The 72,089-nt window shown below is 39.7% G+C and overlaps 1 protein-coding gene and 1 long non-coding RNA gene across 2 annotated transcripts; one reads left to right on the top strand and one right to left on the bottom strand.

The window, feature by feature from the left end:
• Positions 1 to 24,991: 24,991 nt before the first annotated feature.
• On the top strand, positions 24,992 to 62,830 carry ankrd50 (ankyrin repeat domain 50). The gene is made up of 4 exons (XM_044363100.1): positions 24,992 to 25,334; positions 26,753 to 27,883; positions 40,994 to 41,226; positions 57,209 to 62,830. The coding sequence occupies exons 2-4, from the start codon at positions 27,378 to 27,380 to the stop codon at positions 60,748 to 60,750; spliced, it is 4,281 nt and encodes a 1,426-aa protein (XP_044219035.1). The 5' UTR covers positions 24,992 to 25,334; positions 26,753 to 27,377; the 3' UTR covers positions 60,751 to 62,830.
• Positions 53,631 to 65,913, bottom strand: LOC122990011. The gene is made up of 4 exons (XR_006405232.1): positions 65,809 to 65,913; positions 63,325 to 63,479; positions 54,880 to 54,919; positions 53,631 to 54,743 (listed from the first exon to the last, which is right to left on the bottom strand). It is a non-coding gene; the product is annotated as an uncharacterized LOC122990011 (long non-coding RNA).
• Positions 65,914 to 72,089: the final 6,176 nt, after the last annotated feature.

Genomic DNA, 72,089 nt, shown 5'->3' with positions numbered 1-72,089 from the left:
GGATATCTGCACCATTTACAGTCTTTTTAGCATCAGATTCCCTCTTTGTGTTTCCTCAGACAGTGTTTCCCTGTTGAGCTGCGGTGGAAGTATAGTAACAAAAAGAGGGACTCTCTAAAAAAGACTGTAACGTTGAAAGATATCTACTTGATTTGACTCATTTGGACGACTGAAGCTTCATATTAGCTTCAGATAAACTTTTAAATCCATTTTTGCACAGAAGGAGGACTGTGGATTTTGTCCCCCATCTCTTACATTGTAAGTGCATAATGAAGGGATCTTCTAATGGTCAGTATGAACAGGAGGAATGATGCCAGCAAGAAAAGCCTATTTCAACAGTCATTTTGGCACCTGACTGTTGTTTTAAGACAGACTTGAAAAACTGTGAATCCGTCCTTTTAAGTAAACTTGACGCTTGCTTTCAAGTTTCAAGTCAAGTCAGTTTTCAAATCTTCATCTTAAGTGATTCAAGTACAACTGGAGTCCAAGTCTCAAGTCCACTGCTCTGCATGTTGCTTCTGAGTCTCAAATTTTAAGTTTAAAGCTTCAACTGCTATTGTTTTATTTGAGAATAAAATAACATATTAAGTATCAGACTATAATTTTGGCCACGATTACAGACAAACAACATGAGCTAACTGTCCAGCTAGCAAACTACAATTCTTTGACCATAGTGTGGAGTGATTGAAGTCTTTAAATTGTAGGAATTTTGAACACGTAGAAGTAATCACCTACACCCTTTTTTAAAGGTCCATTCCATAGCATTTTTTTTTATCATTAAACCACTGTAATGCAGCAGAGGTACAACATTTACTGCTGCTTAAACAGAAACAGAAAGCTTATTTCATGATACAGCTTAAAGATTCTTTAAAAGCAGGTGTTAAATTTATGGGCAGCAGGGGGTTGCAGGGAAACTATTTTAACGAGAGACAGCGTGTAGAGGACATTTAGTTAATAATTTAATTTTTTCTTTGCAACCCTTTCAAAGACTCCCATAGGTCATTGGTGGATTGTGGCATCTTCCAATTTGAAGCATTTAGTTCAGCTCCTTGAGGACTAATATGACATTATTCTTAGTTTCCAAGTTGACCTCAGATTGATTTCCTCATTAATGTCTGTTAAAGGTAAAATGTTTTTGTTCCCCATTTTAACCATCATTTTAATTTTTTTAAACTTGCATTTAAGCATTTAGCTGATCCCTTTATGTGACATACAATGAGTACAGCAGCAGGAACAGTCTAAATGCCTTACTGACATTATTACCAACATTAGAATAAGTAATGCAGTTAACAGTTAAAAGTTATCTCAGCTGAAATGCATCTACATATTGCAGTGAAACAGACGGATCTCATGTAGAGGAGAAGTGCTGAGAATAAATAAGAGCTGAGAAGAGAGACTGGAAGTAATTCTGAACAGCACAAGCATTTGTGATTGATTTTCATTTCGCATTCCACCTCACACACTCTTACAGTGTTTGTGACTTTAAAACATGGCAGAGGTTTCACTTAAAGACTTTCAGGCTAATGAAACAGATCTTCACACAGTGAGACGGTGGTTTCCACTATCCCTGGCAGTCACAGAACCAACTGGCCTCTACAGTATAAAGAGGTCCTTGTTTAATTCATCTATTTCATAATTGCAAAGAGTCTTTATGATGCATTTTATGGCATCTATACACTTCACTTGGCATTTATGAGAAATCTTACTGCATATGACTTCAGCTGCCCCTCTTATAACCTCCTGCAAGTCATCTCCTTCTGCAAGGCACTGGTCATTAAGTCACCAAATTAGTCCGAGTGGAAGAGAGAGAAAAAAAAGTTAAGAGCCTCTGCTCAGAGTGTGATGACCTCTGAACTCTTTGGCCATGCACACTTGACTGAGTGTGTGTGTGACTGCGTGTGACAGCAAGGGGTTAACTAAAGAATGCATGCAGACTGCTGGTACCTCGGATAATTGAGCCATTTGTTGCAAGGTCACTGCAGAGCAACCCCCCCACCCCCAAGACCTCGTGTTATCAACAGCCTTGACCAGGGCAACAACAGACACAGACTTTTGTATCATCTGCAAATAGAAAAGTTTTCAATTTCATTTTGGTAATTTCTTCATCTCCATATCCAATCAAAAAACATATGATTACTGTATATTTGCACTGGAGGGGTTTTTGTTAGAAAGACCTACCAGACAGAAAACCACACTCATTACCATTTAAATCACTTTTCTGTTGTATCAAATGATGATACAGAGTAGCAAACCATTGCTTCAAAGCTTTACTTACTTATTTGTGTTTTGCTGTATCTATCAAATAAACCCAAATGTTGATTTTTCTAAATTCACTTGGAGCTTCAATTCACCCTTTACATGTCAAAGTTGTGTTATCTGGAAAAAAAAAAAAAAGTCCTTTGTCTATTTTCCTTAAAAAGTCACAATTTTAAAACAACTGTTCCAATGAAATTCAATCAATTTCAAAAGAGTTGACTGTCACTTTCTTACTGTAATATTAGTGCATCTGTCTTTGTCTCTTGTTTTAAGATCCTGACACTCAGTTTTAGAAAATTCTTCAAACAGGGGAAACTGCACTGGTGCTAGAAAAAACTCTTGAAGGCTGAATCTACAATCATTTGATTGTAGATTCATCCTGTGCATTTCATCCTGTGCAGTTGCAAGTTGGTTAAAATGAATGATGTGAAAATATTGTTTGACTCATGATAATCCATGATAATGCTTTGTACATGAGTCAACTTCTCCTAGTCCAAAGAGGAAGTGCAATTAACAAGAAAGCCTGGGTGAAACCTTGCTCTAATTGACTTTATGGCCTCTGCAAACTGCAGCTTCAGCTGAGAGTGTGTGTCCTTTAAACAAGTATCATAAAAGCCCACAGCAGAGTTCCTCCTTAAACACTGCAGGAGGCAATGCTGATTGGAGGCCAACAGACACTAGAAACAGACAACAAAAAGAAATGTTTAATTTCACACAGTGTCATTTATGTAACATTTTTCTCTATAGAACCACAATGTTTATTTTGGATTAAAGAAATGAATTATAATGTGTTAATCAGTGATCTTTAGAGGTTCTTGTATGTGTTGTAAATCAACCCTCTGATTTACCACAGCATACCTGATGCCACCAAAATGTCTGTTTCTAAGCCTAAAAGAAAGGTTGACCTTAAGGACAAACAGTTTCAAGAGTTTTGTGGAGTAACTGCTTCCTGTCTCATCCGCAAAGGCTAAACATGCAGGACAGTATGCTAGGTATAAGGACGAGGAGAGAGAAAGACAAGTTGTTTAGCTGATGAGTGTGTAGAGCTGAAATTTTAGGTTGAGTTTGACACCCAGGCTTTTAAAAAACCTCTATCAATAAACTAGAAATGCATTTCCTGTAGAAAATGCGTGTGAAATTTATGGGCAGCAGGGGGTTACAGGGAAACTATTTTAATGAGAGACAGCGTGTAGAGGACATTTAGTTAATAATTTAATTTTTTCTCAGTAAGCCCTTTGCAACCCTTTCACAGACTCCCATAGTTCATTGGTGGGTTGTGGCATATTCCAATTTAAAGTGTTTAATTCAGCTCCTTGAGGACTAATATGACATTATTCTTAGTTTTCCAGTTGACCTCAGATTGATTTCCTCATTTATGTCTGTTAAAGGTAAAATGTGTTTGTTCCCCATTTTAACCATCATTTTAATTTTTTGCTTGTGAATGCTGACAGCTGAAATAAATTGCAAAACATTGCTGCAAATACAACACACTTGTTCAGCATCCCCAGCTGTACAACATTGCAGAATTTGGTTACCATAGTAATTACATTTAAGAGATATGGCAGTTCATAAGTAGTATGGTGGTGTTTTACTCATGACCACAGGGTGGGGCTATTGGTGCCATGATTCAGTATGTCGTATAGATTCTCATTCAGAACTTGTGTACCAAGTTTCATTTTATTAAAGACAACAGAATTGCTGAAATATCATTTATAATGTTACTTTACTGTGGGTAGAATTACATCAAATGTTACACACTTGTACAGTATGCCTTTATGTACAACATTCCCAAATTTGGTTGCAATCCAATTTAGCTTTGAAGAGTTCTGACCCGTTCTAGGCATCATCCAAACCTTCAAAGGTTTGGCAACCAATTACAGACAACAGTAAGTGATACCCAGAAATGAACTCATAAGTTTTGTCCAGGGTCATCTAAATATGGTATTTACCAAGTTTAGTGAAGATTAGATGAAATATGTGCCAACAGAAGCAAAAAATCCTAAATTGTGGAAAATATTTCCAGGCGCAAATGGGCATGGTTTATATCAGTTGAATCAGCTTGTCTACTGAACACACTGTGCAAATATTGTTTTGATTCACCTCATGGTTCATGAGTTATATAAAACACGTAATAACTGACCACATGGTGGCACTATTGGTTCCATGTTTTAATATGTTAAGCATTTCCACATGTGACACCTGTCTATGTTGTATGGATAGCACTTTTTAGTACTTTTAGTTTTTGAGATACCACCTTGCAAACATACTTCCCATAGACTTTCTGTCATGGACTCTGTGTTTTTTGGACTTTTTGTGTCTCATGTGGGACATGAGACCTGTTGGGTACGCGGGACATGAGAAGGGCGCGCGCTGAGACCTGTTGGGCCCATGGGACATGAGAATGGCGTGCACTGAGACCTCTTGGGCCCACAGGACATAAGAAGCAGACGCATGTTGAGTTCGCCATGGAGCAGCCATTTGAGCACCTGATAATTGACTGTGTGGGTCCTTTACCTTGTTCCAAGTCTGGTAGCAATTACTTGCTTACAGTAATGTGTCAGAGCACAAGGTATCCGGCGGCACATCTATTGCATTCCATTACTGCTAAGTCAGTGGTAAAAGCGCTTACACAGTTCATTTCCATCTTTGGGATTCCAAGAGTAATTCAGAGTGACCAGGGCTCAAATTTTTCATCTCACTTGTTGCTGAAGTTCTAAAACAACTATGGGTTAAGCATAACCAGGCCTCCGCATACCATGCTCAGAGTCAAGAGGTTCTGGGGAAATGGCTAAAGAAAGGTTGACTTCTTCAAAGGAGAAAATGAAGCGTCTTTAGGACCGTAAAACTGAGCAGCGTCAGTTTAGTGCTTGCTTTGTTGCCAATTGTTAATTGTCCCTTTCAGGCCAAGTTCACTGGACCGTTTACAGTATAACGCCAGGTTTGAGATCAAAACTACTTGTTGTCAATGCCAGGGTGTAGAAAATCCACTCAACTTTGTCATGTAAACCTTTTGAAACTGCTATGCTCGTGTGTCACAGGTGGCCTCCAGTGGGGATTATAGGGTTTAGGGTATAGGGTTATACCACCTGATAAGAGCTTGTTGCGTGTCCAGTTAAAAAACTCTGAAACACTGCAAAATCTGGAGTCTCTGTTTGGGCATCTGTCTGAGGAGAGGTGTGCTGAGCTGTCTGCTCTTATGAACAGTTACCTGTGTTTGTTTAATGATACACCAGAATGTACGCACTTGGTAGAGCATGACATCAGTGTAGGCGAGGCGCAGCCAATCCACCAGCATTTTTACTGGGTGTCGAAGGAAAAACAAAAGGTGATGGACACATAAAATATATGTTTGAAAACGGTATTGCACAATCCTCGTCTTCTAGCTGGGTATCGCCTTGTTGATAAGTCTGATAAGAGCCCAATGTTTTGCACAGACTATCGTAAGGTAAATGGGGTCACTAAGCCAGCCGCTTATCCACTGTCGCGCATTGAGGACTGTGTTGATTAGGTTGGCTCAGCTCAGTACATCAGTAAATTTGATTTACTGAAGGGTTATTGGCAAGTACCCCTCTGTCTAAAAGAGCCAGAGAAATTTCAGCTTTTATTACTCCTTCTGGTCTTTTCTCCTACACAGTTATGAGTTTTGGGTTATGTAATGCACCAGCGATGTTCCAGGGCCTGATGAATATGGTTTTGTTTGGGCTGGAGGGATGTGCTGTGTACCTGGATGACATGGTGATTTACAGCGATATGTGGGAAGAGCATTTGGTTTGTATCAGAAAGCTGTTTGATTGTCTGAGTGATGTATACCTGACAGTTAATTTAGCAAAGTGTGAGTTTGCTAAGGCCACCATCACATACCTTGGTAAGGTAGTTGGTCAGGGGACCGTGCGTCCGGTACAGGCAAAAGTAGCTGCAATTGAGCAGTATCCAGTGCTAGCAACTAAGAAGGAACTCCAGCGATCTCTGGGTCTTGTGGGTTATTACCACAGTTTTTGTAAAAACTTTTAGACGGTGGTAGCTCCTTTGATGGATTTGCTAAAAGGCAAGGCAAAGTTCATTTGGTCAGTTTCTTGTCAACACGTGTTTGAAAATGTTAAATCTGTTCTTTGTTCGCCCCCTGTTCTTGCAGCTCCATGGATGGATCAACTCTTCAATGCAGTTTTCAGTTAAGTTATTCTGTTATCGAGAAGGAGAGGCTTGCACTCATTTGGGCATTACAACATTTTGAAGTCTGTTAACTCTGGTTCCGTTCCTCTGGTGGTCTATACAGATCACAACCCAATACATTTTAGCATTGCATTTTGCGTTTTGTTTTTGCAGTCTTATTGTTTGGATATCTGCCACATCAAAGGCTCTGAAAATATTGCGGCAGATGCCTTATCAAGAGTACCTTGCCCTTAAGTTGTGCTGTACTGTTTATTATGTAACCTCTCTGTCCTTCTGTCTCTCTTTGTCACTCTTAAATGCTTCTCCAGGCGCCAGAGTTGCTGGGCTGCAGGGTGGAGATTGGTTGGGTGGCTGGGGGAGACTCTTCAAGAAATGGTTAGTACAGCATGTACACAGTTAAAAGCAGTTAAGTTATATTTTTAAGCTATGTAACTGCCTTGTGGATTCCTTTGATTTTTGAAATAGCTGTGTAGCTTTATATGGGAGAACCTCCGTTCCACTAGGTGGTCCTGTGTTCTTTGGTTTGTTTTGTTGGTTTTCTTTGTTTTGCAGGATCCGGGGCAGGGTGGAGGGTCATCATCTGCTGCATGAGTCACACATGGGTCTGGTGTGGTATCTTATATAAAGCATCACTTTTCCACAGAGCTCCTCCTCTTCCTCTCCCACCATGGCATGGCTGCTTTGCTTTTGTTTGCTACACACGCACACACACACACACACACACACACACACCCATACATGCTTACACCACTGATTACCGACTTCCATGTTTCTTCCATTTTCCTCCATTATTTGTAAATAAATATGCTTATCCACAGTTGTGAATTCGTCTGGTCTCCCATTTTTGTCGCAGCGTAGGTCCCGGGCTGTGACAGTATGTGTGTATGTATGTAAGTATTAGGGATGTACAGAGAGCCCGGTATTTGTATTTGTATCTGTATTTGTTGAGACAGCAAAATTATTTGTATTTGTATTCGAATAAAAGTGGAAAGAGGCTAAAAAATCCTGTTTTTGTTTTTGTTACACTTTTAATTTTAGAGAATTAAAGTGTTACAGTAAGTTTTCATTAATAAACTACCTTACAAAGGAGGTTCCCACACCGAGTCTCAAACTGGAGTCTCCCAGATCATAGATGACGAGAGCAGAGGAGAGAGACTGAGATAGTGATGTAACTGACCTGCGTGCTAGTATTTGACTTTTTTTTTTTCTTCCTGAAAACAAATAATTTTTAAAGTTGTATGAAACAAATATTTGTAAAACAAACAAACAAACAAACACTATTTGTGCTTTGCCAAATAACATATTTGTATTAGGGCACACCCCTAGTAAGTATGTATGTTTGTATGTACGGTATGAGGGCCAGTATGCATGTGTAAGTCTGTATGTGTGTCATTTACTCCCATTTACTTACATTGTAAAAAAAAATGTTAAGCTTAATACCATAAAAAAGTATAAAAGTTATAAAAATAAAAAAAGTAATAGCATAAATGTCCTTAAAGAGCTGAACGTATTGATATATGAATGGATTCTGTAAATGAAAGTATGCAGAGGTAGTTAATTGCATTCAGCAATCACACAATTACTGTATAACATCTACAGAACATGCACTCACTCCCAGCTTCCAAAACCTAAATTAAACCCTGCATGCACAATTTGAAGCAAAGCAATATGGTGCTATATGCTATATCTGTGTAGTTTCATTACCCTGGATACAAAAGAACTACAATCTCCATTTTACTGAACACTGAGAGGGTCAAATCTTTGGGTAAACAAGTAAAATGCATTTGGAATAAAACTCGCTTCTAACGCTGAACCTCAGGATTCAGAAAAAAAGGAGAAGTGGAATGACGCCTGTATCTTGTTCTGTGGTGGTTATGTAACAGGAACATAACAGGATGATATTTTTAAACTCAGTCCTATGCAGAGGTAGAGAAACAAACATCACACGCCTCTCTCACCTCTATCATCTCCTTCAGCAGATCTGTCATTAAAGATGCACAAACTGTCTGAACTGATTTACAGTGTTCACGATTCGGTATCCATGTCCTGGATTTCTGGAGATGACATGTAGCTGTGAGAGGCAGTGTTCTGTTGTTTTAGAATAAATTATTCAGAGGAGTTATGAATTTACAATGAGAAGATTGTTTTGAATTTTGGAATGAGAACTGTAGTAATACCTCTCAGTGAGGTGCTTCACCTGTGTTGACAAAGAGTTTTTTTTTTTTTCAGTTTACTCATTCATTCATTTGTTGATTCGTTTATCAGGTCATTCAGTTATTATCCTGTAGTACTGGTTTAGTGTTTGTTACAGTAGCTTTCATCCTCTGGTGACATTATAGATAAACTGAAATGTTAGAAAAGATATGATAGGTTTAATGTTTATGTTAGTTTAGTGTATTCACATTCTAGTATTTGCTGATTAGCAGTAACCATAAAGACCAGCTGAGGCTGATGTGAATGTCTGTAATTTTGGTTAAAAGCATTTTGTTATGAACCATAATTGATCAATTTTGACCTGATAATGGCGTTAGATGAAAATCTCATGGGATCACCTAAGTTATTGGGGGGACATGAAGAATTTACAAAACTGTAATCCATTACTGCATATGTGAAAAAAAGTTGTATACAGTTGTATGAAGCCTTTTGTGGCCCCAGAGGTGGCTGTGTGAAGTCTGTGATGTCACTTGAGTCAGCATCAGCTGGGGCTGAAGTTTGAAAATTGAAAAAAATCTGAAGTGAGGTTACCTGACCTCTGTAACCTGCTCCACCTCTGTTTTAAGCTAGCGGCTCGTGGCTACATTAGCGCTACTAGCATAACACACCCAAATCTCTCTCAAATCTAGGTGCCAAGTTTTGACAAAGAAGTAGAATGTGTGGAATAAAAAAAGAAAATATCTGCTGTTCTGCTGTATCAATTATTATTCCTTTTAAAAAAAAAAAAAAAAGTCCATTGTAAGTCCGACATTGCTATAGGAGTGTAGTGCTAAATGAAGCACTCTTTTTTAAAAAAGTATGATGGATAACTCAATTTATTACAATCTGGGTGTTATTTTCATAATTGTTATCCATCATTCCTTTCAGTAACAATAATATAGTACTCATCAAGTTTATTGTTGAGATCTAGTAATGCAGACACATCGCAAAAAATAGGTTCAAAAGGGCACAAAAATGATCAGTCAGATGGTTATAAACAAACCTCCAGGTTAGCCACATTTAAGGAAGGTGAACAATAAAATTATTACCCAAACTGTCTGTAAACATCCATCACAGTTTACAGACCAACTTCCTGGTTCAACTTTGACCTGATTGTTTACCATAGTTGTACACACTCAGTTTTCCTGTGCAATAGGGGATTATTACTGACTTGAGGTGAGCTAACTTTCAGTTTTACATCCAAGGAAAGTGATTTATATCTGGAACAATATCTGCTGTTCTGCTGTATCGATTTTTATCCCTTTAAAAAAAAAAAAAAAAAAAAGTCCATTGTAAGTCCGACATTGCTACAGGTTAGCCACATTTAAAGAAGGTGAACGACAAAATTATTACCCAAACTGTCTGTAAACATCTATCACAGTTTACAGACCAACTTGGTCAACGTGGTTCAACTTTGACCTGATTGCTTACTTGCTTGATTACACTTTCAGTTTTGCATCCAAATAAAGTGGTTTAGATAATCTGGTTAAACTGTTGGCTTGTTTGCAACCTGTTGGATTGTCTGACTGCTTGTGTTTCTTGCCTCATCTGACTTGTGATGTTGCCAAATGTTGAGATTTTCTGAATTGAATTAACTTCATTATCTCCAACTCACACAGTCTAAAAGAGAATTCAACAATAAAACAATAAGCAACATATTAAGGGGGAAAAAATCCAATTCTTTTGCATATCCATGACAAAATCTGCAAGGAATCCCAATCTGTGCACATGACAAACTTAATAGTTAAGGGAAGTCAAGGTATCGTTGACAGTGACAGAGAGAGAAAACAGCCTGGAGGCACACAGGGAGGAACCTTTGCTTTAATGCAGCACACACATTAGGTTGGATGTTATGTTGTGCCACTTTTCCACACACACCCACACACACATTCTCTCCAGGGACATAAATATTTCAGAGAGTTGTTGTTAGTTCCAGTCTGCTGGGCTGGACGAGCCCGTAGCGAAGGAGCAAACACCAGTTTGTAGAGTAGACAGACACGAGTTCATGACCCATATAGACAAAATAAAGTCAATAAAAGCAATCTGGCTTAATGATTTTATAGCTTGCTGTGTGCAGAGGATTAAAATTTAGAAAATAAATAAAAAGTTCAAGGGAGCAAGACAGGTTGGTTTCTTTCTGTGATAATGTCTTTTTGGATGTGTTTTTGTCTTATTTCTTTAATCTTTACAGAGAGTGGATTGTCTCAAATTGGCTTCAGCTTGACCTTTGACTCCCATCAAATCAATTTGCCTCATCAGATGCCAGATGTTCAATCACAACAGCTTGAAGAAGTGATTCATTTTCAAAATATCAGAATGTCATTCCCTGAAGCTTTTTTTTTTTAACACATTGCCTGTAAGATTCAGATTCTGTTTTCACAAAATGAACAAAAGAAAAATTGTTTTGTCTTAAAATCTTTTTTTTTTTTTTTTTTTTAAAAAAACAAACAAAAACATGTAGCTGTAACAATGGGTTGATTCCATTGAATACAAGATGTTACATCTGAAGTGTTTTACATGTTTTTTTTTATTTTAAAAAATAGATCATGTTTCAGTGCCTTCCAAAATAACTTATATGAGTGTTACACACATACAAACTTACACAGATTACTTACTGTTTGGTTAAAGCTGCACTCATCAATATTTTTATATCAACAATGTATCAAATGACTAAGTGTAATGTGAAAGGGGTCACAAAGAATGAATCGTCACCCAACTCTGCAGTCACTCTCAGCTCTACAGAGCATTTTAGTGTCTTTCAGCTCTTTGTTTTGGCTTTACGACCACCACTCTCATGAGCATCATGTTCAGCAGCAACAGGCAGCTGTTTTCAGCAAAAAGTTCTGATAAACCCACTACGTGCTACCTGCCAGCACCAAAAGACAGACAGACAAAGTTAATAGCAATTAGCTGGTGGACATCATGTAGCATTTAGCTGCTATAGAGCAAGATATTTTTCTTTGGAGTTGGTGGAGACCAAATACAGAGATTAAAGTAGAGTGACTATTGGATTCATCAGGTGGCAGGAGACATGACTCCAAAGGAACGCTAATGTTGCTTTGTGTGTGCTGGATAGGCCGTATATAGGCAAATAATTTAGAGTTATTAGAGTCAGGATTTTCATTCAATAATTGCACCAAAGCAACTGAGAGAAACTGTAAATACTTTATGCACTCAAAAAGGATAAACTGCTAAAGCTACTTTATAAGGTGACGATAAGTAAATATTATGTTTGTGTTCTTATAGGAGAGGGAATGCAAACTGCACTCTCCTGTGTCAAAGTTGGATACTTTGAATGCCCAGCCACCCTCCTCCTCTCCCCCGCAATTATGTCAGACTTGTTTCAGTTTGACCTTTGACTCCCATCAAATCAATTAACCTCATTACCCTCATGAAGACACCACATGTTCAGTCACAACAGGAGCATGTCATTCCCTGAAGCTACTCTAATACATTCATTGTAAGATCAGCTATAACAAAACAATTCAAATGTGTAGGGTTTAGGCTCTTTTTGTTGCCACATTTCATGTCATTGAATCAAGTACTGACATGTGGAATTAAAAATAATGCTTATCAAACAATTCTATCAATCATTTTAGTTGGAGTGGAACAATCTGTCAAACACCTTTTAAGAAAAATAAGATTGATGAATGTGAAGATGGATGTTTCTGCAGTGCAATTTGTCAGCTAGTCATAAAGTATCATAATCTTATTTGAATGGCTGCAAATTGTCCTTTAACAGGACATTTTCATTTTGTTCTCTTCTTCTTAGCAGATATCACATTTTCCCCCTAAACTTAAAACTTGAATATGCTTCTAAATGCCTGACATCGATCGCCATATCTCTCTGATCTGAGGAAAGCTGCGCTGTGAAACACAGCATCATTTTCTGCTTTCAAATGCCGTGCAGCTCAGTAGCCTTGAAACTGCCAAGTGTGCCTCATTTTCCGAGGGGTCACTCATCTGAATCATGCAGTTTGCCTGTCAACTGTTTGCATCGGGCCCGAGGATACTGAGCGGAGAAGACTTGTCCAATCTGACGGGGGGAAAAAAGAAATTCTTTATTTACTCCAAAGGTCTTTGGGTTCCACAGCCGTCATAGAGAGGAAAAATATTTTGGAAACTGACATACGCGAGGAAAAAGCAAACGAAAAAGTATGTTTTTCATGGTGGAGATGTCATTTTATGGGAAGAATTCATCTAATGAAAACATGTCAGAGCTAGATAGCAACTCAACTGAAATAATCTCAAATCATTCAAAAGAAGCTATGTTTATATTATTAGTCATGAATACTGAAAACAACAAATAATGTGCCAAATTTATATATTTGTCCTGTCATTGTTGTTGCACACTGTAAAAATATTAATTTTATCAAGGCATTTCTGTCTAGAATTGAATTCTAAAAACATTATTTTCTTGAAACGAGTGAAAAAAGTCAGTCATTGGCAGAATGTTTTAACTAGTTTTTAATACTGAGAAAAAAATCTTGCACCCAGTTTGTCACTTTCAGTTTATTAACAACTTTTCTGTCTTCATCTTCTTCAGCAGAACTCCACAGTGCCCAGCAGCTGTTGTGGGATGATTTCTCAAATTAAGTCATTTGTGCATGTAAATGAACTGAATGTTGAACAATATTGTTAACATCTTAACATATGTTTATAATCTGCACACAAATGAAATAATCTGAGAGCAATCTTTCTCAAGAACATCATCTTGTTTCTTATCTTAGCATGAGTGTCAGTGTCTTGAAACAAGAAAGACTAAGACTAATGTGCTGCACTAAAATCAAGAAAGTAAAAGTAGATCTTGAGTTTAAATATACTGCGCCGGCAGCTTTTTTTCGTCACTCCTTTAAATGTTTGATAAGGGAGATTTTCGCAGTGTGTTTGCAAGGTCATGTTCAAAGCATTGCATTTAAGCAGAGCTGAATGCTGCTTTATGAATGGTGTGCGTGCCACCGCAAATCACTTCAATGAAATATTCTTCTAGAAATAAATGGACTCACTAATCAGCTTCGAATGCTACCAAGGTACATGCCAGGTTTCATCTGTTTTCACACAGCTTATGGTCATCCACAGTAACAGAAACTGATCATGCGACTGGATTGTTTCTGCACTTTGTGACTCATGAGCACACACACACACATGCAGGACATCCTCACATACACTGTATATGCACAATTGGGGCACGCACACACTCAAAGAAAAGAGTGTTAGCGTTACCCCCGTTCCTGTGATTGCAAATTAATGCTTACAGGCCTGTAGCTTCGGGTTCCATGATTGCCAATTATGTTTTACTCAGCTTCTATTCACAGGCTGAGTGAAGTGCTGTTGCATGAGTTATCACAGTCAGCATCCTCATTGTTCATTATTACCACATTATCAGTCTGGGTGGTGAAATATTGATTTTTGCTTGTCATTGTGTAGAAGTAATTCCTATAATATGACGCGCTACTTGCTCTGCAGGGATGTGCGGGGGACGTTTTGAGGGGCGGTGGCTGAATTTTTAAAAAGGAACCCCTCCCCCCCCCCCCCCCCCCCCCTCCATTGTATTGTCTCCTCACCTCGTTCTAGTGTCGGCACACTACATCGCATGAAATTCCACATCAGGACATACGCGCTCATCTCTCATAGATATGCACACACACACTCACAATAACACTCGTTATTTACTGGTTAGGGATTTATTTTGTTATCATATAACTGCCTTAGTTAGTTTTTCCTCCCTATAACATCATTTTCTAGTCTTTTGAATCTTGTACTATTATGTAGTAGTATTTATTATGTTGTAAACCCCTTTTTAAACATTTAACCATGTATTTAAATATTTCATGCGTATCATTTATTGTGATTTATTTGCTGACTGTTTTTGCAACTATTCATTTGTTTGACAATTTAGGGTGTCTTATTTAAAGTGTTTAATTGTTTTTCCTTGATTGGAAGCCCATGATATTGCCATGATGTAAAATTTTCTCTCATATACACTTCACCATTTGTCATGTTAGCCAATAAGATCTGGGGCTGGAGGCATTGCTTGTTCAGGTTAATAAATTTTGGGAGCTTTGATCAAATGTTTGGATACAAATATGGTATTTTCCTTTTCTAGCACAGAGTTTGTAAACTGTTTAGTGCTGAAAGCCAGTATTGAATTTTTTTTTCTCAAATTCCTACTCTTTTAAAAGTATTCTTTAATCAGACTGGTTTCAGTATATTTGTGCCTCATTCTTGTGTGGGCACTGGGACATTTTGAGTGTAGAAAAAGATGTTAGCGAGCACATGAATCATATTTTGTAGAGAAATTATTATCTAAAAAAAACATTCAATTTGAGCAAACAATAATCTATTTTGTCCTAATTACATTTATTTGCATGTCTGCAGTGTTTTATTTTTACTCTTTTATTATCCTCATAAGAGCACAGTGAGGACCTCTTTCAACCAGCTTCATTTTTTTTTTTTTTTTGCTCAAAATCAATTTATGCTTCATGATCATCTCGCGACAAAATATAATTGACAAGTTTGCAAAAAAAATTGTTTTCTGTGCTCAAAATATCCCATCACATGCTCAGGATTGAGGCACCAATATATAACATCTGACTTGGAGACTTTCTGAATCAAATCACAATTTTAGATTGTATTTTATCCCGGTAAAGTTCTTGTGTGATGGTTTTTGTTAGATGTCATTTAACATTTCAGAACTTTTAGAACAGGAAATGAGGGGAGAGAGAGAGAGAGATGGGGAACGACATACAACTGAGGATGTTGTGGTTAACCCCTCGGCCACCAGGCACCCTATCCATTTACATAGTTATTCTAAAAAAACACATCAGATTTAAAAAAATATGCTATACATAGGCTAAAACTAATCAAATTTCACACTTTATAATACATGCTTACTTCAATAACAAAAAATACAGACACCAATAACTTAATGCTGGACATTCCAGTAATAATTATTCAGCTGTTACCAACTTACTTTGAAACCTTACAAAGCTCTTCCTTTAGCTCTCTCAGCTTTCTTTCTCTCTCTCTGTGCTTCTGTCGTCTCTACTTAGTGAGCACTGTTCCTCTAAACAATGTGCAACACTTCATATGAACCCTCATCTATAAAGAAACATTAGCCTAGCGAGCCGCAGTCACAGTCACAGTCACGCCTCTGATGTTATGAGCTTCGAGAGATCCAAGGCAACGTGATTTCCATGGTACGTGCATGAATACTGCTCGAGCAATAAGTACAGAAATGTTTCCCAAATCTAAGTACACACTACAAAGAGTCATGCCTAACACTTAATAACAGGGCAACCAAACACAGACATATAGGTTTACACTTCAGCATCCTCTATGATAAATATCTTAATAATGAAACCAAAAAACCCTCAGTTTGAACCTCAGTTTCAGCCAAACATACAAAACAACTACAACTGCCATCCATAGCTTACTTGTTATAAGACTCTTGGCACAGCAGCCAACTCAGGGAGAAAAACAGACACAAAGCATAGAAGACATGGACCAGTCCAACTCAATTCTCTAAAGCAAACCTAGTGTTCCTGAGCCAAACCTCAATCACCAAATGTGCGTCATCATGCTCTTAATAACAAGGTGAAGAATATTTCTGAATATTCACAAAAGAGGGAATAATCACGGCGACTCATGCTGATCCAGTCTCCTAAGGAGAATAACTTGGATCAGTCTGTATTTAGTCGGCACAAAGACAAAAAAAAAAAAATTGCTGTAATTATGTGAATTCGGCAGATTGGTGAGCATGGCTGGGAGTGAATATACACGTGGAGCCCGGTGTGAAAAAAAAAAAATGGAATAAACAGCAACATGCAGCTTTGCAGTTTTCCTGTGGGGAGGTGTGAGCTTGTAACTTGGCTCCTGCTGATACTGGAATGGAAGGCAGATTGGAGAGTACTTGTGTTTTGCTGAGCACTCTAAGAACTGGCAACATAATGTGCACAATGTCTGTGTACAATGTGGAATAAGACTGTGCCTTTACTACTGTAGACCGGTACTACAATAGAAAGTGTTCTTATTTACAGATCTGCAGAACAAACATACAGAAAAGTTGTAAAACTGGGTGAAAAATCAAAAACATACAACAAATATACACATCAAAAGTCAACAACCAGACTAAATGTGCTCATGTCAGTAAGTCAGTGTTTGTTATGAGCTTACTATAAGTTAAGAGCTGTCCCCTAAAAGGTAGTGTGCAAAATTATGAAAGCTAATGCAAATTAATTAATACCATAGCAATATATCAATGGCAATACTTTGTGAAGGAGTAGTTTTTTGGAGTCTCCACTGATTGTGACACACTAAAGACAAGACCCCAGGAAGTTGCAGCACCGGCCAAGAAAGAGTCTCAACACATAACTCCTGGTATATTGACAGTTTAAGTCTTTACATTTCAAATTAGTTATGAAGTGTAAATTAGTGAGGTTTATACAATGTTCAGACAGCGGAAACGCGTATGACGCAGTCCTATACTCAATTAGGCCCACGTTGGACGCGTTCATGAAGCAGCTGTCACCCTGCATCTCACTGTTAGCCGAGACTCCAGTCTGCTGTGTAGTTCATACACTTCACCCACAAACCTGAGAATTATACCGAATTGCATTGAATAATTAGCAGATAAAATTTAAGTTTCAGCTTCACCTCCTCTGTCTGACCATATGCACACTCTTTCTCTCTCCTTCACTTTTTTTGGCGAGTTCGTGGAATTACATTAAAACGTTGGTATCGTTGAATTTATTTCCTGCTCCTGGTACCAATGTCAGGTCATTGAAGCCGTGCATCACTGTGTCAGTCTGAATGGGGTAGCTTGCCAGGCTAGCATTTTCCTCCTGCTTCCAGTCCTTGCTAAGCTAAGCTAATTGCCTGCTGGCTTAATGGACAGATATAAGAGACATTTTTATGTTCTCATGTAACTCATGGCAAGAAATCAAATAAGTGTATTCCCTCATCCTGTCATGAGGATGTATACATAAAACTATAGTAACATTAAGTTTTGGCCTTACAGCCAGTGCAACCATAAACTAATTGAGAACAATTTCTCCAAGTGATTAATCATTAAATTGTTTTTCAAGCAAAAAAAGCGAAGTATTTTTATTTCATATCAAGGTAAATTAAATATCTTTGGGTTTTGGACTGTCGGTCAGAAAAAAATAAGCAATCTGGACTCTGCAAATAGGGTATTTTATACTATATACGCCTCATCAATTAATCAAAAAGTAATTGCTAGATGAAAATAATCGTTATTTACAGCCCTGTAATTTCCTGGATTGAGTCTTACTTACTTGGCGAGGAGTGAGCATTAGCAGATGAAGTATCATGTAAGGTCGATCAGTGTTGCTGTGATTACTCTGGAGGGTAGTTCAATATATGGATTTGTTTATCTCCTCCCTGCACCCACTGGGGGCACGTCCATGCTCCCCGCTCAGCACGTCAACATTAACACAACAGGTTACGCATCCAGCAGAACAGAAACTGAATGAACGCCAATCTCTAGATGTTCTCAGTGAAGGAAGTTCACACAAAGCTCGATAACGTGAGTCCTTGATGTAATATTTGCTGTTATAAAAGCTCTGCAGGGAATCAAGCTTGATTTATTACAGAACTGACAGTAGACAGCTGCTAAGTATACAGAGAGTGTTTTGTTTTCCCCAATCAGCAAGCTTCCTACTGTTGTAATAGTGTTTTTTCCCAACACGGTAATTATCTCAATGGAGTGCTTATTTTGCTTTTTGATAAACCTAACAAAAAGATCACTGTATTTTTCCTATAATATTCCAATAGGGGCTTCTGATATGTTTGTGCAACTCGGTAATGAGTGTGTTTACAGGCACCTTATCAGACTTTGGATTAGTCTCCTATAATGTTACTGTTGGGATTTCAGCTGCGTAGTGTTTGGCTTACAGTTAGTTATACCTTCTAAAATGTGTTTTAGGCTCTTTCACACATGAAAAATAGAGAAATGTTGTATTCTTAAGTCGTGTTAGAGCATGAAAGTGATGCTGCAGGTTGAGCAATTTTAAAATCAACTGTTTTAGTCACAACGTCCACTATGCTTTACTGATATGAGCCCTGTGGCAAAAGTTGGCCCCTTTCCTTTGGAAATTGCATCATGTGAGAACAAAATAATGAAGGGATATTTTTTTATTGTCAACAAATCTCATCTGCAGAGCCAAACCAATGATGAATTAATCTACTTACAAATATTGTGTGTGTGTGTGTGTGTGTGTGTATCCAAAGCTTTGCTAGCTTGTTGTGCTACATACAAAGTCAAGAGGTTGTGGTATGTAGCACAACAAGCTAGCAAAGCTCTGTAAATGGAATTGTGTTACTGCACATGTGCAGTGGCGTCTGCCTCGCAGCTGAAATACACCCGGCACGGACGCACCACGTCATGTAGACGGGGCGGAGCAGGGTTTTCTACCTGCTACACAGACTCCATCTCTGTCACTGCATGCATACTGAGTTTTGCCAAGTGATAATGCAGTTGGTTATATAGAGTTTGGCAGCATAGGCTGTATTAACTGGTACTGAATTAATTAACTAGATTGTTTTAACTACCTCTGGTACAATGAGGTTTTTATTTTAATCATTTTTACACAGTTCTATGTAGTTTTTACCTGCTGGAGGACTGCACATAGAGAAAAAAAAATAGACCAGCTGCACAAAAATAGAGATGAGCCATGCGACGCCCGCGTGGGTGTGCGTGGCTTCTGTGGTCAACGTAGCAGCTTCAGTTGATTATAATGAATGTGCTCTGCTGCGGCCATGCTACTACAGACGTGTCACTACTGTGTCATAGCATGTGTATCACTGCATCCGTTCCCAGTGTATTCTCTTCTCTCCTGAGACTGAAAACGTGGTTGTTGTTGTTTGTCTTTGGAGCTGTTTCTCAAAAAACTACCATGCTGAAGGAACATGTCACCCAGTGCAAGGGGTGTGGCTCATTGACGGGCTTTTAATAGTTTTTGGACAACAACAGCGGTTTATGGCACACAGGAATATGATATAACAGGCTTTGGATACACACACAATACTTATAAGTAGAAACTCTATTGTTAGTTTGGCTCTGCACATAAGATTAGTTGATAATAAAAAAATATAGAAAATTGCCAGCCATATCCTTTAAAACTAGATTTTCAAACAAGGCCCCTCTACAAGACAGGGCAAAAAGACCAGGTAATAATGCAGGACCCTTTTTTGTTGATAAATTTGCAACTAACACGCAGTTTTGGGGCCCCTAGTTGCCCGCTTTGCCTGGTTCAGAATGTATGACGTGCTGGCTTTGTTTGTTGTTTAAGTCACAGTCATGTTTCTCACCGAGTCGAGTCTGCAGTGATCTGCTTCATCAAACAACGCAATCACACTTCTCAGTTAGACAGTTTAACCCACTAAGTGATGAGGTAGTTGAGGAGTTTGCATGGACAGATTTGCTTTCTCTCAATCGTTTAGTCTCCAAAATTTTGGCATTGCTTGTTTTCCATGAAGACGATCTCGGACAGGCTGCCAGAGTCAAGAAAGGAGAGAGTCCACACCAAAAAGGCCCCCCCACGTTCCACTTCCACCACCTCACATCGATGCCCACGCTGTAGGAAAGTTTGTGGTTCCACAATTGGCCTCTTCAGCCATTTGAAGACCCACAATAAGGACCCCCCAGGAGGACCATCATACTCAACTTCAAGTGATTGCCGATGATGAACCGACCAGTCATCTCTTTGAAGCCTAACCATAATCTAACGTTAACCTAAATTAAGCCTTAACCCCAAAACATGGAGGGTAGTGCTGTACGGGAAACACAATTCGAAGGGGAAACAGACTTTCAACACAAGACTGAATTATCTTCATGTGAGCACAGACAGCATCAGTAATACTGTCAGTTATTACAAGCTTCTGCAGCTACACCTGAAAGAAATAGTCCCTGAAGAAATTCTCCAGGAAGTGATAAATAAGTTGTAAGATCAGCAGCCTCCAGTTAGATCAAAACACATCAACCTGCAAGCCCCCTTGTGCATCCCTGCTGGAAGGAAGAAAGGAAACTTTGAGAAATCACTTTACAAAAAAAAAAAAAAAAAAAAAAAAAAAAAAATCGCACAATTCTGCTACTACTTGACTAGATTCCATGTGAATTAAAAGAAGAGGAAAAAAAACCCATTACAGGCCATTTTTTGACAGGATGAGCAGTGATTGGTTGGTGGAATTGCTGCAATATAACACAGAAAATAAACACAACATTGTTCTTTTTCTAGCCTCAAGCAGCAACGCAAGTCAAAGATGGCGGCAAAGCTGTGCACTGTGGGGTTTATTTATTTCAGGGTTTTTTTTTTTCTTTTTTTTAAATCGACACCAATCTCTGGACAGATTGCCAAAAATATAAACACAGATAAGCCTTCATATCCAAGCTGTGAGAATTTACAACCTAATTCCAAAATGCACACCTGCCTCCTGTTCTAATTAACAACGACAACATCTGGCACGTCTGCTGTAATGTTTCAAACACATCACAGTTAAGAGTTTAATCATGAAAGGATCAACCTGGGAATGTTTTTATTTTCATTATTTGCCATAAGACCAGTGGTGGAAAGTAACTAAGTACATTTATTCAAGTACTATAGCTAAGTACAATTTTGAGGTACTTGTACTTACTTATTCTACTTTATACTTCCAGTCCACTTCAGATGGAAATATTGTACTTCACTACATTTATTTGATAGCTTTAGTTGTTTTCCAACCTTTTTGACTTTTGACGTCTTACAAAAAGCAGTGTTGTAGTCGGGGTCATATTTCAGATGTCTATGATGATGATGATGATGATGATGATGATTTGTTAACAGCTCCACCAAATAGTCACCACCAAATTTTTCCCTCTAAACTTCACACATGGTTTGATTTCAATAAATGTTCAAATGATCCGAGAAAAAGTCCAAAAACTGAAAACAGATTTGTGTATCAGAACTTTGTTTTTTCTTCTTTCTTCTCCCATTAATCATCTCACAACCCCTCAGATCAAACAGCTACAACAGTAACATGCTGCTTCCACACTGATGCTTCGGTATTAATAACTTAATGATGTCATAGTATCAGTCAGGGGAATGAAATGACTTACTTTAATACTTCAAGTACTTTTTGCTGCTAATACTTATGTACTTTTACTTAAGTAGGATATTTCCTGTAGGACTTTTACTTGTAATGGAGTATTTTTACATTGCTGTACAACAAAAGTGAGACAGTAATACTGGGATATTTACATATGTACCCAACTAAATATAGATAATGTAATTGTATTAGGAGATATTGCTATAAAAATGCCTCTTCAATATACTGCAGATAATTCTCCCATTTCATAAACAAGTGGTCACAGTTGTGACGTACCATAACCGATAACTTCTCATTTTTAACATCCATTCAGACTCATGTGACTCTCACGTGACAGCCAGGTGGACTAACGACCCACATGTGACCTCAGCGACTCTCAAGGTGTAAACGATCCTACAGAAAAGCAAATCCAGTTGCATTTGAGTTAACTTCTCTTGATTTTTAATAATCCGTGTTTCGATGAGTAGAAAATACTACTGATTACAAGCAGGTTCTTGCTCAGTTTTGCAGTGGTGCACTATCAATCTCCTCCTGTCCAAAATCAATGCCGTCAGAATCCATTCATCAAGAAACTTTGGCAGATTTTTACAAATACACACAATCTGCTAAAATGGAAAGCCTTAAATTTAATGAAACCAGAGAGAAATTTATTTCTCTAAGATCAAATCTCTTGTATCTCATGCCAACTCTAAAAGACATGTTCCACTGTACCATTAAAGCAACATCGCCATCATTCAACCCGAGGAGGTTTCTACACTCTCACAGATGAAGAATCATGTAGAGAAAGATCTGCATCTACTAGTTTAATGCTGGCAATTACAACAGACGTGTGTGTGTGTGTGTGTGTGTGTGTGTGTGTGTGTGTGTGTGTGTGTGGTAGATCTTAAAATATTCCTGTGAGCGTGTGAAAAACAAACCACAGATTTGAGGCATGAGCATCCAGCCACCGTGATACAAACGCATATCGTCTCACTAATCGTACAGGATTTTGTGTCTTGTCTTGGGATTTAGGAAGTTCTGTTCAGACATTCAGGCAGGTAGTGGTGTGATATGTGTTTAAATCATTTCTTTTTATGCAGGATTTCATTCGGGTGTTGAGATAACATCTGCGGAGGGAGAAGGAACAGAGGCGTAAGTTTAGTTGCATTTATTTTATTGTTGTGTGACAGAAATATATAATTCCTATAAGTCACACCTGATGATTTTGCTTTTAAATGTCATATTACCTAATTCTATAGAACAGCAAATAGTAGTGTGCTGTATATATGGACAGGGAATACATTTACAATGTTTGACTCATTCTTTTGTTTGAGCATAATTCCAAGATAAAGCCAAACTGAACTGAATTAGTTAAGTCAGTTAAGCTTTATTTATTCAGGAAACCTCATTGAGATCAAGATCTTTTTTCTTTGAGACCTGAGAACAGGTTACATATACACAGGATCACATATTGGTATTTTTTAGATTAAAGATCTTAGAAATTTCAAACTATAGTAAATAGTTTTGTATTACTTGCCCAAGAACTATATCGTGTCGTTTGGCATAGCCTTTGAATCAACGTTTAGGAAGATCAAAATTAAAGAAAATATAATTTAACAGTTAATTCATATAAAAAAAATAACAATCAGAAAAGTTGTTTTGGTGGCAGCTATGGGGATTTGGATTTAATTCAAGTATTTCTGAAATCCTGGCTGTTTCTAGTATTATGGAGAGTATGACACTGCTTCTTTTCCATGTATGGAGTTCATTTTAAGATTGTTTATAGGCTGAACTGACTAATAATATTTATTTGTCATTTTGAAATGAGTAAGAAAAATACACCTGTAGATGTGTTTAGACATCATAGAATACACCACCTATATTCTACATGATCGCACAACTGCAGGCAGCTTGAACAACCAGTTAGAGAGCCTGTTTTTTTGAATGAATGAATGAATGAATAAATAAATAATACAAGCTGGGAAAGAACCCAGGATACCTCGGACAGGTGTTGCTTTGTGCAGAGTTCATTCACATTAAACAATCATCAAACACTCACAGACACACTAATTGAAACAATCACAAATATTAACATGAGTGTTTCTAAATTCCAGCTGTGTTGCAGTTTATTCCAGTAGTAAAGTGCGTCATACCGGAAACCAGTTCAGAGTTTGTTTGAGGAACTTTTAAAGCCAACCTGCCCTGTGATCTGTTGTCATGGTTATCAGCTCTGAGCTCAACTAAGGGTGTTAAATATCTCAGCAACTCAGGTATCAAGGCCGTAAATGAAGAGATATGTATTCTGGTCCCTTCCGGATGTCAGTGATGACTATCTGACCTTTCCATATAAAAATATAACACATATAATAGGGATGAGTGCGATAGCTGTCTGCTGTAATGAATCGAATGGCACTGTGGTAGATAGTGTCCCGAGGTTTATACAGGGTATCTCCATAATCTAATGCAGACGGTATTGTAGATTGTCTGATGTTTTTTCTGTTTTGAAAGGATAAACAAGCTCTGTTCGGGTATAAGAATCCAATTTTATTTTTTTTGTTTTTGAGCAAGATGTTCAACATGACTTTTGTAGGACAATCTACTGTATCACCAGATTCCTATTGGTTCTATAGGTATAATCAGGTTCTATAACATGTATCAATGAACAATAGATATATAGATCAGATATAAGAAAAATAATTCAACATGTACAGTAGCTTCACCTTAAAACCTGCTGTGTTTTATGGACACGAAACCTTAAACTGTGCTTCAGCTAACACAAAAAATTAGATTTTTAGAGCTGCGATGATTAGTTGATTAATCAATTAGTTGCCAACTATTAAATTAACTAAAATGAACTATTACGATAATCGATTAATCGTTTGGAGTCATCCTTTAAGAAAAAAAAAATCTGAATTTTTCTGATTCCAGCTTCTCAAATGTGAATATTTTCAGATTTCTTTAAACTGAATATGTTTGAGTTGTGGACTGTTGGTCGGGACAAAACAAGACATTTGAGGATGTCGTCTTATGATCGACATTTTTCACCATTTTATGATATTTTACAGATAATGAAAATAATCGTTATTATACCGATTAGAGATTTTCACTACTTTTATTGGGCTATTTTAATTTCATTAAACTTTCAAATTATAATAATAAATATAATAATAAATATAAGAAATATGTTTTTTATTATGTTAATTACTGAATAAAAAGCCGACTTAATGAGAAGATAATATATAATGTAAAATTATTAAACGTGTATTGTCCTCATATTTAAATAATGGCGACAACAGGGTAAAACAACAACTCCCACAAGACCTTGCGGCGCTCACTGGTGAGTGCCCTGCATGCAGTAGAGAGAGATGTGGAGTGTTGGGAGGCGGAGAGTCAGTCGGCTGGGCTCACTGTGGAGCTGTGTCGGGCAGCAGGAGGAGCCGACACCGACTGAAAAAGACCGACTCAAAGAAAGACACCAACGTTGCTCAAATGCACAAATTTGAGCTTTGAATTGCACCGGTCCAAACGGTCGAATGGTTCGTGCGAAGCGTTTGTTTTTAACGTGGACAGAAAGGGTGTTGACTACAGACACAGCAACCCCCCAAAAAAACACCAAGAGGAATCGGCAAGAGGTGAGAGGAAAACCGTTTGGGGCTGAGAGAGAGAGAGAGAGCGAGAGAGAGAGAGGTAGAGACATTTGAAACTGTAGCAAAAATAGTGAAACGCTCCACAATTGGCTTAATTGAAGTTTAAGGAATACTTTTGGTTGACTGCAGTAACAGGACAGGCTACATTCAACGTTTATATGTGGTCTTTTGTAGCTAAAAATGCATGCAATTGTTAGCTAGTCTGGCTTTTTTTTTTTTTTTTTTTTAAAAAAGCCCCCATAGGTGTAAATTGTATCCAATCTGAAATGGGTGAGGTTTGTCTGGCCATACAAAAGACTTGTGCTGCTTTTCAGTCACTGGAGTCAATTCGTGTCGTTTGCTCTGATAGAATATTTGTCGCCCCCCGCCTCAAAACACAGCTGACCCTTGATATATTTAACATCTATTTCGAAAAGCATAGTGTTGGAGGCAAAGGGAGAAGGCAGGGAGCGCCTTAGGAAGACAGAAAGGTGAAAATGTATCGCAGCCTGTGTGAAACCTTGTTATTTGGCAGCGTTACAAAGTAACCAGAAAGACTGTGTGTGTGTGTGTGTGTGTGTGTGTGTGTGTGTGTGTGTTTTCTTGGCTGGAGAGGCTGCATTTGCTCCAGTATTGAGAAGCAGAGTTGTAAGCAGTGATGAGGAGCTAAATAAAAAGGTGGTAAAACTGCAGTTAATCAAAAAGCAACAGACATCTAATCAAGAAAAGCTTAGATTTAATACCTTTCCCCTTTTAAAGATCCATCATCATGGCACTCAACACCATTTCCTAATCACTGACTATCATAGAGGCTATACTCTGGATGGAAGTCTGCTAGATTTTTGTCTAAAGGTCTAAAGCCGATTTTTTTTAGGTGGGGTTAAACTTGCACTTCCACCCATGTAACCAGCCCCTGTAAGTGCAGGAAAGGGGGGTCCTCTCATTTGGACTTTTCCCCCCCTACAGTTCAGGACGGATGTGGACTGTTTGGGATTTAAAGCCACATAGGAAGGAAGGGGGGATCAGTGGATCGACTAGAGAAACTGGACGATCCCCTGCCAAGAATTTAGTTGCAGGGCAGGCAGTGATGTGGGTAGTGGAGGATAAAAGCAACCAACTTACCCACCTTTTGTAACTGGAGGAACAGAGTTAACCCTTCGTTGTAGGTTGAACAAAATCTAAAATAGTATCATGCATCATAAAAAGGTAGCGTCAAACTGTTGCAGTTTACATGTGCATGTGTTTTGAAAAACCTGCCTGGATTGTTGCATACCCATTTTTTTGTATTTACACTGCTCCAAAACAGTAAATTATATCTCTCACCAATCACTGTGCTTTAGTAATTTAGAAGGCTAATTAGCATACAGCAAGTTGTATTTGATTTCTGTCCTAATTTAGCCTTCATGTCTGTCTCTGTTTTCCAGGGGAAAAGCCAGACTTAGAATGTTATTGGAGAAATTGACTCTGCACTGGCAGTCTCGTCCATGTTAATGTAATGGAAACACGCTTTGGTTACCCCCGGTAGCATCTGAAATGCATCAGCGGAAATATATCAGCAACTCCCATGGCTAATTGTATCAAGCGGTGGCTTGAGTTTGCTAGTGGATGCACTCAAGAGCTGGGTGCCCTGCCATGCCCAGCGCCATGCTAAAGCAACACACTCATAATAACAAGGAGCACTCAGTACAACCAGTGGGAAAGCTGTGGAAAAAGTTGGTGGAAAATCTATGGTTTGAGCCTCAATTTTGATTTTCTTTTTTTATTTTTGACCTAGATATTCTGTAACGCACCATAGCTCAGCTCCTTTTTCCTGCCATCTGCAGCGGCTCCTCTCTACTTTCACTCAAGTTGCATTCATTTTGGCTTCTTCCCAGCGCTACCACCAAGGACGGCTAAAGTGCAACCTGCTTTCTGAGAGGCACTTTTGCAGCCGACGTAATGGATGTTCGAATTTACAGCCAGCCTTTGTTGGAGATGAAAATGTGAGGGGCAGAATGAAGGGACCCCTATGAAGAGGAGGAATAGGTGGAACAGCAGCACAAGATCAAAATGGCTCAAACCAGTTTGCTGCAGGGGAAACGCTTTTACTGCCGGGAGTGGGTCTTCCATAAGATCCAGCATTGCCTCCAGGAGAAAACCAACAGCCTCAGTGGAGTGACCAGCACTCCCAGTAAGCAGCCTCCGCTGACGCCCGGTGGGGGTGCGTCTAACCCCGGCAGCCTTACAGCAGGTTCTGCAAAAACAGGTAGCTCCTGGGGGGTGTTGCTGGTAGGAGGCCCAGGAAGCGGGAAAACTGCACTTTGCACAGAGCTGTTATGGCCCACGTCGACCCAGGGATCCCACCGGGGTCTGCACCAGCAGAGCCTGGCTTTCCACTTCTGCCGGGCAGACGACTCAGACACGCTGTGTGTCGGCGGGTTCATCCGAGGTCTGGTGGCTCAGATCTGCCGCAGCGGGCTGGTGCCGGGATACGAGGAGAAGGTCCGCGACCCAGCTGTGCAGAGCACTTTGCAGCCTGGAGAGTGTGAGAGGAACCCTACAGAGGCTTTCAAGAGGTAAGGACACACACACACAATCATATTCCTCTTTACCTTGTTCTTTTAAAACAACTATAACCAGGTGATTTCACTGATTGGTACTCAGACCAGACAGAGGAGGAATGAATCCGTGAATGTAATGCTGAAATGATTAGTTGATCGACAGAAGACTAGAAGACAATAATTTTGATAATCCATTGTTTCAAGCAAAAATACCAAACATTTGCTTGTTCTTGCTTCTCAAATGTGAGGATTTGCTGCTTTTCCCTGTTTTTATATCATTATACATTTAATATTTTTGAGTTTCAGGCTGTTGTTTGGATAAAAAAGAGCTGTTTGAAAATGTCACCTTTTGGTATTTTTATCTTTAAGACTAAACAAATAATTGAAAAAAGACATAAATCATAAATGAAAATAATTGCTTGTTGCAGCTCTACATGTAACCTGCTGTTTTGTGTTGGGGGAAAAGCGCATATTCTTTACCCGACATGATGCATGTCTGTCTTTGTGACATCTTCCTTAAAAACATGCAGTGCTGACCCTCATACACCTCTCTGGTGTTTCCAGGTAATGTTGGAAATCTAGGAATCTGGTTTGCCTAGAAATGTAAAACGCAAAGCCAACCCCTCCCCCTACCTCCCCACTCCACCTCCTGACCCTGATGCACCCCTCCCCCCCCTTTTTTTTTTTTTACTGCTGCTCACACTCATCGCATAGCTCCGCCTCAGCAGCCTCTCAACTTATTTGATGTCATGGTTTTGTTGGTTTTCCCCCCCGGTGTGGCATGCTGGGTGGGACTGTCCCTGCTTGGCTTCTGATTCAAGAAAGGTCAGATATTTTTAAGTCGCAGCCGAGCTCAGGTGGCCAGAGACTCAATGAGGAAGGAGGTTTGAACTGCAACTCACTCACTGAGCGACTTTACCGGCTGACCTTAGTGACTGCGCCGCAGAAACGATAAAGTGCACATGTGAAACTGAAGTACAGTCGGCTTGTGGACTTACAGCGCCCTGCCCGGGCATGTAACGCGATCAAGATGGACTGTTATTGTAGGCAGAGGCTTTAAAAGGAGCTGCGCATGAGCGTGTGTGCATGTGGGTTACTTGCACGACTTGTCTACACAGTATAGGTCAGGCAGTCTGTACAACACAGGCTGGAATGCAGCGCTGAACATACACTCACGTTTCTTGTCTGGCCATCTGGTGACGCTTATTGCACCACCTCAACATCACACACGGGGAGAGGGAGGGGAAAAGTAGGTCAAACGTTCAGCAAGGTAAATCATTTTTTAAACGTTCACTAGAGTCAACAGCTCAACCCACGCTTCTTTTTTTTTTTTTTTTTAACACACTTGTTCCTAAGGAAGCGATTGCTTCTCTTGTCATCTGCTCCTAATCACGCCGCTTCTACCGATGACTCTGACTTCAGTTTGACCCTCTCAGATAAAAGGCAGGTTATCATAGGGACATAAACAAAGACTGAACCCAGCAGGGACGGACTTCTCACTTCAGCTCTGCTCTGTGTCACAGTGGATGTCGAGGGCCTTTTCGCAGACAGTCACATTAGCTCAACTTCGCCTCATGAGGCAAATATTCTGAGCACTTAAAACCCCATGGGCTCTAAATCTGCGAGCAACAAAGACACAAGGCTTATCATCACAGCCTGTTTTGTTTTTGAGCCAAATACGCACTTCGGTGAATGCCTTATCGCCATCTCAGGTGTAAAAGCGTCCCAGGCACTGTTGTACACAAATAATCTTAACAGCTCCCCTGGTGTTGTAGATGCTATCTGGTTTCAGGAAGCCAAGATTGTCAGCTGTATCTGGCAGTGACGTTAAAAAAAATAAAAATAAAAACAGGGCAAGAAATAAAAGGGGTGTAAAACTTTATTATTATTCCAGCATTATGGCCCCTAATTTACATCAGGAATAAAAAATTCACAGAGGGGTGCGCTTGTTTTGATTGAACAGATTCAGGGCTGTACTTTACTCTGTAAAAGTTATATGGGTTTCATTTAGTTAAGGGTCTTGTTTAACACAGATTTTTTTGGGGGGAGCTTTTAACCCCCACCAACCCCCTTCCAGCTGTGATTTTAAACGTTAGCTAGTGGGTGAATGCAAGAGGCCCTGCCAAATTCTTTAGCCTAGTCAAAGACAAACAAGTCTGTTTGTTGATAGTAATCACCAGTCGCGTGTTAATACACTGAAACTGGTTCAGACACGGGTTTACGTCCACTCTGTACAACTTGATCATTGCTTTTCCCATCGGTGCATCTGCAACCAGACTTTTGACATTTTAATCATTATTTTTTAATTCTGTATCAATAAATTCCCTCCACTTACACTTTTCTCCCATTTTAATATATATATTTTTATCACCTCAGCTGTGTTGTCACTATATACAAATATGTAAATGAGAACAGTCAAAACATATGACATAACTGAGGTGAGTAGTTATTTCAGTAGAATTACAGGCATCTTATTAGCAGAATATATGAAAGTATCAAAGTAAACATTAAAAAGAATGGCTGCTTTAATTATGTTCTTTATTAGATATTATTTACTGGTATCAGTATTGTAAGGTAGTAGCAGGTTGAAGTGGAGCTTTGTCTGAACTACATAATTTACTGTTAAATGTTTGCGTAGTTTAATCTGTAACAATGCATCAGTTTTTACAAGCTGATCATATGTTTTGTGTATAAAAAAGGATCTGCAACGTAACTAGTAACTATAGATAAATGGCAGATAAATGTAGTGGAGAAAATAAGTACAATGTTTACCTCTTAAAGGTAGTGAAAAAGTATAAAGTAGCCCAAAAAAGAGGCCCTATTCCCTCAGCAGAACCGCACCCACCTAAGAAATTGTTGACTATCCATCGACTAGGGATGTCAGTGGTTAATCGGTTAACTGCCGAGAATATTTTTGACCCGCTACGCATATTGGTCAATAGATTATCTTGCATATACATTTCACTAACAGCTAGACAATTGTGTTCACAACATCAGATATTCTTTTTGGATAAAGTACTGGTGTAAAACCAACTCCTACACAGAGTGTTGCATCATGGGTTGTTTGTAGCCTTAATGTTGCTAGGCTAGCAAGTGTCTTATAGTTTGTATATAGTGAGTGTATTAGAGTCAGTCAGCCCTGAAAGTGTTTTGTTAGTTCAGTTTAACCTGCAGGACTTTCTGAAGGCTAGTGTAACATGTTTTTTCTGGAGGAAATAAATTCTCGACGAGAGAAAACGAGTCCAAAGCGTCTTCCGATGTCTCTACTGTAGAAACGGAATATGTCAAGCTGCCAAATACCACTGTCACGGATGATGAGTAGTTCAAAAAGACAAACAGGCAGTCGTATAAATGCTAACAGCTGGAGAAAATGGTTTTTGACTGCTTCCAGGAGCCTGGTAGGAGAGTATGTGAGTATGTTACTATACTATGATGTAAATTATATTCAAAAAGTAACGTTATTTTTCCAAAAACAGTTGTTGGAAAAGATCATCTTATAATCAAGGTCACCATATATTTGGGCCAATATGGTACTAGCACTATGCTGTACTACATTAAGAACAAACACCCGGCTGACATGTGTGAGGATGGTTCGCTGTCGTAGCCAAAGATCACATCTCTGCTAGCCGGGGGAGAAAGTGTGATGCGTGCCAGTCCGAGGCCATCACACAGTTGGTGTGCTGGACGATTGAGACTGATATGCTGCCAATCAGTGTGGTAGAGTGTGGTACCTTGAGCCCGAGTATGTTATGCTTTTGAGAGCCACTGTGACTAAAAACACTTTGAAGTGAAGAAGGATGAGCTAAAAGTCAAGCTAGCTAAGGTAGACAAGCTAGCTCTGACAACCTACTGCTGGACATCTCTCACAAATGAAAGCTATATCACAACTTTTCTTAAAAGTTAACCGGAAAGGGTGTCTATCGACAGCAAAATTAACAGTAACTGACATCCCTACATCAAACACGCTCAAACTGTTCTGTTATTTTATCTAAAAACATCAAAATGAACCTTAAACAACCACATATGTAAGTGTAGAATGTAAACTCCTCTTGCTATTAAAACTCACAAATTCCTGTAAATATTACATAGGACACTCTTTGACACTCCTACAGTACAAATTGTACTTAAATATATTGAGTAAATATTCTCTCTATCACTGTTCTAGTAGTAGTAATGGTAGAAGAACTGTTCCTATTCACTTTGAAGTGGGTAAAATGGACAAGTTAATCAAGCTAGTGTAATGTCAGTTGTTACATTTTCTGAATACGGATACTAGAATGTATTGTATAGCGATGAAATGTTCATATTATATTATATATATTCATATTATGTGAATTTCTGTTCCCCAAGCTGCAATCAGAAACAATATTCTGCACTGAAGTATTACACACACAGAGTTTGGGGTCATGTAATACATAATAGTGGAACATATTTAATTGCTTTGAACATCAGTTAGATGAGTTCATATGGGATGTTGCATACATCTGCCATATTATGATAACATTATTGGAAAATATGAATTAATATTAATAGTGCAATATCAATTCCAGCCATACAGCCCGGTCCTAATAAAATGTTTCATGTCATGCATTACTAAAATTAATTAGCAGGGCAGCAAAGGTCATGAGCCACAGTTGTTCAGACAAAAGGCAGTTTCACCTTTCAGTTTGCTCGTCTTCTACTTGAAGTCTACCAGGAAAAGCTGACGTCTTGTTCACACAACAGACTTGATACTTGAAGTGCACAGACTTGCTCGGATGGGTCAAATTCATTGCCATCAGTGCTATCTGAAGGGTTTGAGTCTTTGGTTGTAGTGTATCATCAAGGATTTTATTTGTAGACAAAGCCAAAGCACATTCCTCTTTCTTTATCACATCTGCATTAGTCTCTGTCTTGGCTCTATCAAAGGCCACTGCCATGTTTTGACTGGAGTTCTCTAGTTTTTAATGAGTCCATGTGTTTTCAACAAGCAGACAGCCTCCTGCCCTCCTAACATGCCTCACTTTCTCCTTTCAGGACAAAAGAGCCGGCTTCAAATAGGTGGAATTAACCCAGTCATGTGGGTCAAACTAAAGGCAACAGTTTTTTTTTTTTTTTTTTCGCTGATGGGACAAAAACTGCCTTTTAGTCTAGGTGTTACTTTACGTGGCTCTGTTGTCGGGCTGTTCTCCACCGAGCATTAGAGTTAGGCTTCAATTGCAGCTGGACAAATTTCTCATTTCTGTGCAAAGGGCACAGACTTAAGAAATGATGAATGGCTGCGGCTTAAATTTGTGAACAAGATCTGAAGTTCCTTGGCAGTGTTTTAATCCCTCACTGTGTAAGAAATTGATGCTGCAGATTTGGATATTTTCTACAAGAAAGAAATGTTATTTTATTTATTTATTTATTTTATTTTTTTCTGGCAGCCACATCAAGCATTTCTTTGTAAAACTTTGCCCGTTACTTTGTTCCAAATCACTGTTGGTAATTTAGATAAGTAGTGACATTAATCAAAACAGAAGCATGATTAGATCTAGTCCGGTAGCCTCCAGAGAACATGATTATTGCTTGGCTTTTTTAAGTTGTCATTTTACAAAACAATATGGCATTACTGGCTCACTGCTTACTTTTTTTAGAACATTTTTGACAGCGAATTGCCGTTATTGGCTCCCGGTGATGTAGGAAATTGTGAGTTGCAAAGCCAGAGATGTAAATAAATCTGAAGACGTTTATAAGAATGATTGGACATCATGTGATCTAACAGTTACTTAAAAAAGAGAGAAACCCTTTAATAACGTGAAATTAATGGAAAACTGTCATTTCGCATGTTTTCGTTGCCTCTTTTTGTCTGATTTTGAACAGAATTCAAAGTTTGAGCCCATTTCAATCTCAACTAAAACCAACCAAAGCATTTTTTTTTTTAGGCTGGAAAGGGAGCTTTGGGTTATTTTTTTTCTTTTGTGTTGATTTTTTGACTGTTGCACATCGGGCTGCCCTACTTATTGAGGTTAAGGGACGCTAAATGAAAGCGGTCTGTGCCTTTCATGTGGTGCACGGCTGTGGAAAACTCGCTGCAGATTAGGGCCACGTTTTAGAAACAAAAAAAAAAAAAAAAAGCTCCCAGTGTGACGCATCAACTCCAGTTGAGCAGATGAGGAGAAACAGCAGCAGCACTGGTGCGGCTGCAACGATGACTCAGCAATCTGAGGCCAGTCTCTGTCTCCATACCACCGGCGAGCGGTGTGTGTGTGTGTTTATGCAAGGGTTTATTTGTGTGTGTGTGTGTGTGTGTGGATGAGCCTACGTGTTTGTGTGGGTGTACATAACTCAGTTATTGTTATCCCACTCAATAAATAAAGCTCATATATGGAGGTACCCAACCTTGAATAACGGCTGGTTAAAAAAAGAAGATTTGCATTTTGACTCATTCAGGAGTCAGAGAGTCTATGGCTATAACTTGCTGTTGTAACAGTCAGAATAATAATATAGTCTATAAAATATCTAAAAATAAAAAAATGGTCATCATATGTTTCTAGAACCCGTAGTTAGGTTTTTAAGTTGTTCATGTGGTCGATGTGACACATAGTCCCACATGGAAAGTATTCAGTTTACAGTGATATAGAAGAGATGGAAGCAGGAAATCCTTACTTTTGAGAAGCTTGGACCAATGAGAGTTTGCCATTTTTGCTTGATAAATTACCAATCTGGTTAAAGTCCCTGAACACTTGGTTTTAAATGATAACTGTTTCTAGATAACATTAAATATTCATTACTAAATAAGCAATGATAATTTATTATTTAGTAAGAGTTTTAAGGTAAAAAAAAAAAAAAAAGTCAGCTAATGGGTGTATTTTCATCACATTTAGTTGATAGTCGCATAGTAACATAAGCAACAACACCCCACAGCTGTCATCGCTCTTTGATTTAGTACTGCATAACTCTGATTGGTGGGTGTAAACATGTGACATCACCTTTTTCCAACTGAAGCCTCCTCGCAGCAAAGCAGTTAGAAAAGCAAGCACATAAACAGAAATCCAGAGATGTCATCTGTAAAATAATCAAAACCATTCTAACGTTGGCAGATTTTTTTTTTTTGGAGGGGGGGTGGAAGACCTCAGCTTTCATAGTAAGAAGCTGTTTTCAGGGCCTTTAATCAATTATTAAGGTTGTTGTCAATTACAATTTGTGACGATTGACTTAATCGCTCATCTATCCTGTGCCAGACAGCTCAAACTGCCGTCTTTTGTTAACAGAAATCTGTTGAATTGGGCTGAAGCTGTATACGTAATCCTTCCCCCCCGGTGGGCAACAGACACCTCGCAGGTTTACCTGTCCATGTTGAAATCCTTTGCGAAACTGCGCGTGTGTGTGTCGAGGCTCGTGCACACTTTAGATAGACAGCAGTGTGAGGATAGCAAGAGGAGAACAGTGTGTTTTGGAGGCAAACTGTGGCAGCAGTGTCAGCGGGGAGAAGAGGGAGTAGAGGGAGGGGGTTGAAAAGGATGAAATTTCAGATTCCTTTGACAGTATTGGATAGCCGGCCAGGAATGCACACCTCGTCTGGGTTGGGAAGAGCTCGGGGGATTTGGAATAGTTATCTGAGGTATGTGTGCTGCACAGAAAAGAAGTGTGCGGTATGTTTACACTTTTGCAAATCATTAATGGGTTGAGTAATAGGGGTAAACAAGTACGACTGAGCCAGATTTTAATATTTTCAACAAGAATTTGGCAACTCGACAACCAATCTGGTGCGATGTAGCTGAAGGGTGTGGACGAGATTTAGATTTCAGATGGACAACACTCCAGATGCAGCCCTCACTTTCAGTCTCTACAGAAACAATGAGATCACTGTATGTGACCAGTCCCATGACCAGAGTATCCACAATCAAAAAACATCATAAGACTTTGTCTCAAAGATCATCAGATATTAACTTAAATTTGTCATTTTAAGGACATTAGTAAGGGCCAATCATGAGGAACTGTTTTGAAAAAGTAGTTTTTGTGTGTAAGTCACCCGAAATGTGTCTCTCACGCGCTCCTCAGTTCCCCCTGACCAAGCAGACTGCAGGACATTGTTTCTCAGACAGCTGGAGGCATTTGTCTGCTTGAGATCCAGCACAGAATTGATTGTGCAAATCCATTAAGCCGAGATCAAATTATCTCTTTATCCATCATGTTTAAAAAAAAAAAAAAAAAGTAGAAACAAGCACTTTTTAAACACTTACAGGAGCGTTTAAATGTGATTGGAGTTTTTCACTGTGTTATGTCATTATATGAGGTAATCTATCTTTGACAGCTTGTGGAAAACAAGTGCTTTGATCACTGATTGAGGTGAGGTATGTGGTGGAGACAAATACCACAATGATTTATTTTTTTGATGTCTTACTAACAAATATGTGTTTCTGTACAAAAAAAAAACATTTTTTGTTCATGTAACAAAATAAACCACACTTCTCAAATGTATGCTTCCTGTACACAAATATCCATAGAAAGACTTAATAAACATCCAAAAAGTCAATTTTGGCAAAAAAATATAATTTACATCAGGAAATAGTGTTAGGAAACAAGTCTTAAGAACCTTCAAAGTGTTTTTATGCCAACTTTTTGGTACTTGACACAGTACTTGTTATCTCATTGCTATGGACACAATAAATATGATACGTTCAATAACCAGCACTATTAGAGAGAAGTGCAGTATGTGCATATGGTTGGGGGTTAGTTTGGAATCAACATATCAAATGTGACTCCTTAAAGAATCTGTTAGCTTTTCATAGTTTTGATTAACTAAAGTTATAACAAACTCAAACTCAAGTTTTTTTTCAGGTGGATTTCACATTTGCTGTTAAGCTAAAAGGCTACCATAATGATTTATACTTTGCTCTTTGCTAATCAAAAAGGAGGAGATAAAAGATACTTTAAGATCTTGATCAGACACGGGGTTTACCGAGTTTGAACCGGATCCAGACTGGAATCGGCTCTCAACCCTACCTGTTTAGCAAAAAAACTCACTGATATATGAAATGTGGGCAAACCAGCTTCATGTCAGACATGGTTTTATGTTAATTTCTGTCTAGACACGATGCAGTGATTCAAACTTAACAAGGATTTTTTTTTTAAAACTCAATTCTCCACTCAGTCATTTTGAACAAATGATCATAATAATAGCCATCTCTGTATTTTTGACTGATTTACTGCTGCGAGGTTGACGTTCTCAGAGGGTTATCTATCTAATGAAAGGCTCTCAGCACAAATTAATGTAAATATGTCTGTCCGCAGCTAATATAACTGCAGATCAGCTCCTGTGTAACCACTCTGCATCAAACCCTTGATTTATAAAAAAGCTTTTAAAAAAAAAAATGCTTTATTCAGCGCTTACAAAAGCTGTAATGAAGCCTTAGATTTGGAGTTTATGTCCAGTCAGATAAAAGCTGCAGTGAGATGATAACAGATTGAGGAGGAAACGAGAGCATATGGCCGATTTTAACAGGAAGAATACAGTTAAAGTGTCTGAGCCTGGATGTTTAGATCGTTTGCTTTTAGCATCTCTTATTGTCCTCATCGGTGTGATAACTCTGAACGAGACGTTTGCAGCGAAGTTATACATAATGTATGAATTGCATAGGAAAGAGTCTGCAAGATAGTCGTCTCTCTCTCACTCTGGATGAGCCGGTGCATGAGTCAGCTGTTGTCGTTCAGCTCCGAGCTCTCCTGACTACGCAAAGACGCTGAGCAGGCTTCTTAACAATTGACTCGATGCTAAATGAAGTGATGGGGGGGGGGGTGGGGGGGGTTTCTTCTAATGAAAAGGCCTCTCTGGTTTTCCTCTGACCGTGGTGGAAAGCTTTGTCATTATCACCCTGCGCGGTGATCCGTTTGAAGCTGAGAGAACTCACCAACTGGTCCTTCTTCCATTAATAGAGCAGTGTCAAGGCAGAACATGAATCGCATATTTCAACCTTTCGTGTGTTTATAGCTTCCGCCGTATCTCGGTCAGTGTTTATGCGAGTGTGTGTGTGTGTGTGTGGTGTTGTTTGGGTATGTGGCATGGATTTCAGGCTCCGCGCCCGCTCTATAAAATGAACTGTGTAAATTTGTAAGACGCTGGCTCGGTGCCCGGTGCTGCCCTGTCGGGCCCAGACATCTTCACTAAACGTCGCACTGAAAGCTTCACTTTGCACATTGTGGTGGGAGCGACGGCTGCCGCAGCAGAGATCGCAACATGACAGATGGTGAGTGCATTAGATGCATTTCACATCCTCCCCCCCCCTCTCTTTCTTTTTTTTTTTTTCTTGTCTTAAATAGCAATTGGCATCAACTTGGGCATATGTTGAGGCCTTGAGAGAAAAGCAAATAACCAGTATAAATGTCCAAGACCACAGTGTGTGTGGCTGAATTACTTTTTTTTTAATTCTCTGGCTCAGGTATGCCGCAGGTTCCTCTGGAAAACTAAACCAGCTTTTTCTTGCGCTTATTTTCTCCCCATCTCCTGCATCCTGTGGAGTTTTTCTTTGTCTGCAACCCTTGTCTTTTGACTCTTTGACAGCTTGAAAGTAGCTGAATTGTGAGAGAAGAATGGCTCTTTGTTTTGCCCACTTGCTGTCACTGTGGATTTGATTGTCTCAGTAGGCAACATGGCCTCAGACACAACCATTCACACACAGTCACCCCTGTGGATGGACATTCCTTTTTTTTTTTTGCAAAAGGCTCCCAGATGGCACTGCAGGTTCTCTGTGGTCTGTGACCATCAGAAGGAGTGATGGACTGTGTTTCTGAAAGGTTGAGCAACATCACAGCGGAGCGTGAGGTTTGGAGAGCCTTCACTATCTTCTTTTTTTAAACTCTCCAGTTGAGAGATCCAGCTGCTTGGAGAAAGTTTGTAGAAGCTTTGCAAGAACATGTTTAATCGTCTACCAGAGGAGAAGTTACACTGGAGGCTTTCATTTAGTCCTGAAACGACTACTTGATTACTTGATGATAAGCAAGATTCCAGCTTTTTCTACATTTATTTGTTTTATATAATTGCAAAGTGAATATTTTTACTTTTCTTGTTGGACAAAAACAAGACATTTGAAGATTTTGCCTTGAGGTTTTGGAAACTGTTACAATACATTAAATAGTTATTAAGTTATAAAAAAAAAAACAGTTCACAGTTTAGTCTAATTTTGGAAAGTGATCTTAAATTGTAGCCCTAATTTTACTCTAGATTGGTTGCCATTTAAGAAAATTTCAAGTGCTTTAAATAAAGGTTAGTTGTACACTTGGAAATCACCCTTATAACACGCAGGCTACTCAGTTTTATAGTGTGAATCATCAGTTCAAACCTTTTCAATCCAGTTTAGTTGTCCTTCAAGACTTTCACATCTTTTTTTTTACTTTGACACACTGTGTATTGTGTGCAATGTTATCAGGGCTGCCTGATGTTACATGACATAATTTTGGGAAAATGTTGTCAAACAGGGAATTTTGTGTCCATACGCTCTCTGTATGTCCATGGCCTCTTCTGTGTGTCCCAGTACTTTGGACTGAAAGCACACACACACACACCTTCACCCCCAGCCATTTCTGCTCCCATGTGCTTGAAGATAATGAACTTTAGGTAAAATGTAAACTAATAATGGAAGGGAATGGCTTCTGAGCCACAGGGTTAGTGACAGGCTGTTGAGCATTCAAAGGAAGTCTCATTAAAACAGTATTTTAGTGTTTTATGACAAAGCTTACAAGCAATGTCGGTTCCATTAAAGGAAGAGTGGTAGTTAAAGAGACCGTCCCGTCATCTGGAAGGTGACCAATTTTATATGTGCGACATCTACCCATGAAAAGCCTCAGATGGCCCCGAAGCCGTCTCTACTCTTGAATCAGGTTCATTAATTGATTTGTTCAACCCCCCTTTTAAACGTTTAATTAACCTAGACCCAGATTAAAATGTCACTAATATGAAACCCTCAGATCCTTTATCGCTGCCAGTCGAGCTGGAAGTAATTTTATGAGTCAAGTTGGGAAATGACATTTTCCCCAAACGGACGTCTTATGGCTGACTTTAAACTGTCGGTGGCAGTCACAGCGGAACGGAGGTTTCCCGCCAGCACAAACACAACTCCACACAGCCTCAGTGAAGTTTTATGTGTACTGTTACACATTAGCACTGGAGCATGTAGATTACATGTCTGGCTGGCAGTTTTTTCGCGTTGATAAAAAGGTTAATGTAGCATTTAAACTGTTAGACTTGTGCACTCGGCTGAGTATCGACGTGATGCTCGCCACAGAACGCTGTGCATCATGTTTGCTTTATCACAGGACGCCACAGGGCTGGTTTTAATGGGCGTTCATATTCAGACATCAATATTAATGTTGCAGGGAGGTTTTTGAGGACTTGGAAAAAAAAATTGTTTATTTGTCATGATAGTTGTTAAACTCCTCTTTCTCTACGTCTTTTGATATCATCTCAAGGCTGAATATTTAGCTCACGGGCAAAGTTTCCTGTCAAATAAAAAGGCCCACTCAATTATAAATGACTGTATCTGCTCTGGATGTTTTCATGAGCTCAGATCTGTAGTGGGCAAGTTAATGGATGCAGTTTTGGGTCGGATGGAGACATATTTAAACGCCTACTCTTTCTCCCAATTGAGACTGATGAAGTGAGATCCGTACGCCTCGAGAAAATCGCTCCTCTCGTTCACCGTCACTGTGTGTCGTCGTAGCAGCGCTGTTGCGTCATATCAAACGAACCGCTAGGGACGGATTTATCCCGGAGTTAAACCTGCGCCATGCGGAGAAGGATAACAATAGAAACTGGATCATTATTTTATTCCACTTATTAACATTTCAATATCAGAGTTGTTGAGGATGGGGAGAAAATAATCTTTTTTGGTTGTATTTACCAAACTTAGCATATAAAGAGCCAAAGGTGCCAGTATTATGAAATAAGTCCATACAGCAAATATAAAAATGTAAGCTTGTTAGTTTATTTGACAGTTTTATTTAGAAGTTTTACTGCAAAACTCACAAAAATCCTCTTGTACTGCCCACGGGAATTACCTCAATGAGATTATATGGAGCTTTCATAAACAAATTATCAAAAAGTGAAAACTTATCAGACACAGAATAAAAAAACCTAACAACATCATCATTCTTATTTCTCCTCAGATGCGTCCTCTTGCCTCTCCTGAGCGTGAAGCCTCCCCAGCAGGCTCTCTTCCTGCTGGTGGACTCCATCGACGAAGGCTGTCAGCTGGGCGAGGGGGAGCAGCGGTCGTCCCCCGGCTCCCCCAGGACCATCGCAGAGCTCCTGGCCAGCCATCACGAGTTCCTGCCTCCCTGGCTGCTGCTCATCTGCTCGGCACGCAGACAAAACAAGGCCATCACCAAACTTTTCACAGGTAAATACCCCTCGTCGCTCTCGAGAGAGAGTTACGCTGTCAGTCGATCAAGGTCTCGTTCTTCTAAGTGAAGAGGTTAATTATCAAAATACTTTCAAATGTGATACCTTAATCACAGCTAACCTGAGCTGATGTGAAGAGACGGTATGATGTAAGAGATAACACACGCACTTGTCAGTCGAGCTCCATGTTTGTTCCGCTCAGCGGCGGTTATTTTCCTTGCCTTAATATGATACATTTCACCTGAAAATATGGTTACAAACAAAGCCCGCAGCGTGGTTCCTTTTCTGCCAACGCAGTTTGAACACTACAGATGTAAAAGGCTTTCTAACATCACGACATGCCCAAAGAGATTAGGGTCAACACTGCAGACCTCTGTTAGAGTTGCAGCGCTTCCTTTATGTCCTATGACACCGCGCCATACCAGCTGCTATTATCTCCAGCAGCCTACTCTGTGGTGATGAGCTGGCATAACATTAATCAAGAACCTGATTGTGTGGGAGGAAGTCTCCTCCGCAGGCTCGCACTGCTCTCTCTCTCTCTGTGTGTGTGTGTGTGTGTGTGTGTGTGTGTGTGTGTGTGTGTGTGTGTGTGTGTGTGTGTGTGTGTGTGTGTGTGTGTGTGTGTGTGTGTGTGTGTGTGTGTGTGTGTACCTCTACCTTTCCAAAGCCGCTGAATGTGGGAGCTTCTCATGCCCTCGGCTTTCCTCTTAAACCATTACGTAATATCGCAGCAGTCCAAGCAGTCGTTCCTGTGCTTCTCCCCGTTCAGTTAATGCATGATGTCAGGTTCAAGGCTGAATGACGTAGTTTTCTCCTTCCACCTCATAAATGATAGTGCAGTGCCCATAAAGGTGTGGTACAATGTCCCTAATTTATTGTATTATTAATATTAATTCAGGACAATACTGTAAGTTTGCACAGTTTGCATCTCAGGGGCTGTGACATTTCAGCATAGAGTCAAAAGCAGGGTTTAACTCTCGGCTTGGTCTTCATATTTTTTTTCTCTTTGTGGAGTTGCTCGTGCTGTGTCACCACGTAGGAATGATACAAACTTTGTTGAACCTTTTTAGAAGCTGTTGTGTTCTGTGTCATGCAGGAATGATACTGTTTTGCTTTGATCCGTCTCAGTTATGGAGAGAGAGAGAGAGTACAGTGGACAATAGGGACCTTTTTTTTAAGATGAAGATAAAAGTAAACACACATATGAGGGTTTCAGATGTTACTGTCTCAGAATATTACCGGCGAGACTAACACGTTTGTCTAGCGCCAGCAACCAGCTTGACCAGCGTTTGGCTTTAAGTGGGTGGTAAACTCACACTCTGGCATATGTTCAGTAGTTTGCCATAATGTTTTGCAGGTGTAGTAGAAGCTTGACGGCGAGGTGCGTAGGCATGTTTTACACCAGCTGGCTTTCAATAAATCTAAATGAAAACAAAACTGATCATTTACATGTCAGTTTGAATGCTTTATTTTCCATTTACAGTATTATAAAACAAAAAAAAGATTTAGCGATTTAAGCAACCATTATCTTCATCATGGATTAGTCTAACAATTATTTTCTTTACTTTATCAGTTAATCAGTCATTCTATGAAAAATTACTATCATATCAAATACTATCAAGTTATCATATCACATTTGAGTAGCTGGAAATATTCTGCATTTTTGCTCTAAATGAACCTATTAATCATAATTCTTACATCCTGGATCTCGCCGTTATGTTATTTGATGCTGTCAATTATTATGTTTTCATTTTAAACAATGTCTTTCAACCAAATAGTCATTATTGGAATAGTTTGATTACACTGAATTGTTTTGTCAAGTGTAACTGCCGACCTGTTGTTGTTCACCATTAGTAAAAATAGTAAAAATTACTTCAGAACATGGTTTGGTTTAATCTAATTACAGCAGGTATTTTTATACTGTTTCCATTGTCTGTTCCTCTGTGCTGAAGAGTAAGATACTTAAGCACTGAAAATACTTCTACTATTTATAAGAACTGAAAATAGAGCGATTGCAGTTGTGAGGAAGGTTGGTTGGTCACTCAGTTCAAACCACTTTGGTCCGGTTGGGTGTAAAGATGGCATTAACGGGCCACTAGCAGAGCTTTTAGAACCAAATCCTCCTTTAAAATGTATTTGTGTATTGATCGGGTATAATTTGGGCACCTGTGTCCCATTAGAACGACTGTCATGTGTTTACACCTTAACTCAACAATACAGTCTGAAAGTAGGTTTGTAAATGATCGGGTGCAGTGTCGAGGATTAAGTGAAATCTTCAAATGTAGGTGTCAGAGTGCTGTAAGTGTAGTTTAGATGAGTCTAGATCTGATTAGTGTTGACAGTGACGGGGGAGGGGGGGAGGGGTTGGGTTTTAGGACACCAGAACTCACTTTGACTTTTTTTAAGTGGGCGTCATGCATCTAATTCAACAAACCAAGTGTGATGCAAGCTGCCCACTTCATAATCACAAAGACATGCCCTCCCACGCTTTCCTTCTAACATCAAAGCTTTCATGTAGGTGCCTGAAGTAGATTAGATTCTGGATTGCTACAGGAGTGTAGCATAATATAGCATCCTCACAGCATTTTCCAAAAAACTTTGAGCCCAGAGACAACACAGACGTTAGAATAAGTTTTATATTTGATACCCCTTTTCAGAAGCCATTTGCATTAAATTGTATTTTCTGGTTTATTCTGCGGTGTGTGTGTGGGCTGTCTGCTGTGACTGGGCTGAACGGATGATTTGAATCGTCAGATTTTTTTTTATTTTTGTTGCACATAAAGTTGACAGTGTCACCGAGGGGAATATATATATATATAGCCGTGTAAGCCACAGATGTAAATGCTAATGGGAAATTTTTATCTGTTACTTACTTCAGAGTGTCTCAGGGACTTGTGTGATTTGCCTATTTGCCTTTTCTCCTCTCATGTTGCTGGCTGATGAGCTGTCTGTTCTTTTTGTTTTTGATATGGTTTGAAAGGAAATTCATGTTGGAACAATCTGATCTACAGCAGTTATTTTCTCTCTTTCTTTCTTTCTGTCTTTCTGTCTTTTCTTTCTTTCTTCTTGCTCGCAAGCAAGCATGCACGCTCGCTCGTTCGCACGCTCGACTGGCGCTCACGGCTTCCTTGATGATGGCCAAGCTTTTATCAAGCTCATATTCCAGTTGCCCAGCGAATGGTTTTTTTAAAAAACGAGTCTCCTTTTGAACAGAGGAACACAGCCAGACTCACACATCAGATATGATGCCCCCGTTTGAAAGGAGTGAAGGGCATATATGACTTTCTTTTTTTTTTTTTTTTTGTAGAGTTGCTTGTGTTGATGTGAACATCCTGTTCTAGATTTAGTGCTTTGTATAGTTGAGTCCTATTTAGTTTGAGCATTGAGATGCTCCTAGAAACCTACAATAAGCTTTGGCCTTTCTCCTCCGCTGATGCTTTTAGCAGCGTCTTTGTTTTGTCCAGATTCAGCCTTCCGCTTTTAGTTCAACACTCGAAATTCTTCTGCAAGACTGGCTGCTTTCTGCTCACAGGCGGATATAAACATGCACACGAACTAGAGGTCGACCGATATGTTTCTTTCAGGGCTGATACCAATTATTAGTAATCAAGGACACCGATAATCAATATTTTGGATCCATATGCATTTGCAGTAAAATTAAAATCTTGGTGTCACAATTTAGAATAACACAAATGAGAACTTTCAACATTAAAACAAAAAAGTGCAGTAAGTTCCCAGCAGCATCTTATCAAGTGAACTGAAATTTTCAACAAATAAATCAATAATAAATAAATGAATAAATGAATGAATGAATGAGTAAATAAAACAGCCTTCTGAAGTTTTATAAAGTAAAACTAAATAAAACTGGTAAAAGTTAAATTTGTAACTGAAATTCGAGTCTTAATAAGTAGTCCCGATTCAGCAGCAGCAGCAGCAGCAGATTGTGGTGCAGAAAGCAGATTTGCTCAGCGTGCTCTCCAATTAGACGGCTTCTGTTCCTCTCATAAATCGCAGAGACTTCACTGAAGACACGCTCGCTCCGAACAGACGAGGGTGATGAGCAAAAAAAAAAAAAAGAGAATTGACTGTTCAACTCTGACGACTGTACAACATCTATGTATGGATTAACACAGGCCTGAGATGCAGTCCCATTAAGTCTTTTTTTCATTGTCTTCTACTGTCGTCTTCTTAATGTTGGACTTGTTATTGCTTTCTGTGTCGTGTGTCTTTGTTCTCGTATTGTACTGCGTTTGCTTTGTCTATCAAAGCAAACTCTGTTTTTAAAGGTGCTATATAAATGAAGTTATTATTTAGTCTTTAACAACAATATCCTGCACATGTCTACAAGAAACAGTCAGATGCAGCTTCAGTGACGTCACTAGTAGTCGTGGGTTGAGAGTATGACCTGTCCTGGTAAGCCATGTGCAAGAAATAACGTTAAAGCCCGTTTTTTTTTTGCTAGTCAGCTAGCTAAATTATAGATCAACAAATGAACTTGTTGACATTTGCTATTTCATTCAGGTTAGCTCGACGAGACTCAACATTATCTGACGTTATTATGACCATTGGCTACCTATAACATGTAAAAACATCAAGTCATACGGGCAAGTAATGTTACGTTATTATCTTCTTATAGTTAACTGTTTATCACTGCAACAAAGTGCATCATTGGTTGTGATGTTTATAGGAACTTTGCAGCAATATCTGCTCCCTTACCTGCGACATACAGCTCCAGTCTGCAGTATGAAGTAGCCGTCAGTGTTGATTGGCTATTAGCCTACTCATGACGTGTAACCAATCAGATAATGCTGTGGGCGGGACATTGCTTGAGACTATAGAGTGGTGACTACAGACAGAGAGAGAAGAGGCTTCATCAGAGCCAAAGTAGCGCATTTTAAAATTAACTTGTTTTATTGGCAACTGGATAAAAAACTAACAATTCCAATAATCGTGCAAATGCTAAATATCGGATCCGATAATCGGTCGACCCCTAAGACAAACACACTCACCCAATTTGTCCTCTGTTAGCTCGTGCGACATATCATGAATACAGCAATGCGAATACTCCTTATTCATGCAGCAGCGGACCTAAAATAGACCAAAGGACTCCAGAGTATCATATTGAGGCCAAGTGTCCCCTAAAAATACCCTCCATATTGTTTACAAGTCAGAGATGGCAGTGACCTGCCAAAAGACTCCACTTTCATGCTCTGTGCAAAGCCAACTTCTATTTTATATGAGCGGCCTACTTTGTCTGGGGTGGAGGTTGTGTGGGTTTCCCAGTATACTCTGGTCTGCGGTGATGGGAACTTTGTGGTTCTGTGAATATAGTGTCGATAAAGTTTGAGGAATGACCTTTAACTACGAGGCCGTTTTTGCAGAGAAGTTGCTGGATCTGAAGTCTGCAGTGATGCTCTCAAGATTATTTTTAAGTATTTAGGATCCCCTTTGAAGAAATAGAAAGAAAAACAAACTGAAGAGTTTCTGTTGTCTTTGATTTGTGCTTTATTCACTTGAGTCTGACGCATACTATCTGCATCAGTTGGAATGTTTGTTGTTGTTGGTTTTTTTTTTCTAAAAGATGATGACTCTTCCCCAGGAGCAAAAACTCTGTATTACTCTTTCCTTACTCAACTGTTATTCCTTGTGTCTGTCTCACACTGGAATGTGCTTTGGGAAGTTTTCAACACCTCTGAGACCGAGCAGGAAGAAGGAGGCATTCTGACTTCTGCAGCAGAATGCCTCATTCGCATCCGCTCGGCTAATGCCTCACAAACAAAGACCGTTCTGTTTGTGAGGAGCAGTACAAGAAAATTTTGCAGAGTATCCCCTCTGGCTGACTCACTCTATATGACCACTGAGTTTTGATTAAGCCTTCCTGCACTATCTCGGACTATAAGATTTTAAAAGTCTGGAGATGTAAATAAGCGTGGGGTCGTAGTGAAAGCGGCCTTGCTTCTGTACGTCCTTAGTGACAGCAGACCTATGGAGAAAATGCTGCTTTTCCTGTGCTCACCCCCTCTGTGTGCTGTGCTACTGTAAGGCCATGATAGGGGTAGCGGAGTGGAAACACTTCAGCAGCGATTTTGGTTGGGAGCCGGGTAGAATGTGTGCCAATTTAACAAGGCCTCCGGCAGAAGGGAGAGCAAGGGAAAGGGGAAAGAGAGGGCGGGATGGAGGTGGGAGAAAGGGGGGGTGGGGGGGGGGGGGGGGGGGGGGGGGGGGGGGGGGTTGGGCGTTTAAATAGAAACAGCCTCTCAGACATGTATTTTTTTTTCATCAGCCTGTACCTCCAGTCTCTCATCATTCTCAGTACTTATTACATGACTGATACAGGTGATAATTTCTCAAAATTGGACGTAACTTGTGATGACTCAGAAAAATGTCTCGAATTCCAAATCAGCCCAAAATAATATAATGCAAAGCGAACATTTTTATTTATCATTTGCGGTTTTGAAGACTCTCCTTTTGTTCATTTTATTGTTTTTCAGAATTTTAACTTTATTAAATTGGTCTCATCAAAAAATACTCATTTTCATCATCATAAGCCCCTCATAGCTGTCGATTCAGCCTAGTGTGTGATCTTTTTATCGTGTGGAAGCATCACTGAACTGTAATGGCTACCATCTGCCCAATTTTGTTTATGGTGCATGCTTGTCAAAGTCACAGTTTCCCCGAGTATTAAGTATGTGTCGGTGTTCTCCTAGAGGTGGCAGCGAGTACTGCTGGGAGTACATGACAGTATGTCTGAAAACAAGGGAGGGTGGATCTTTTTTGGAGCACCATAAACACATTAGTAACACAATAGTTGCTGCAAAGATTGAACCACAAGGCTTCCTGGTGAGTCCACATGCTGACTGAGCTCAACACTGATGTTAATATACTAATATTTACTATTAGCTGAAGTATACCTGTCTACTTCTTGAGCTTTGCTAAGTACAAAACACATTTACCTTCATATTTCACCTTAATGTTTTAGCTCTTGAACTGATGTTTTTATTTAGAGGAACTTTGAACAGCAGTAGAAATAACTTGTCTTTCTAGGTTGCTGTTATGACTTCTAACTAATAAGTTAAGTAGGGTCACATGACTGTGAGAGAAGTGCAAGAAATATAAAGAAGTATCCTAAATACAGAGGTAAGGTTTGGGATTGATAGCATTTTACTGAATCTCAATTTAGTAACAATTCTTCTTTAAAATTAAGTAAAAATGTATTGATTAACTTTATATTTAAGAGCTCAACCTGAAATATTGACATTCAAGGAACAAAATCTCAAGTTTTGGGGTGCTTTGGTGGTCAAGGAGTTAAAGCGCGGATCATGAACTGCAACTTCCCCGGTTTGCATCTTGCAGAGGATGTTTGTTGCATGTCAATAACCCTCAGTTCCTGTAATCTCTGTACTGTTGTTATAAATAAAAACCATAAAATGTTTTTTAAAAGTCAAGTTTTATCAGCTAGATCTCATCCTCTAGTTAGCTGAATAACAATCTAAAAAGAAAGAGGAGATAAAAAAAAAAAAAAAAAAAGATTTGATCCGAATCTTTATCTCTTATCAAATCTGGTAGTTAAAAGGCATTCGTTAAGATCTGAGATAATCAGAGCGAGCAGAGAAACCGCTTCTCAAATCTCTCTCCCTCCTTCTGTGGAAGCATCTCGTGACTAATCCGCAAACATAGGAGGAGGTAGATGACAATGATACAGCCCAGTTTAAAGGAAACACAAAACAAAACCGCGTGCAAGCTGTACTTAGGATTTCGAGAGAAAAGCCAACATGAGCGAGGGATGAGGAAGGATGGAGAAGGCATGGATTTGTCAACTGCAGTGCCAGTAGTTATAATAATATAGTGTCAGTGTGCCGCTGGAGCCGTGAAAGATAATAGCTCCCTTAAACAACCACATTCCTGCACTCTGCAGTGTTACAGCAAGTTCAATTAGATTGATTTCCACTTTCCACTATTATAAAATACATAATTATTTTGCATTCTTTTCACAATTTTTATCTTTTAGTTCTTCCACTTGGTCACAGGGGGCACTCGGTGGAGAGGGGGGGGAGGGGGGGGATACCAGACAAAAAGTTGGAAAATGGCCACACATACACAGAAAACCACACATAAAAGCCCCTCTTATTTATGAATCACAGCTGTAATTAAGATGGTTATATTCCTGGCATAGTCTGAGGAATGTTACAGGAGCATGTGGCCACTTTAAGAAGACACTTATCCCGTGAGGCATTTTCATGGCGGGGGTTTACTCATTTCCTTCCTAAGATGACACATTTTCTCATGTTTGCAGTTTTTTTTTTTTTTTTTTCACTCAAAAGTAATCAGTTGGTCTGCTTGCATACTCCATGGTTTATAGATAAGTCATTACAAATTCCTCAGCTATTGTATAATAAAAGCTACACTTTCAGGAAATTATGTGACTCTGGGGTGGGTCTGTGTTTTTGTTTCCTGCTCTTTTGGAGAGTGAGTAGCCCACCCTAGGAAAAAGATCTGAACCACATCTTCCACCTCTTCCACCGTGCCCACCGTGAATGGAGCTTTCTTTTTTTTTTTTTTACCCGACCCCGCCGAGAGAGACAGAACTGATTTACCACCAATGATCACAAATGAAAAGAAGCAGCCCTGTATAAAGCGCGCGGCCTCCTCCACCTCTCAGAGCAGCCCTTTGTCCCGAGGCCCCTGCGGGTGAATCCGACACAGCGCACGGTCGTTTCCTCCGCAAAAAGGTCAACAAAACTCTTAACATCTCCTTGTATATGTTATGTTTTTTTTTTTTTTTTTTTGTATGCTTTCTTTTTGGGCAAATGTGAGACCTCACTGGCAGAACCGCGAGGTCTTCTGGCCCACTGACAACACAAACACAGTCGTAAAAGCAGCGAGGACGGTTTATTTCTTCTGGGGCACGGAATGCTCCTTGAAGAGAGACAAAGAAGGCTCTGCTTACTCACTCCCCCCAGTAAATGACATATTGCGGCATCATTTAGACGATTGGATGTATGATTGCAACACATGAATTTGAAACTTAACAATGAAATAAATGGAACATTTTATGAGGGATTAGATGCCAAAACAGTTTTCGGTATTAAAGAGAGACGAGGAGATCTATGGTACCTTTGAAGCAGAAAATTAAAGTCTTTATTTTATTGTTTAAAGAATGGGGGAAACCAGAACCAGTTTCTACATTTTTGCCTATGCTGCACCCTTCAACAGGGAGGAAAAAAAGACTAAATTGCACATGATCAAACCAAAAAGCACATTCAACAAATGCCTTGCTACCAAAACATAATAAAAGCCCTCTCTGTCCTCTATTCTTAGAGTTTTTCGTTATTGATTGTCTCTGCCTCGATGCTCGGGTAACAAGAGCAAGGACGACATATTTAATTAGCTTACCCCCCCCCCCCCCACCCCGTCCTGAAATTGGCTTACAGAGACAAGCTGATTTATGTCCATATTCGTGTACGAGATGTCGTCTGCGAGGCTGCATGTTGAGCCTCACTTTGGATGAGCTGAAGACCATAATCCTCGCTGAATACTGTAATTTACCACCATGCAGTCTGACAGCCGGGCAAATTACAGGTCTACTGTGTCTGTATCTATAACACCTTGGGTGCTGCACTGCAGTAACATGATTCTGAACATGGCGGACGAACTGGCTGGCCTCTTTCCTCCTGAGGTGATGCCCTTTGGTATGTGGCATGCCCCTGCCAAATTTTTTATAGATTGAGATTTTTTTTTTTTATTTTTGCAAGGCTGTGGTACAGAACAAGACTTGTCAGTTTTTGCTTTAATTGAAGGGTATTTTAATCAAGTCTTAATTTGACTTTAGTTAGAATAAATGCAGTGGAATTCCTGGAACGTTTATGCCTGCTTTGGCTGCAGGGGGAGAGGGCTCCAAAGTAAAGACGGGGTTTTTTTTTTTTTTTATATCGACCTGCATGCCAAAGATGACTTTCCAAGTACCTGATTCCACAGCGAGCTGGCTGCCACAGCTTTGTTCGCACCGAACCTGTTGTGTGGACGTTTCCCTGTGAGGCCAAAACAGTTCCAGACCTTTCCCGTTCGCTGCATGTTGATGGCAGATAATGGCTTGTTTGAATTGATGGCTAATAAAACATGACTGACATGCTAGACTGAGTAGTTTCTTGAGCAGGTGAATGGAAACATGTGGCGGCGTGGCTAAATGAGGTCACTCGGAGGTCAGCTAGCGTAATGATGAACAAAAACATGGTCAGAAATTGAGGAAATTGGATACTGTGTGGGGCAGGAACACTACAAGAGCTTATCGCCACCGTGAAGACCAAAATTTTGTGCATCTGCAGAAAGAAATCTTTTAAATGACAGTTGGTTCATAATGGTTTGTGGTACTAGGAATCATGAAATGTATCTTGCACATGAGATAACCCTTTTAAATTGTGAATTAAGGTGCAAATAATTGCATGGAAAGAGGGATTATTGGCTTTTTAAGCCCTACTCCCCCCCCCCCCCCCCCGATTACAACGACAGTTTGAATGAAGTTCATACTATTTGTGTTGGTCCTGTTTGATCTGTATATTCCTAGTACGGGTGGAAAATCTTAACAGTCTTGTTATTTCAGTTCACTTTTTTTGAATTTTTTTCACTTGGATGAAATTTCCAGTTGCAGCTGCAAGAAGCTCCATGATATATAGTGACAACTCTCTTAGAGTAGATCTCCATTATAGGAGCCACTGAGTGAAGGCATACACTTGTGACCAGGTGCACCGTCTTATGACTCAGCCTCTTGTCACCATGTTAATGAGCTTCTGTCATTCAAAATCATATGTACCATCACTTTTTTTTTCTTTTTATTGTTAGAATAAGAGCTATTACAGAGGGAAGGTTACCTCTTCTTTTTTTGCACAAGAACTAACTTTTCATTGCTGCAATGCTCTTCTGTTGCATAGTTCATTTATCATATGATAGATATATCTTTCATTTTTTTGTGCAGGTTGTTTGATAGCTATATCAAAATGCACCTTTTTTTTCAAGCTGAGCCAGTGCTGTAGTTGTGTTGAGTGTATTCCTATTTGCCCCACCCCCCCCCTCCTACCTCATTCGCCCTGTTCAGTTGCACCACAACAGGTTTGACTGGAAACCCTTTCACATCCTGTTTGAAATTCAGCAAGAGGCGTGTTTGGGCAGGAGTGTTTTCATGTGCTTTGCCTCTAGCGTAGCATAAATTAATTGTTAAGGTATAATAATTTCAGTGTCTCGCCTGGTGGTCGTTTAGTATGGCAGGAAATATACAGTACACGTAAAATGTAGTTGCTAATCTAAAATGATTTTCTCTTGCAACGGTTCTCTTAGCACAGTTGAATTAGTTCTCTAATAGAGTCAAAGTCTGTTTTTTTTTTCTTCTCACTTGTGAATAAATCACATTAATCCAAGATGAAATAGAAAGTGTTATCTCCATTCTTCAGTTAGAGTAGAAATGAGAGTGTATATAATCAAACAAGGAACTTGACAGTATTTTTCAGAGGTTGAATAGCAGCACACTTTTCAAAGGACTGTTGTTTGCAGACCGTTGGAGCTGACTCTCATCCACATACTTGTGTTTAGGAGGTTGGCGCTCTCATGTTTTTTGGAGCCGGGAACGCTGCAGCTGTCGAACAGACGTTTGTAGAGCGCGGGTTTACTGGAGAGCGAGAGGAGAGGGCAGCAAGTCTTGGGTTTCTGTTTTCTTTATGGATCCAGTGACCTAAGATGGTGTCTCGCGAAGAACGTGTTGAATCTGAGACACTGCCATCCTGAAATCCCGGTTGATGACCTCGTAGTTTCTCTACACTCATACACACACACTCACGCTGCCTCGTTTGTCATCTGAAAAATTAATCTAGAAGGCAAACAGTCCCTCTTTTGTATGTAGGGCTCTGTCTCTAGTGGCTGGTATCCAGTTCCATAACGAGCAGCAGCTGGCTCAGAGGCCTGTACTCGGGAGCTGCATCCCTCACCCTGATGAATGTGTCATTTGTTGCTTGTTTAGCAGTCGCTATTGTTCAGGTCCTAAACCGTCCTCTCACACTCTCACACACATAAATAGCCTGGACGCACACAATATTCAGCCACGGTTTGTGTAGTCCACTCATAATGATGCAAAAAGCAAGGCCTTCATGACTGTTGGGGTTTTTTGGAAAGACAGAAAATTGTTCTTGGAAGGCATTTGGACATTTGTAGCCAAAGAGAGTTCTTGCATTCTTGTATAGTACTTAATAGTAGTTCCTCTTACACCACAGTCATCAAATACAGGTTGGATGTCTTTCCCCCTGTGGTTGTTTTAGTGCTTTATCTGCAGGAGTAGGGCAGTATGAATGCCATGACTTCACGATTGACATCCAAGCCTTATGAAGTGATGTCTGCTGATGACTAAAGTGGAAATTGTAGGTCATCTTCTACCATGTGCAGTAACTGAAAGAAAAGTTTGGTTTTTTTTTGTTCTTTCTGTTCTGACTAGATTTGCTTGTTCTATTCTCTTTCGCTGGCCCATAGAAATCGAAATTGATTTAAGAAAATTATTCAGGCAAGTGCTTTATTTCATGGTGGCTGCAGTCAAATTCCTGTCTCCTCCTCCCTCCTCCGGCTTTTCCAAGTCACTGTATCTTCATAATTGGTGTGTCAGGAACCATGGAATGTAGGAGAAACTGTTTATCATAAACTACAGCACAGAAGCATTTTTTTCTTTTGTTCCCCAGAGAAAATATTCATGATAGAATAACATCTCCAGAATTGGGATATAATGCGCAATCTCTTTTTTTTGGGTCCCTTAGCGAATAGAACAAATCAAAATCAACATTGAGACAAAATATTAGATGTCACACTGCTGAAGTCATTGGCTGGGTGATTTTTTTTTTTTTTTTTTTTTTTTCATTTTGGTTCACTGAAGTCTTTTTTAGTCCTTGTTTTTCCCCTTTAATGGCCTCTTCCCCCTTCTCAGCTAGTGGGTTTCCTGTCCCAGCTGGAGCAAACCCAGACTGTCCAAAGAAGGATTGGGTCCAGAAGGAGTAGGAGGAACAGTCAGTGACATCAGAGCATCAGAAAGTCACACATAGACAGGGGACCACATCATGCATGCATAAAACTGTAAATTAAATTTGATACTGTAATGACATTATGCTCACGTAGGCACTTGTGATTGTGCTTTATTAACCTGAGAAGCAGAGTTAAAAAATACACAGAAAAGGGGAGGGAAACCTGTACACCATTTAGTCAGACATTCAAGCTAAACAAAAGAACATTAACAGTCGAGATGGTTAAAAAAAAAAAAAAAAAAGGCAAGAGAAAGCAAGAAGAGGAAGAGTGAGAAGGCCTTTCATGATAGCGTGATAGGCTGAAATTTGATCTGTAAATGCTTGAAGTTTGAGCCAGAGGAGGAGTGAGTACACAGAGAACAGGAATGCACATTAGGATCATGTATACCTTCAAGTGTTTCTGTGTCTTTTGATATAAACCTGAAAGGAACAATCTCCATAACAGCCCATTATAGTTCTTCCTGGGATCCTGTCAAAATGAGAAATCAGTCAGTTTTTTTGGTGGTGGGGGGGAGTTAAGGTTTGAAATATACACAAAATCTTAAATGGTTTTTAGTACTAAAAGGTAGCAGTGCTTGAGTTATAGTTACTAAGCTGCATCTTACTTTGAATCTGGCTCTTGTGATGTGATTGACTCCTCCAGGACTGTAGTGGGAGTTGGAACAAGAAGCCATGGAGCCGGAGAAAATAGGGTGAAGGGAGGGTGGAAAAATGCACACAGAGCAGTGAAACAATGACAGACTGAAAGTGGGTTAGGGTCACTGAGTTGTTGTAATGATAGGGCAATTAAACGTTATAATGATGGAGAGTGATACTTAATAGCTTTATTAATTTAAACAGTTTGCACAGCTGCCCCTTTGTCATACATTAAATTACATCTATAGATATGAATATTCAGAATAGATATGAATATTCAGAATTAGTGAAGCATGGATTTTTTAAAAATCTTATTGTTGGAGGTTATTGGTTTTACATTATATCTCAGATTGTTTTCTAGTTTAAAATCTCCTCATGATCCATGTTACAATAAAGTTAATAAACATCAAAACCGACTCGCTGCTCTCCTGAGGTCAGCAGTACTTGTCATACTTTATGGTGGGTAATTTGTGTGATTTAAGAGAATTATGATAAAGGTCTTAAGAACAAACTAACATATTGCGAGGTGCCGTTAGTAGAGGTGTGCTTATCTTAGACAAACTCAGAAGCAGATGATAAAGAAAACCCATCGCTCCTTCTGTTTACTAGGATCTGTTATCCAAACTGTCAGTACCCGCTTGGGAACTCATGTTAAACTCATCAGGTTATCGGCTTCTTCTTCCAGGTGTGGTTACCAACAGCCTTGTGTGGAGTAAGATTTCACAGCCTTTTCTGCCCACACAATAGCAGTCAGATGAACAGAGTACTGCCTCAGGCTCGGTGACAGAGTCTGATTCATATTGTGCACAGGGAAAAGTTGTCTTATATAATCAAAGTAAGCATAGTTAACGGTTACAGAAACAGTACTTTTTTATGTTACATAAATGCTCAGTCAGTAAGGAGAAACATTAAAACCTTACTTTAAAAAAGTTAATGTTATTGACTTCATGTTCAGTCTGGCATACAGTATATAACTGCACTTTTTTAAAGGAGCAAAATGTAACTGCTTATCCCATGGTTGGAGGCGTGTTAGTCAATGAGAAATACAGTATGTCAATAACACTGAGAAGACCTCTGACTTTTTCTTTTTTTTTTCGCGTCCCAGTAACCCCTAGAACCATGGGAACTCTAAATAAAAGTATGCAAAAAATGCTCTCTTTGCAGGCTACACAGACCATGAACAGATTGTTTTAACATGGAGGAAAGTTCACTTTATGCCCATTAGCAGAGGCCATAATGGAGCCATTTTCCAGGTCTCGGAGAGGAATTCCCACTAAAGATCGTTCATTAAGACCTTCTGTGATAATTTCTTTTTTTCCAGAGGGATTTCTAAAGGTCCTTGCTGGGAGCATGTAGCATGACAAGTGGGACACTTGAGAGATGTTTTACAGGCCATTGATATGCTACAGGCATGGAAATTTTGTCTCCCTTGCTATTCTCGTCGTTGATTCTTGTACATCTTCGGCCCCTACCACAGCTTTGTCTCTGCCGGTGAAGCTTTATAACCTTTACAGTAAATGGATAGGTTGACTGATAACACAAGTGGGTGTTAAGTTAAAAGAAATGCCATTTTTTTCTCAAGGTATCTGGGTTTTTTAGACATTGTTACCATTTATTTCTCTCGGGGGAATACTGCTTTTCTTCTTCTTGTATCTTTTTCTGAGTTTTCACACTTTCAGTTGTCATGTGTCATGTATTTTAAAAGGGATATGGATAAGCAACAGTGCATACATTTTATGTGCAATATATTAAAAGAATGTATTCAAGAATGTATTTTCACAAAGGCACACAAATTATTACAGTTGAAATTGCTTCTGCATCAGACACAATGTAGTGCACTAATTGCCTTGATTTTTGTTTTCCTTGGTCCTTTAGAGGCTGAACTCATAGCAAACTCCTGCTGATTTGTCTGCAGCCAGAAGGGTTATGCTCTCAATTCCACTGAAAGGTTTTATTTTAACAACATGGTTTTACTGTTAATTATCCTGTGCCTAAGGAAATTAAAGGTTGGCTTAACCTAATTATCCAAAGGTACAAGATCAGTGGATAAATGCTGGGTATGGTCTCAAGGTCAAACTTAAGATAATACCTTAGGGGGCACGGTGGGAAAAAGAACATTACTCTTTACCAACTAGGTTTTTCACAACCACAGCTATCCATTTTCAAGTTTATACTTCACATCTTTTCGTATATACTGACCGGGTCATTTTTGAAATGCCTTTTTTTAATATTTAGATCTGTGCTACATGTTGTGCATCTGATATCAGACTCAACTTATGTCCATTTGTTTTCTTTCAGGATTCCGCAAAATCAGCCTCGATGATCTGCGCAAAGCCTACATCGTCAAGGATGTTCAACAGTACATCCTTCACAGGCTAGACCAGGAGGAGGCCCTGAGGCAGCACCTGACCAAGGAGACAGCTGAGATGCTCAACCAACTCCACATCAAAAGCAGTGGCTGCTTCCTCTACCTGGAGCGTGTGCTGGACGGTGTGGTTGAGAACTTTATCATGCTCCGCGAGATCCGTGACATCCCTGGCACTCTCAATGGCCTCTACTTATGGCTCTGCCAGAGACTATTTGTCAGAAAACAGTTTGCCAAAGTCCAGCCCATCCTTAATGTAATCCTGGCAACTTGCAGGCCACTCACGGTCAAGGAACTGTACCATGCAGTCTGGACCAAAAACATGACACTGACTATGGAAGAGTTTCAGAAGAAGATGGACATTCTCTCCAAGCTGTTGGTTGACGGCCTTGGGAGTACTAAAATCCTTTTTCACTACAGTTTTGCAGAGTGGCTACTGGATGTGAAGCATTGCACACAGAAGTACTTGTGCAATGCAGCAGAGGGACATAGAATGTTGGCGATGAGTTACACATGTCGGGCAAAGCAGCTCAAACCACTCGAAGTGCAGGAATTTGCACTGCACCTTGTCAATTCCAATCTGCAGATTGAGCCATTTAATCTGGCTCTTTGGATGGTCTGGAATGGAACTCCTGCTAAAGACTCTTTGACCACCTCAATACCAAGAGAACAGGAGGTTCTGCAACTTCTGGTCAAAGCTGGAGCTCATGTAAACAATGAAGATGACCATGCCTCATGTATTGTACAACAGGCCCTAGAAAGAGAGGACTCAATACGGACATTACTCGACAATGGGGCATCTGTGAATCAGTGTGACTCCAGTGGGAGAACTCTGCTAGCCAACGCCGCATACAGTGGAAACCTTGATGTGGTCAATTTGCTCATATCTAGAGGAGCAAACATGGAGCTAGAAGACAACCACGGACAAACGGCACTTACTCTTGCTGCAAGGCAGGGCCATACCAAAGTGGTCAACTGTCTAATTGGCTGTGAGGCCAACATAAACCACACAGATCATGATGGATGGACTGCCCTCCGCTCCGCAGCATGGGGCGGACATTCAGAGGTTGTATCTGCTCTGCTTTATGCTGGTGCCAAAGTGGACTGTGCTGATGCTGACGGTAGAACTGCTTTGAGAGCTGCTGCTTGGGGAGGTCATGAAGATATAGTGTTGAACCTTCTTCAGCACGGGGCCGAGGTCAACAAGGCAGACAATGAAGGAAGAACAGCTCTCATTGCAGCAGCATACATGGGACACAGAGAGATTGTTGAACATCTCTTGGACCACGGGGCTGAAGTTAATCATGAAGATGTTGATGGTAGGACTGCCCTCTCAGTTGCTGCTCTCTGTGTTCCTGCAAGTAAAGGCCATGCATCTGTTGTGAGCCTTCTGATTGACAGGGGAGCAGAGGTTGACCACTGTGACAAAGACTGCATGACCCCTCTCCTTGTGGCTGGCTATGAAGGACATGTGGATGTAGTTGATCTGCTTTTGGAAGGTGGAGCTGATGTGGATCACACAGACAACAATGGTCGCACCCCTCTTCTTGCTGCTGCATCAATGGGCCATGCTTCTGTTGTCAACACATTACTTTTCTGGGGGGCTGCTGTTGATAGCATCGACAGCGAGGGAAGGACTGTGCTGAGCATTGCATCTGCTCAGGGTAATGTGGAGGTGGTCAGAACTCTGCTGGACAGAGGTCTGGACGAGAATCACAGGGATGATGCAGGCTGGACCCCTCTACACATGGCTTCATTTGAGGGCCACCGCCAAGTTTGCGATGCCCTTATTGAGCAAGGTGCTCGTTGTACAGAGGTAGATAATGATGGTAGAATACCGCTGATATTAGCTGCACAAGAGGGACATTACGACTGTGTGCAAATTCTTCTGGAAAACAAGTCATGCATTGACCAGAGGGGTTATGATGGAAGGAACGCTCTCAGGGTGGCTGCACTAGAAGGCCACAGGGACATTGTTGAACTGCTGCTGAGCCACGGTGCTGATATAGACTACAAAGACGCAGACGGACGCCCAACACTCTACATATTGGCACTTGAAAATCAGCTGGCCATGACAGAGTATTTCCTTGAAAATGGAGCAAATGTGGAAGCTTGTGACACTGAGGGCAGGACGGCCCTCCACGTGTCCTGCTGGCAAGGGCATGTTGAAATGGTGAGGCTGCTGATTAACTATCATGGCGATGTGAACGCCTGTGACAATGAGAAGCGATCTGCCCTCCAGTCTGCTGCATGGCAAGGCCACACAAAAGTCGTGCAGTTTTTGATAGAGAATGGCACACATGTGGATCATACATGCAACCAGGGAGCAACAGCACTAGGCATAGCTGCCCAGGAGGGCCACATCGATGTTGTGCAAATACTTCTTGAAAATGGTGCTGACCCCAACCACGCTGACCAGTTTGGACGCACAGCAATTAGAGTAGCAGCAAAAGGTGGCCATTCAATGATCATAAAACTTCTGGAAAAGTATGGAGCCACAACTCTAAATGGCTGCAATCCCTCCCCAGTACACACCATGGAAGAGAAAACACCATTGGCTGTGACTGGTAAAATGCAGTCCCTCACCATCAAATCAAGTAGTTCTGGCAGCACTGGGGCAGGAGATATGCAGTCGTCTGGACGTGGTCTACCCAACGGACCCATCCATGCTTTTAGTTCGCCATCAGAATCTCCTGATTCCACAGTAGATAGACAGAAATCCTCCCTTTCAAATAATTCCCTCAAGAGTTCAAAGAACTCCTCCTTGAGAACCACATCATCCACAGCCACAGCACAGACTGTGCCTATCGATAGCTTTCATGGACTGACATTCACAGAACAAATCCAACAGCACTCACTGCCTCGCAGCCGGAGCAGACAGTCTATCGTGTCACCTTCCTCCACGACTAAGTCTGTTGGTCAGCAGCCTCCGTCTCCATCCAGTGACTTTGACTGGTCTCAGTTAAAACCTGGTCTCAAGTCAACAAAGGGAACTAAGCCTGGAAATGGGACAACAAACAGCAAAGGAGCACAGGGAGACAAGAAAAAAATCAAGAACAGTGGATCAACCCAAGGTCAGGTTCTGGAGTACGAGATGACCCAGTTTGACAAGAGGATTGCCCTCAACAAATCAGTGCCGAACATCTCAGTGAAGGATCCCCACTGTAAGATAATGATTGGTGGTTCACTTCAGCAGGAAAGGGGGCAAGGCCAAGATCAATTCTTTATCCAGCAGCAGAGCTGTTCTGAGAAAAAGAGAAATGGCATCATGACCAACCCCAACTATCATCTACAGGGTAATCAGGTTTTTCTGGGTAGGGTATCAGTTCCTCGGACTGTGCAGAACAGAGGCCACCAGGATGTTCTAGAGAACTATCCCATAGGGGAAACTGAGCTAAGCCTTAAACAAGCCCTGAAACTGCAGATTGAAGGATCAGACCCTGGGTTTAACTACAAAAAGGAGACTCCGTTATAGCTGGTAAGAGATAGGTTTTCAGAATAATCCTCCAGTATTTGCTGTTGTTGAAATACATTAAGCATTTGTCTCAAAGTTGAAATTGAGGTCAGGGTGACAACACACAGGCAATACTTTGGTTTTTCTGTTCATTGACAGTGGCTAATATAGAGGCTAATAATGGACTTTTAGTTGTTACTGGATTGCACTCAACAGAACCGTCATTAGTTGGATTTAATCAGGCTTGCATGAAGAATGCCTCAATCTGGATAAGCAGACTTTTTCTTCCCAAACAAAACATTAGCCCAAATCGTTCCTATACTGTTTCAGATGTCTTGAATGCCATTCATCATGCAGACATTGGAGGGAATGTGCCAAAGCAACAGTTTTCATCTGCATAAAAAAATACTAATTATTTTTTCATCAGTGGGAGACCTCAAAATAATACCTAGGGAAGATTGTTGATTGCTGCCTAAGGCTTATGTGAACTGATACTTCGATGTGCCTACATCTGTTACAGCCTTCTTCATGTATTCATGCAAACTATCATTTTAATTTAATGTAATGCTATTTAATAAACAGTGTATGCACTTTTAAAAGAGTAAAATGACAGACATGCATTTGTTCTATTTACTTTGTATCCCATCCATGTTTTATCAAAGTAATTGTTTGAGAGAAACATACCAATGCTTTTTTATTATTTTATATTATGTTTGTTCTGTCTACTTTTTCACACTGACAGCAATGTACCACTGAGTACATTGTCACAAACCAGAGGACATAACAGTAATTAACTGATGCCATGGTATGAATTTAAACTCATTGATAGTCTGCCTTCCTAGAGACCCCAAATAATCTGTGTTAACCTTGACCAGTGTGCTAAACCTATGTTGTGTGTAATATGTTAATAGCTATGGCAATTTACTTCACAAGTATATACAAGCATATTTATTTTTGGAAAAAAGCCACTTTTGCTGTATTTTGTGTTGCATTACGCTCTACCATGGTGCTGTGTTCAGAAGTTGCCTGCAGTTATTTTTGACTCCCGATTTTGTTGGCTTTGTGCATTGTGTATTATTACAAATATCTAAGAAAGAGGGAGGTTCACTGAAAATGTAAAAAAAAAAAAAAAAAAAAAAAAGAGTTCATTTTGTCCCTATGGGATTTTTTCAGTTGTTCGTGTGTTATGTTTTTGTGTGTGTGCATAAAAATATTTAAATAACCCATTGTGTACCGTCAGCAAAAGTTTGGTGCTAAGCGCAGCGATTTCAAGTAAAAGCAGTGATTTAAAAAAAATGCATTTGTCTGCAGAGTTACATGTATAACCTACTGCAATGCAAGAAACAAAATCCAAGCTTTGTCTCCTTATTGTCATGTGGTTAATTTTCAGTAATTCCTGCTGGATTTTTCAGGGGCATGACACAAAACAGCTCAAAAAGGGTTCAGCCATTAAGACAACTCGTAGCTGTCAGTGATATTGTTTGAAATGCAGAGTTGTAAAGCCAAAGTTGAAACAACATACCCTGTCCCACCTCCTCCCTGTGATGAGCTGAATATCAGTTCAACAGGACTTATACCCGCGGGAGATGGAGTGGAGGAGGTGCTTGACTGTGACTCTGAGGGAACTGAAACATCTGTTTCTCATGAACTGTGTGGAGCTGCGTTAGCGTTTACAGGCTGTGTCATATTTTTGCAGGCTTTTCATAATGTTAACAGTGAGCTATTTTTTGCCAAGAACCGGGATCGGGGGGAGTAGAAACCTATCGCATGCACAAACACTTATAAGCCCTAGTGAAAGCTCTCAGCTCTTCAGTACAACATTAGCTCAAAAGTATGCCATGAAGGGTCAATAGAAGGATTCAAGGCAGGATCTGGTCTACAAACAGTGTTGGAAAACATAATGTATAGTCTTATTAAGCAGTTATCTTGTTTGTCTTGACTGTGTTTTGTCTGTCATCTTTGATTTGACTGTCAGTGATTGGATTGTAAATAGCTTACAATGTACATTCAACTTTCATTTAAAAAGAATTCCTGTATTATATGAAGTGGAATTTTCTGATGTATATTAAAGTGCTTAATAAACATATTTGCTTTACTGCTGGAAAAGAAATCTTTTGCAACTTTATTTACTCATAAATATGACCGGATATTAATAAAACATATTATGGCAGTATGAAGATGTTTAAATGAATATGTCTGGTATCTGAAGTCATGCTGAACATTATTCTTCACTTCTACTTTTAGCTGAAGTGCGAAAATATTCCTAAATCAAAACAAAGGCCGACTGATTGATATATCTAGGAGGCTACAGAAAAGCTTGTGTAAGCACTGATGCTCCATTAACTCTGACAAAGTTTGCATTTTTTGAGGATGAATAATGAAATAGCCAGCAAAAAGCAAGATTAGTGATGGAGAGGGGGATGGCAGCTACCAGATATTGACAAATCTGCATTGACAGTGATTATTTATGCTCACATCTGTGCATTCCTGTCTCAGTTACCTCGTGTTTTCTTTGAATCCAGAGGCCTTTTTTTTTCACTCAAGTGTTTTTCCCCCTGACTGCAAAAAACCACAGGCTATGCTGTTAATACCTACTTCACTGTTGGTCACTTGATGGTGGAGGGCCAAACCAGGACACTGCAGGCATCACAACACATGGATCAAACTGAAGTGGAACAGACAAGTGTGCCAAGTGCTATCACTGCCCCCCTTCCCTCCAGTTCACTCAGTTCATGTCAGTCAAATGCGAGCTGCAAGAGAGATCAAACAGAGATGGCAATGAGGTGAGGATTATTTTGAAATTTTTAATACACATATTGTGGAAATTAGATACTTCAGATACTGTAACTGGATTCCTTGGTTTGTCATTATGAATCATCCTCTCAAGCCATTTAAATTCAAAATAAACGTACAGTATTTTAGAAATGTACATCTTGCTTTCGGCCCAAACAGTGAGAATTGGATGAAGTTGTTACACTGACTAATTAACTTTAATTGCTGTCACCCAACACTTAATAAAAACTGTGCCATAGAGCAGCTAAGTCAGTATGTAGGCTTTTTGACTTTCAGCCTTTTCTGTATGTTTTGAGAGGGTGGGTGTTAATGAGTAAACCATCTGTTACTGATGTCATGTAGTATTCACTGTCCAAGCTTGGAGGATCTCCTCGCAAACCATCTGCCAATAACCACATCTGGTTCTTCTCCACCCATGCCCTTGTTTTGGATACAGTGCTAACACGATCCCATGCAATATACACAACATGGCGACAGTTGTGGCCAACTCGTTCCAGAAGCAACTTTAAACCCGATGGCCTTCATCTATGTGGCATCCAGAACAATGTGCGTGCAAGTTTTCATTCCAGAAAAACACTTACGCAGATGATTTCTTTGATTAGCACTTTTTAATGTAAACTGGCAGGAACTACTGAGCAATTTTGTTTTACTGAAAACCTGCATACACATGGCTCAAAGCAGACTCAAGGTAATTATCAAATCAAAAAACGCTGTTGATTCTTGTGACCTTGAGTGGAACATTTTCCCAGCTCGTCTTGGGAAGAAGGAACTTCACAAGAATGCAAACACTGAAAAGATTTCTTTGCCGTTTGGCAGGGATGTGTGCCTGGTGCCTCGCTTCCAACTCCCTCTGTGATCGCATGTGCTTCAGTATAGCTTATTACAGTACAGATGTTGTCACAAGACAGTTATATATCAACCTTTTCTAAAAAGTGTGTGTGCATAATACAAACTACAGTGTCAGACCTTGATTTTCTAGGTAATCCACTTTAGAGAGGGTTTTCAAAAAGTGGTTTTCAGCCATTGAAAATTTCAGATCAATGGGACAAAATAAACAAATATAAATGCATTACCAAATGTAGGCACAGTTCTGTGATCATAGTCTGAATGAGCATAAAGCATTGCTGCAAAAGAGCATATGTCCTCAATAAATTTTGATTCAACGGGGGTAGTTTTTATGTTCATTTTTGTTTTTTTGATCACATTCCTGATTATACACTGTAATTTCAGAGTGGAAACACCACCACAGACTCAATTTCCTGTAATGTTGTAATCAATTAACTAAGCCGAACACATCTGGCAGGGTTTTTTAACACATCTGTTTTTGTGATAGAACTTTCAACTGTATATAAGATATTAAAATATATACATATACAGACACGATATATACATTTGCTTAATGGACCCATTCTTCAACTCCCACAGTAAAAGTGCATGAGTGTGACAGTTTAAGAGTACATCTTGTCAGACCATTTTTATTCTCCAAATGTTAATTGCTGTTCTGGGAAACTGGCATCTGTACAAGCATAAATAGTCAACTTCTGTGGATCAATGCCAGCGGTGATTTGGTGTGGAGGCAGCCAAGTGGCAGAGTCATGGAGAAATTTTACAAAGGGGTATTTAAATCTGTCCAACCATTTTTATAATGACAGAAGTGCAGCCATGCAGAGCCCTTCATCATACCAGGTTTCAAATTAGATTGACTGGAGTTGCCGGTATAGCAACAGTGTTCAAACAGTGAACTGAAAAAGGTACATTTTTTCCAAACTCACATCAATTACATGGCAATCAAGAAGAGGAAATTGCTGCAATTTAAGTATTTTAAATGGAAATTCTTGCTGTTGTTGGAGGTCCAATGACCTTGAGAGAGGGGAATTAAATATATTCACTGCTACATTTACTAAGTGTTATGTTGTTTTCACATGATTAACAAGTCAGGGTCAATTACAGTTTTGTCCATATTTTAGTTCCTTCATTAATGATATACTTGTTCTAATTAATAAAATGACACAATCTGTACCTAGCAACTGCACTTAAAGTGAGATTATATCAAATTTAAAGGAAGAAGTACCATAGTGGTTCTCTCACAAAAAAAGGAATAAAACACACCCTCCTCAATTCACTGTGCTGCTACAGTCTGACTTGTTTGCCTTACTTACTTGGCTGCTGCTCAGCAATTGTTACATCACATCCCTTTCAGAGAGGGTGTTTCCCCAAAAGCACATCAGCAGTGTATCTTGAGATTACCAATACAGATTTTTCAAAATATTACACATTGTTACTAACCTCTTTTAAAGGCCCAAGAATTGAAACATTAGCAGCTCTCTGACATGTTTTCTCTGACCTGTAGTGGACAGAAAATAAAGTTACACTTTTGCAACAGTGAGGAGTAATTAACAGCAAAATGCTGGTCATTAATCTTTTATTTTGAGCCTTATTGACTTTGTATTTCTAGAGAGAAGTTAACACTGTTTGAATGGGAGTCAGTTGGAGTTGGAGAGGGATTTTTTGGAGCCAGCATCTAGCGGCTGTCAGTGGGACTGCACATTAAGGTACTTCCACAGTAGCTTCAACCTCAACTCGTTGTAGCCTCCACTTTGTCTGAGTTAGCCAAATTGAATGGGTAGCTTTGTAATGGCAGTTGCATGCTGGTTTATTGTGTGCATTCTGTCCCGGCAATGAACCGGCATGTCACTACCACAATGTATCCACTGTGGCTCTAATGAAAGGGGGGGACTTTCTACTAAAAATACCGTAATTTTGGTAACTCAGACTCTGAATGCATGTTTGCATCTGATGAGGGCTGTAAATTTTAAACCCCATGTCTTTCTTCTTTTTTTAACACTTTTTTTCCGGTATTTGTACCTTTATCCGCCAGCTGACAGTATAGGGACTGACAGGAAATGAAGGGAGGGAGGTAGTTGCTCTCCAAATATCACCTCAGCCAGTATGGAAAGAATAAATAAGTCTCTCAATGTACTGCATATGGCATGTGTACTGTCTTAAGATAGACCTGAAAAAAGTCCAAACATATCCTGTAACAACTAATTGCTGGTAGCTTTGTAATGCTTGGAGGCTCGATTCGCATCCATGAGAGACTATGTGGGCCTGTTTTCCACCCCTCTTTCCTACAAACAACCACTGATTGATCTCAACATCAGCCATAATTCATAGAACCACAGTTACATTTGTAACTTTTGATTTAGTCCCAACAACCTCCAAAGTGTGTTTGAAAGCCAGAAATCTCTAAACCTCCTGAAGTACTCAGTGAGTCATTGGTATTGATCAAAAAACCCCATCATCCTCCTGCAGATACATTATGATCACTTTGTGCTATGGGGCCGTATAAATCTTCGTTATTGCTCCTATAAACTTTTGGATTCCCACAATGCCAACAAGCAGTAATCACAAAGTTGGTTTCAGATGCTGTTGTGACAGCCAGCTCACTGAATTTTATACTCTTTACTGGCAACAGTTCAAACATGGAGCGTTTGAGTTGAACAAGGCCATTCTAGTCTAGATTTGTGTCAGTGTCATACAGCAGGTGGGGACGGGGGGTATTCATGAGCCTTTCAGGAACTGAGCATTTAAAACAGGGCTTAACAGATCTGCTTTTGCTCATGTGTTTTCATAAACAGCTCTCAGATCTATCAAAAGGACTGAATGCACTTTTATGAATGCAAATTTTTACAAAAGGAAGCATTTCAAAGACTTTAATGGGACCCTCCAATCTGTTGCAGCGCAGCATCAACTCAAAAGTTGAATGTAAAATTTGGAGCCTGTGCTTTAAAAACAGACAGCTTTGAAAACTGTCTCCGCTCAACAACAATGCAGCAACTCATGGCCAACAAAGCTGGAGAATGTGAGATTATACATACTGTATTGCTCTTTGTGGCCTGTTTACATAATCCCTACAGTCTCTCATCAAGGAACGTGGATGAAAAGCTTTCATCAACTCTCTGTGGAAAACCTTTTTTTTTTTTTCTTTTGAAGATCAACACAGTGGTCCAACATGCACACAGGTGTTCCACTTTCACTAAACACTGTGCAAGGTAAGTAACCCACCTGACAGTAAAATGTAAAGTCAAAATGTCTGTCTGTGGGGAGACAAAACACTGAACACACCGGTCTTTTGAGCATGGGTTAGTTGGCTTTAGTGCACCGTCACACTATGCATCGTTAATCATTATGGCTGAAGCCAAGGACAATAAATGGACTAGAGCTCCACACAATGAAAGGCCTGTAGCTCCACAGACTGAGATATTCTGGTGTGAGACAAAAGCAGCTGCCTGTAAACCAGAGCTCAGTATTTCATAGCTGCTTGCTTTCTTTCCATCACAGTCCCTTTCAGATGCAAACCTTGTATCTCCAAAATGTCAGCTTTTGGGGAACCAAGAAAAACGGCTTTGTTTACAACATGAAGACAATCCAGTTTTCACACCGCTCAGTGTTTTTGTAAAGGTTTTGTAAACCCAAGCGGTCAGAGAATTTTCCCAACCCATGGAGCATATAATCCTCCAATTCACCGCCACTGGAGTTACAAGGTTTCCACCTGACAGCGATGTTATGTGGAATCTGTGAGAAGCAGCTGGGAATTGAAAGCTTTATTTATATACAGGGGAAACAGAAAGCAAGCTCTCTTTTTCAGGAGTGTCCTGTTTAAAGGATTACATAATAATAATAATAATAATAATAATAGGTAAAACAAGATGCAATTACAAATATTGTTCACAATATACAAAATTAAAAGTTGATGATGTAAAGTTCACAAGTGAGGCAGAGAACTGAAAAATTAAAACATTAGACATTCAGCTTGTGGAAATGTTTCAATGACTGAGGCAAATTGTGAGTAACCAAGTGTGCCAAGTTCAATAGTATTCTGATTGTTATTCCACTGCTAAAGTACAATGTCACTAACAGCTGATTTTCCAAGGTTTGTCTTAATCCTAGAAATGTCCAAAAGACGACTGCAATGCGCGTGGTGAGTCAAAGAATTTTGGAACTGGTAAGTCTGGTAAAATATGTACAGTGGTTATAGTTTTTTTCTGCTAGTCTTTTATTCCATAAATGAGACACTAGCGGTGTTACTTGCACCAATGACATAGCAATATCATATATTTTATACTTTTGTTTGTGTACAGTGATGAGTACCACAGCTGTCACCAGTAATGAAACAAAAAGCACTGTAGTACAGTGAAAAACTTGTTTTTTTATCATAAAATAAGTTTTAGATTAAGAGGTCTTTCAGCAAAACCTTTAATTAAAAACCACAATGCAGTGTTTTAAGTGTGTGTTCATTCACTTGTGCGTGCAAGTTTAATCAATAACAGCCATTGTAAAAAAGGGGAACTCCACTGATTTTACACATCAAAGTCTATTTACAAGTCTTGGGAAGCACTACTGCACATGTGAAAGGCATTGTATGAAGCCATTTGTGGCTCCAGATGGAGCTGTGCAAATTCATAAACTGCCTCAAGTGACATCACTTAAGGCGGTCGGGGCTGAAAACTACAAATTTGAAAATGAAAAATTGGTCGATTAATCGATTAGCTGCCAACTACTGAATCATTTTTTAAGAATAAAGAATATTTTCTGGTTTCTTTAGTCTTCTATGACAGTAAACTGAATCTTTTGGTTGTAGTTTTCTTTTGATCGGGACAAAACAAGACATTTGAGGACGTCATCTTGGGCTTTGGGAAACAGCAATCAACATTTTTCACCATTTTCTGGCATTTGATAGACCAAACAACTAATCAGTTAATCGAGAAAACAATCAACAGATTTATCGATGATGAAAATAATCGTTAGCCCTATGCCGAAATCTCCAACTAAGGTTTTGGCAGTTGAGCTGCATCGTGGGTAATGTAGGCACCATGTTTTGACAAGAAAGAAGAAGAAGGTGTGGAAGAAAAACATCTTTCTTACTGATTTTTTTCCTTTTTTTAAAAAAAAAACTGCGCATTGTGAGTTTGGCAATATTATAGGAGTTCAATGCTATATCGATTACTCTTTTAAAAGAACAGGGCCTCAGATTAAACCTTGAGGAACTCCTCTGTTGATATTAAGAAACTTAAGAACACAACATCAGCTGCAAAATCTGTTTTACAACCAATTTCTCAACCAGCCAGAGTCAGTGTTATCAAAGCCAGTTTCTGTGAAGTACTTCAACAACACTGAGCCCTATCAAAGGCTTCAGACCGATCAATAAAAACAGCAACACACTGTTAATTTTTCATCTAAGCAGGACTTATCACAGACACCCTGTGAACTCTCCCATAGCCCCCTTTCTTCCTAGTTTTACTGTAGGTGAACATTATGAGTACAGCACAAACAAAACAATGAGAAGCAGATTCGCTTGAAACACAGCATTTGCCCATCAAGCAGAGAAAAGTGAGCACCACCTGGGTGTTTTATTGGTACTGAGCTGCTAAATCGGCTTATTATGCAGAGCTATTATCGCCAGGAGTTGAGGAAATTTCAGAGTGTTGGCAAAGGTTCACTCTCTCTCACAGCCTCTCACTACCTGGCTCTGTCTCTCTCCTTCTGGCTCTGTTTCCTTTTCTTCTTTTCATGTCTTTCTTACTCGCTTTCAGCCTCTTCTTTGTGTTTCCTCATGCCGCTCTATTTCTCCCGCTCAATATCTTTGTCTTTGTTTTTCACTCTCCATCTTGTTTATCCTCTTACCCTCTATCAATTGATTTGTATATATCTCTCTTTCCTGGTCTCTGTCCTTCCCCCCTCCCCGGTCCACCCATGTTATGCCTATTTGCCTCTCCCCCTCTCTTGCTTTTCCTGTCACCGTCTCTTTTCTTGGCTTTGTCATTCTCTCTTTGACCCCTTTAGTCGACTTTTCACTCTTTTTCCTGTCTTTCTCTTTGTCTTTCATGCTGTTTTCCTGTTGCTCTGCTTCCTTGTGGCTCACTGTGGCTCTCCATGTCACTCACTCGTGTGCTGTTTACTCTGTTATGAAATTTTTTCTCCTCTTCCTTTCATTTTTCCGTCTTTCTTTTTTCCTCCTCTTATTTGTCATGTCCCTCTTCTCTGTCTTTCTTTCCCTCTTTGTCTGTTTTTTGCCCTCCCCTGCCCCGTGCTCTCCCTCCCGCTTGTTTCTTCCCTCCGTCAGCAGCGAACAGCCCTCACCACGGCTGCTGCAGAGTTCATCTGAGGACAAAACCCTGCTCGGCTGCTGCTGCCACTGCTGCTGTTGCACACACACCGTTTGTCGACTGAATCAAAGTCTTGGGTGTAACGGGGCCCGGGGACAGATGGAGAACAGTGAAGACGAAATAAAAAACGTTCTCCGGGTTTCACTGGCGCACAGAGCAGGGGTAGAAATGTTGAAACGACAAAGCAGGCTAAGACTAGGATGTCACATGTCACAAATGGATGCTGCTTTGAACATGAACACACACACAAAAGCTGGCACAGACTTTGCCCTCTTGGATTCAATTTTGTGATCTGTTTGCTCTGTCTTGCTTTCTGCCAGTATTTAAATTAGTTTTGAAAAGAGTGCTTAACAGATTTGACCTGATTTGACTTTTGCAGCAGATGTTAATCAGCAGTCTCAAGACTGCACCGAATCTCAGTTTTCATGTTGCATACAGCAAAACAAAATGGAAAATTGAGATATAACTTTGGGACAAATATATCAGTTTTGTTCATTTAAAACAACAAAGATGCAATAAGATAAAAGGAAAATTGCACATAAATGATTTAACTCCAGTTGCATTATCCACATTAGCATGTCTCTAGGGATATTAAAACTGGACTGTCCATTACTGGTCAAACACTTTAGTCTAAAGTGGAATATCTGCACAACTATTGGATTAATTCCCATGAAATATGGTTATTTATAGATATATTAATGGTCCTCAATGGATGAATGCTAAGACTTTTGTTATCCCCTAACATTTTATCTACGCAAAATGTCAACTTGTCCAACACTTCATGACAGGATACATCAACAGCTAACGGCATGCTAACATTTAGCGTGTTAGCATGCCGTTAGCTAACTAACTGTGACCATTTTAAAATGGTATTATTAAAACTGCTCTAATAATAATTTTATATTAACAGTGGATCAAATGACTAGGTGCTACTTTACTGTTTTGATTCAGCAAAAAAAGCTCTGATAAACTCACTGTAAGCTACCTGCCCACCACCAAATAACAGAGTTAGCAACTAGCTGGTGAACATAGTGAAGCATTTAGCTACTAAAGGAGCAAAATTCCCTCTGGAGTTGATGGAGACCAAAACAGAGCTGAAGGGAAAATGAATATTGGACTTAAATATTCATGATAAGTTTTGAGTGGCCAGCAAATTAATGCTAATGCTGCTCCGTGTCTGCTGAATGTGTAAATAGGCAATTATTAGCCGACACATTGACATACTGTAACACCTTTATATGTTAATAGCTTGGTACATATTTAAGTGCTAAAATGCTAAAAAATGTTACATGCTAAAAGTAATAGCCTGCTTGTTTACAGGCATGTTTACATGCTCACATTTTTACATTCTCCGTGCTAACGTTCAGTTCAAAACCCAAAATAGCAGCTGTGGCTTACAAG

This window comes from Thunnus albacares, chromosome 10, assembly GCF_914725855.1.
Source record: "Thunnus albacares chromosome 10, fThuAlb1.1, whole genome shotgun sequence".
Classification (NCBI taxonomy): domain Eukaryota; kingdom Metazoa; phylum Chordata; class Actinopteri; order Scombriformes; family Scombridae; genus Thunnus; species Thunnus albacares.
Note: the sequence above shows the minus strand (reverse complement) of the source record. Positions and strands in the feature narration are given on the sequence as shown.

Excerpts from the sequence above, each read along its gene's own strand:
- ankrd50 (XM_044363100.1), top strand. The coding sequence starts at position 27,378 with ATGGCTCAAACCAGTTTGCTGCAGGGGAAACGCTTTTACTGCCGGGAG. Across the intron at positions 27,884-40,993 it reads CCTACAGAGGCTTTCAAGAG|ATGCGTCCTCTTGCCTCTCC; the intron begins GTAAGGACACAC and ends ATTTCTCCTCAG. Across the intron at positions 41,227-57,208 it reads CATCACCAAACTTTTCACAG|GATTCCGCAAAATCAGCCTC; the intron begins GTAAATACCCCT and ends GTTTTCTTTCAG.